The sequence below is a fragment of the Chiloscyllium plagiosum genome, unplaced genomic scaffold (genome assembly GCF_037043375.1).
Source record: "Chiloscyllium plagiosum isolate Xiang-an unplaced genomic scaffold, Cpla_swu_hap1 HiC_scaffold_4, whole genome shotgun sequence".
NCBI lineage: Eukaryota > Metazoa > Chordata > Chondrichthyes > Orectolobiformes > Hemiscylliidae > Chiloscyllium > Chiloscyllium plagiosum.
In genome coordinates this window covers 17,907,040-17,979,128 of record NW_028270142.1, presented here as the reverse complement: position 1 = coordinate 17,979,128, position 72,089 = coordinate 17,907,040, and the positions used below count along the sequence as shown (strand labels likewise).

The 72,089-nt window shown below is 41.5% G+C and overlaps 1 protein-coding gene across 3 annotated transcripts; it reads left to right on the top strand.

Annotated features, from left to right (window-relative positions):
• Positions 1-27,977: 27,977 nt before the first annotated feature.
• On the top strand, positions 27,978-52,514 carry LOC122549378 (uncharacterized). 3 transcript variants are annotated; one of them, XM_043689110.2, is made up of 6 exons: positions 28,017-28,081; positions 38,129-38,560; positions 39,157-39,302; positions 39,392-39,475; positions 40,381-40,518; positions 49,556-52,514. In XM_043689110.2, exons 3-6 carry the CDS (start codon positions 39,192-39,194, stop codon positions 49,706-49,708), a joined length of 486 nt encoding a protein of 161 aa, XP_043545045.2. In that variant the 5' UTR covers positions 28,017-28,081; positions 38,129-38,560; positions 39,157-39,191; the 3' UTR covers positions 49,709-52,514. The 3 variants fall into 3 exon arrangements, with proteins under 3 accessions (XP_087842121.1, XP_043545045.2, XP_043545042.2); XM_087985995.1 differs by lacking the exon at positions 38,129-38,560 and having other exon boundaries at positions 27,978-28,081; XM_043689107.2 differs by lacking the exons at positions 28,017-28,081; positions 38,129-38,560 and having other exon boundaries at positions 38,625-39,302.
• Positions 52,515-72,089: the final 19,575 nt, after the last annotated feature.

Here is a 72,089-nt window from a genome sequence, read left to right as displayed (position 1 = left end):
ACGTGAGTTGGATGCAAATCTGAATGCAGTACACACTTCACAATTATGGGCCGTTTTACGGTAGGTTAATTAAATTGAGTCAAAAAGGATATCAGTTAATCTATAAAATATTTGAGAGGAAAATAGCTTGCAGAGGTAAAATAAAGTCTTTTGACACAGATAGAATTGTAAGTGTATATTGTTTCAAGGTGGGAATAGAATAAATTACAATGAGCACATATGTCTGGATATCTTGTCAGTGCAACTGGAAGAAATATTTTGCAGCGCTATGTGCAGGAGGTATAATCAGTTTACTTACTTATCTACTGGTTCTGAAGATTACATGCACCCTGATTATTAGATCAACAACAGGCATAAAATCCAAGTTACATTCTGTTTACTTTTCAGATTGTAAACACAAAATAGTATGCTGACATTACATGAAGTATAAAGAAGTTGTGCATCATTTATATCTGAAAATATAATTCACATGTAAAACATCAATAAGAATGCACTACCACCAGACCAATTGTCTTGTTACAAGCTAACACTAAACACAGCTAAAGGCCCATGGGTAGGGGTTAGATTGTACCATGTAGCACTTGTTTTTCAGACAGAATGTAGCCTTTTAACAACCCAAAATGATGTTCGAGAGCTCAAGCACACGTCCACCTGGAAGGACACTACCTATCATATTTATTAATGACAAACGAGAGGTATTGTTTGCCGCTTGCAAAGGATGATAAAATTAACACCATTTTAGCAATTACTTTGCAAGGGCTGGTGGTCAGATGCAATGTGGAGACTGATAATAGTGATGTTGCAAATAAAAATGGGAAAGTGATGGACGTGTTAACTTTTGTGTAAATATTCCATGTAAAAGGACAAAGGACATGCCAGAAATCGCAAGGAAATTAATACTGACTCAGAAATGAGACTAATCAAAATAAATAAAAGCAAAATAACAATAATGAAAAAGATAATGAGATTAAAGCATGACAAACCTCCAGAGGGGCGGCACGGTGGCTCAGTGGTTAGCACTGCTGCCTCACAGCGCCAGAGACCCGGGTTCAATTCCTGCCTCAGGTGACTGACTGTGTGGAGTTTGCACATTCTCCCTGCATCTGCGTGGGTTTCCTCCGGGTGCTCCGGTTTCCTCCCACAGTCCAAAAAAAATGTGCAGGTTAAGTGAATTGGCCATGCTAAATTGCCCGTAGTGTTAGGTGCAGGGGTAAATGTAGGGGAATGGGTTTGGGTAGGTGCGCGTCGGTGTGGACTTGTTGAGCCAAAGAGCCTGTTTCCACACTGTAAGTAATCTAATCTAAAACACCAGATGACTTCAATTCCAGGGTTTTAAGGAATATAGGTGAGAATATTACTGATCCCCTGTCTATAATCTTGAGCAACATGGTGGCTCAGTGGTTAGCACTGTTGCCTCATAGTGCCAGGGACCTGGGTTCAATTCCATCCCTAAGTGAGTATCAGTGTGGAGTTTGCCCATTCTCCCTGTGCGTGGGTTTCCTCCAGGTGCTCTAGTTCCCTCCTACAGTCCAGAGATGTGCAAGTTAGGTGGATTGGCCATGCTAAATTACTGCATAGTGTCCAGGGATATGCAGGTTAGGTGTGTTAACCATGGGAAATGCAGGGTTATAGGTTGGGGCTGGGTTGAAAGCTCTTTGGAGACTTGTTAGGCTAACTGGCCTGTTTCACACCATAGGTATTAATGAAACGTCTGGAAATGAACCTTGCAGTTCAGCGAGCAAACCTACATCCAAAACCACAACCTGAGCTACAAATCTTCTCAAAACTCGCTAATAGGTATTCTATAAATAAAAAACCTCTTGATTTTGGAAATCTTCACTTAGGTTGGAAATTTACATTTGTCACTGTTGTTCAAGGAAGGCAAGAGAAGACAGGGACTGAGAAGTTTGAAAATTAATGTTGATTGGAGATAGCATGCAGGGATTTACAAGAGGTAAACCACGACCGATGATTCTACTAATTTTTCTGAAAAGGATAAAGTCTGTGGATTTGATAGGGTTACTCAGAAGAAACTTTTAAAATTAAAGCCCATAAAACTTAAGACAAGTTGATAACTAGTTAGGGAATTGGCTGATCAGTAGCAGACAGGGTAGGGATATTGGAAGGTACTTTGAACTGAAATATACAATGGGTGAGAGCTACCAAGGATCTGAATTGGGGTTTATTCACTGCATCTACTAATGACTAAGATAATGGGATAGAAGGACACTCTTCCAAATTTGCTGATAGCACAATGATAGACAGTAATAAAGCAATGTAAGAGAAAACATAAAATTACAAAAAAGTATAAAATGATTGAAAAAAACTGCAATGAATGTTTTCAATGCAGGCAAAGATCAGGGTCTAAAAAGAATTGGACAGTGTCTGTTCTAAATTGAAAAATCTAGAAACAGCAGTGGTCCAAAAAGACTTGGGGTTTCCTTTTATCTACTCCCTCCACTATCAATGTTCAGTAGCAGCAGTGTGTGCAGTCCACAAAATGCACTGCAGAGATTCACCAAAGATTCTTTGACAGTACCTGCCAAACCCACGACTGCTACGGTCTACAAGGACAATGGCAGCAGATATATAGGAAAACCACCTCCAAAGGTTCCCCTCCAAGTTACTCACCACAGAAATATATTGTTGTTCCTTCACTGTCGCTCAGGTGAAAATCCTGGATATGCCCCCATTGCATTATGGGTCTACCTACATGGACTGTAGCAATTCAACATTGCCAATTCAACTTGGAACTTGGGATGGGCAATAAATGCTGGCCATGCAGCAATCCCCATATTCCAGGAGTGAATAAAAAAAGTCATGAACAAAGACAGAAAATAATAAGAAAAGGGTGATGGAATGAGTAAAATGCCAAACCTTAAAGTTGCACATATGCTTAGTTCCTTGAATCTTCAACCATACAGCCATGCAGTATAACTCTGTTCTTTTTTATTCACTTCACTACTCAGATACCAGCATTACAGTACTGCAACAAGACTTGTTACTTAACAGAGGTTTCTAAGATCACACCCTGCAAACAGGAAAATAATATTCCATGCAATGCACAAAAACAGGTTTCAACATGATTTCTGTGTAAAAAAAATAGGATTGATCTATACAGTGAGAGATCAAAGCTTAGCTAAGACTTCATTATGGGTGAACTCACTATTATCAAGATGCATTATCACAATCAAATAGCAAGAAAAATTACACTACAGTTTCAAGTTTCGAAGCCCCTGCACCAACAGCAATTAGCTTGACATGGAATTAACACGGAACATTAATTCTGATTTTTAATTCACACTGAATGTAAAACTAGTGCTCCTACAACTTTCTACTCAAATAACATCCTCTTACAGCTAAGTGAATGTGGTTCCTGGATAAAGTTTGTGGAGGTGATAATTACCTGAAATGAAAGGTCACATGTCTAGCTCCCTTTTGCCTGAATTCCTCTCCTTGCCACCAGATCCAGGAGAACGGCTGGCACATTCAATGGAATGTTGGCCCAACAATGTGGTTGAAACTGAGGTATCAGCAGGAATGCTGTGGTTGTAGGCATGTAGATAAAATATGCAAAAAGCCATTGCACAAGGTATAAGTTCGTGACAAGTGTATGGTAAACCTGTTCATTCAAAGTTATTCAGCAGCAAACTCTCATGGAGGTGCCAATAATGTGGTTCAGTGGTAACATTCTCACATCTAAATCAGGAAGTGTGTGGGTTCAAGTCCCATTATACTTCATCATCTAATCCAGTCTGACAGTGCTGTTCATTACTGAGGTGATAACATGTTGGAAATGCTGTCTCTGACATAAGATATCAAATCAATATTATCTGCCCTCTTTCGTGGATTCAGGAAGATTTCCTCAACCTGTTCTTGCTTACCTAACTGTGGCAATATTTTCCTCCATAACATAATTAAAAAAGGTCTGGTCATCATTACATTCTTCCTTGTGGGAGAATAGCCTGCCACATTTCCTACATTACAACATTGAACACTCTTCAAAAACACTTAAACATCAAGTGTTTTGGAACATTCTAAGGCTGTGTTGTCTTTGCTTTCCTTATTTTAAATAAGTATGGGAATATAACATTGGATCTGTTTAAGGTTCTTAGTGAGTTATTAACAATGAACCATTTTGTCTTATCAATCAGAAATGTGACACTGTCAGGCCAAGTTTGTATAGCTCACCTGGTGCATTGAATACCAATCTGCATGCAACAGGAGCATCATCAGATGTAAATGATACTATTGAAACAAAAGGGATCAACACCAATATGTACATTGGTTATAAACTCATAGAGTCATAGAGATGTACAGCATGGAAACAGACCCTTCGATCCAACCCGTCCATGCTGACCAGATATCCCAACCCAATCTAGTCCCACCTGCCAGCACCCGGCCCATATCCCTCCAAACCCTTCCTATTCATATACCCATCCAAATGCCTCTTAAATGTTGCAATTGTACCAGCCTCCACCACATCCTCTGGCAGCTCATTCCATACACATACCACCCTCTGCTTGAAAAAGTTGCCCCTTAGGTCTCTTGTATATTTTCCCCTCTCACCCTAAACCTATGCCCTCTAGTTCTGGACTCCCCAACCCCAGGGAAAAGACTTTGTCTATTTACCCTATCCATGCCCCTCATAATTTTGTAAACCTCTATAAGGTCACCCCTCAGCCTCCGACACTCCAGGGAAAACAGCCCCAGCCTGTTCAGCCTCTCCCTATAGCCCAAATCCTCCAACCCTGGCAACATTCTTGTAAATCTTTTCTGAACCCTTTCAAGTTTCACAACATCTTTCCGATAGGAAGGAGACCAGAATTGCACACAATATTCCAACAGCCTAACCAATGTCCTGTACAGCCACAACATGACCTCCCAACTCCTGTACTCAATACTCTGACCAATAAAGGAAAGCATACCAAACACCTTCTTCACTATCCTATCTACCTGCGACTCCACTTTGAAGGAACTATGAACCCGCAGTCCAAGGTATCTTTGTTCAGCAACACTCCCTAGGACCTTACCATTAAGTGTATAAGTCCTGCTAAGATTTACTTTCCCAAAATGCAGCACCTTGCATTTATCTGAATTAAACTCCATCTGTCACTTCTCAGCCTATTGGCCCATCTGATCCAGATCCTGTTGTAATCTGAGGTAACCCTCTTCGCTGTCCACTACACCTCCAATTTTGGTGTCATCTGTGAACTTACTAACTGTACCTCTTATGCTTGCATCCAAATCATTTATGTAAATGACAAAAAGTAGAGGGCCCAGCACTGATCCTTGTGGCACTCCACTGGTCACAGGCCTCCAGTCTGAAAAACAACCCTCCACCACCACCCTTTGTCTTCTACCTTTGAGCCAGTTCTGTATCCAAATGGCTAGTTCTCCCTGTATTCCATGAGATCTAACCTTGCTAATCAGTCTCCCATGGGGAACCTTGTCGAATGCCTTACTGAAGTCCATATAGATCACATCTACTGATCTGCCCTCATCAATCTTCTTTGTTACTTCTTCAAAAAACTCAGTCAAATCTGTGAGACATGATTTCCCATGCACAAAGCCATGTTGACTATCCCGAATAAGTCCTTGCCTTTCCAAATACATGTACATCCTGTCCCTCAGGATTTCCTCCAACAACTTGCCCACCACCGAGGTCAGGCTCACTGGTCTATAGTTCCCTGGCTTGCCTTTACCGCCCTTCTTAAACAGTGGCACCACATTTGCCAACCTCCAGTCTTCCGGCACCTCACCTGTGACTATCGATGATACAAATATCTCAGCAAGATGCCCAGCAATCACTTCTCTAGCTTCCCACAGAGTTCTCGGGTACACCTGATCAGGTCCTGAGGATTTATCCACTTTTAACCGTTTCAAGACATCCAGCACTTCCTCCTCTGTAATCTGGACATTTTGCAAGATGTCACCATCTATTTCCCTGCAGTTTATATTTTCCATATCCTTTTCCACAGTAAATACTGATGCAACATATTCATTTAGTATCTCCCCCATTTTCTGTGGCTCCACAGAAAGGCTGGCTTGCTGATCTTTGATGGACCCTATTCTCTCCCTAGTTATCCTTTTGTCCTTAATATATTTGTAAAAGTCCTTTGGATTCTCCTGAATTCTATTTGCCAAAGCTATCTCATGTCCCCGTTTTGCCCTCCTGATTTCCCTTTTAAGTATACTCCTACTTTCTTTATACTCTTCTAAAGATTCACTCGATCTATCCTGTCTATACCTGACATATTGTATTACAATGCACTCTGTTACCAGTTGGAAAACGTATTCTGGCAATGTCTTTGATAATACAGTCTCCAATCCCCTTGTCACACTCTGAACCATGTGCGTATGTGCTTTCAAACTGGGTCTCTACCTCACCATGGGGTAAGTTTGTTGCCACCATCCTCTTTAAGTAGAGGGATCATGAGGCCTGCTTGGTTTTCTGTAGTAGAGGAAAACTACTTGCTGGTCTAATCAGAAGATGCTTTATATTGAATAAGAAATAATTTGCTGCATGTTAGCAATGAGTTACAGGTTACATTGACAATGATAGACATTGAAAGAGAGCATGAGGAGGTTCTTTTTGTGATGCAGTTGTAGTATCCCTACCTCTGAGCCTGGTGACTCATGTTCAAGCCCCACCTGCTCCAGAGATGAGTTATAACATCCCTGAACAGATTGATGCAGAAACAAAATTACAGAATGGATGCTCAGTCTTACTCCTTTGAGATCCTAAGCTGTTGTGCCTAAACATTCACAGGACATCATCACAGTGAGTGGTGCTTACAGCATTCCTTAGTATTAGCCCTTTCACCAATGGACAACATCTCGCCCCACGGCTTTTATTTTCCTTATTAATGTTATATATTTGTGTATACAATTACATTTACCATTACCTCATGCCCAGGTCTCTGATTTCACAAATTCAGGAGGTCTGGAGATTTCACTATTCTCCCAGAATTTATTCTTTTCAGACTCTGGGCTAGAATTAGAAGCCCGACAGTCTGGCTTCTTTCAATTGAAGATATTTTAATCACTTGGTTTTTTTTAATGGTGGACATCTCATAGATTTTCTTCCTGGATGACTTCTGCCCAGTTGAAACAGAACATCTTTGAAGTATCCAGGATCTTCAAACAAGACAAATTCTTCTTTACAATATTCTGAAATTATGAACATTGGTCATCCGTTCCCAGTGGTGGCTTCTATGGAATTCTATGTACCACATCCTCTGTTTATTCTCAATCCGCCTGTAGATTTAGGCTCAAACGTATGAACTTTTTGATTCCAATATGTTGATTTGCTTGGAATCTCTTCTTCACCCTCAGCAATTGAATTATTTTTGAAACCAACAGGTTCCCTTCCTCCATTTTGTTATTTGAGGACTGCACCTTGCTTGGCATAATCTCTTTATCACTGTAACTGAGGATCATCCAGGGAAGATACAAAATGAAATGTTCTTGTTGAACTTATCCCTTCAGCGTTACATCAGTATCTCACATCAGATTTAAAATTGTCATAGCTGCGCCTTAAATGGATGGTTCCCAGTTTTTCCCTAATGTCTCTACTAAATGACTACTGCTGCCATGCTTTATTATGGTGTTACTGAATAATTCCCACTGTTTGCAGTTTTGGTAAATGAATCCCATCTTTCTAACTGCTTTTAGAGACAATGACTAGGTTCCATCTTTAACACTGATTTCATGAAGGATCTCCGGCCTTTTTATGGTGCTCTAATTAAGTCGCTTCACCTCCTTCTCCTGGTAGACAAGAACTGTGTAGTCTTTTAAATTGACCTGATATCACCTCAATTCTGATTTTGCAATCTCCCTAGGTCTGTGACCTCTGTTAGCTTTTATCGCACTTATTTTCCTTTGCTGTAACCATGATATTGTTGCCCTCTCAATGCTTGGTCTGAGCTCGCATTTCTTATTTTTTTTGTTTTCCTAGTCTGTTTTACTTTTTTAAAGTTTCTCATTTCATCAGGAATTTAACTTCGAATATCTGTTCTTTGTCTAGCTGAACCCCCATTTCAGATTGCCCGGACAGACCAGTACCATACAATTCAGTCTGTATATGCTTTGGAAGTTCCAATCTCTCCCACTGCAGTGTGGTTCTTACCAGATCTGACATTCTGTTACTACGAATTGGATTTCTTCCTTGTTGAACCTTGCCCCAAATCTGGTTTATTCTGTCAAATTAAACATAACGTAAGAACAAGGAGCAGGAGTAGGCCATCTTGCCCTTCGAGCCTGTTCTGCCATTCAATTAGATGATGGCTGATATTCTTGTGGCCTCAGTTCCACTTACCTGCCCTTTCCCCGTAATTCTTGTTTCCTTTATTGTTCAAAAGAAATCTATCTTAGCTTTAAAAACATTTACAGGGAATTCCACAGATTCATAACCTTCTGGTGAAGACGTTCCTTCTCAATTCAGTCCTAAATCTGATCCCCCTAATTTTGAGGCTACGCCCTCTTGTCCTACTTTCACCCACCAGTGGAAACATCCTCTCTATGTCTACCTTATCTATTCCCTTCATAATTTTATGTTTCTAAAGGATCTCCCTTCATTCTTCTCAATTCCAATGAATATAATTCCAGTTTACCCAGTCCCTTCTCATAGGCCAACACCCCTCTCAACACCAAAATCAACCTAGTAAACCTCCTCTGCACCCCATCCAGTGCCTGTACATCCTTTCGCAAGTAAGGAGACCAAAACTGCACGCAGTACTCAGCACCCCATACAGCTGCAACATGACCTTTCTGCTTTTAAACTCAATCCCTTTAGCAATGAAGGAATAATTTCCATTTGCCTTCCTCATTACCTGTTGTACCTGCAACCCAACCCTCTGAGATTCATGCACAAGGATACCCAGGTCCCTCTGTATAGGAGCATGCTGCAACTTATTATCATTCAATTAATAGACATTTTTACTGTTACTCCTCCCAAAATGGATGACTTCACATTTACTAACATTGTATTCCATCTGCCAGATCCTTGCCCACACACTGTATCTATGTTGCTCTGCAAAGTTTCACAGTCCTCTGCACATTTTGTTCTGCCACTCATCTTAGTGTCATCTACAAACTTTGGCACACTATGCATGGTCCCCAAACCCAAATCATCTTTGTAACTTGTGACTAATTGTGGTCCCAACACTGATTCTTTCAGCTACAACTCTTCCCTAATGCTGGCTGGCTGTAAGAACAGGCAACTTAAGCTGAGTTTGAAGATCTTACACTCACCTCACCATTCTGTACCTGTAGTCAAATGTAGACTGCACCTTACCAGGGGGGCTACTCTTTAACTCTACAGAGCCTGTTTGATTTATTGTGGTGGAGGAAATATAGTTATTGGTTTAACCTAGAAGAGGTTCTTACATTGAACACGGAACTGTTTATTGCATGTTAGCAACAAATCATAGTTTTTGATATACTACTCACTGTCACAGAGACTATGAGGAGGAACTGGATTTTAGGTCTAACTCCTTTGAAATTTCAAATTGCCCACAAGTCCATTTGACATCATTAAACTGGGTGGTGCTTATCATAGGTTTTGCTATTGAACTATAAATAATTTAATTTTGTATCAAACAAAGGATTTTATAAAAGAAGTGAACACATTATTTTAAAGAAGACACTACATTACGTACTACATTGAATGTCCGAGCGCAATATTTCTGATTTATAAACTGGAGAATACCCTTGATTTTTTTTAAAAAAGATTTTTTTCCTTATGTCAAACAAAGGAGAGAGGCCAAAATGAGTATAGGCTCCCAAGAGAATGGGGCTGGGGAAATAATATGGAGAACCAGGAAATGGCAGAGGAGTTGAATACTTTGCATCAGTCGTCACACTAGAAAGACACTAATAGTTCAACTTAATGCCCAGTACTCTGTTTGAAAATGCAACATATTATTCCTGACATCCAGAACGACCTTGTTCAACTTCTCACATGATGCTCCCACATTGCCCTACCATAGCCATGTCATTCAGGCACCTGTGAGACATGACCCACTGGGTCAGATTTTAACTTATTCAAAACCTACCCAGTTACAAATAGTTAACATCAGACCTTCAAGAAGTACAAAGGTAAAGAATTATCCTAAATCTTAACTTTATGCTAAACTGTTTGCATCTCAGTAGAAATATTGGGTCCATTTTTAGTCAGACATCAAGATCCTGATGACAATGAAGAGACACTAGAATAAAATCAGTAACATTGAGAGACTAAAGAGCTGGCATTATTCCTCATAGAGTAGAAAATACTATGGGGAGGGGGGGACATAATAGATGGATTGAACATCATGAGGGGTTTTGATAGAGCAGATATAGAACAACTTAATTCACAGGTGGTGTGTTGTTTATTAAGTGATACAGAGTTTAAATCAGTTGAAAGAAAAATCTGGGCTAGGGCTAAGAATTTCTTTTACACAGAAAGCTGTCATGATCTCGAATACATGATTAAGAAAGGCATTGGGAACCGATTCCATAATAGCTTGGAAGGAAATTTGATATGCATTCAAGAAGAATAACTCGTTAGGGCTACGGGAATGTGCAAATAAATAGAATTAATTAGACAGCTCATTCATAGTCTTCTCCTTCTTACTCAAAGGTTCCAAGATTCTTTGCCTGCAGCCATTCAAAAGATTACCATTCTAAAAACTATTTTAATACGTGCTTCAACATGTTTTTATATAATCAATGTAGTGAATGTTTCAAACACAATGTTACTACTTTTTAAGCTGCATAGTTCCCAGGCTGACTGTAGCTAATTGTTCAATTTCCCCATCAATTACACCTTGCTACTGTGAATAATTCCTTGAATGAAGGGACATCAGAGAAGTGGGTTTGATTTCTGCATCAATAACAAACTGTAGCTGACATTCAGATTCAGCTGCCGATGGAAGGAATTTGAATTGAGCCATGTGATTGATTTGTGTGGGTGGAAGTGTTCTTGAAGGCTGGAAAGAGTGATGATATAACAAGACTTATAGAGGCATAGTGTCATAGAGATGTACAACATGGAAACAGACTCAATCCGCTCCTGCCGACCAGATATCCCAACCCAATCTAGTCCCACCTGCCAGCACCCAGCCCATATCCCTCCAAAGCCTTCCTATTTATATACCCATCCAAATGCATTTTAAATGTTGTAATTATACCAGCCTCCACCACTTCTTCTGGCAGCTCATTCCATAGTTGTACCACCCTCTGCGTGAAAAGATTGCTCCTTAGGTCTCTTTTATATCTTTCTTCTCTCACCCTAAACCTATGCTCTCTAGTTCTGGACTCTCCGACCCCAGGGAAAAGATTTTGTCTATTTATCCTATCCATGCCCCTCATAATTTTGTAAGCCCCTATAAGGTCACCCCTCAGCCTCCAACGCTCCAGGGAAAACAGCCCCAGCCTCTTCAGTCTCTCCTGATAGCTCAAGTCCTCCAACCCTGGCAACATCCTTGTAAATCATTTCTGAACCCTTTCAAGTTTCACAATATCCTTCCGATAGAAAGGAGACCAGAATTACACGCAATATTCCAACAGTGGCCTAACCAATGTCCTGTACAGCTGCAACATGACCTCCTAACTCCAGTACTCAATACTCTGACCAATAAAGGAAAACATACCAAACACATTCTTCACTATCCTATCTACCTGCGACTCCATTTTCAAGGAGCTATGAACCTGCACTACAAGGTCTCTTTGTTCAGCAACACTCTCTAGGACCTTAAGATTAAGTGTATAAGTCCTACTTAGATTTGCTTTCCCAAAATGCAGCACCTCACATTTATCTGAATTAAACTGCATCTGCCACTTCTCAGCCCATTGGCCCATCTGATCAAGAGCCTGTTGTAATCTGAGGTAACCTTCTTCGTTGTTCACTACACCTCCAATTTTGGTGTCATCTGCAAACTTACTAACGATACCGCTTATGCTCGCATCCAAATCATTTACATAAATGATGAAAAGTAGGGGACACAGCACCGATCCTTGTGGCACTCCACTGGTCACAGGCCTCCAGTCTGAAAAACAACCCTCCACCACCACCCTCTGTCTTCTACCTTTGAGCCAGTTCTGTATCCAAATGGCTAGTTTTCCCTGTATTCTGTGAGATCTAACCTTGCTAACCAGTCTCCTTTGGGGAACGTGTCGAATGCCTTACTGAAGTCCACATGGATCACATCTACTGCTCTGCCCTCATCAATCCTCTTTGCTACTTCTTCAAAAAACTCTATCAAGCTTGTGAGACATGATTTCTCAAGCACAAAGCCATGTTGACTATCCCTAATCAGTCCTTACCTTTCCAAGTACATATGCATCCTGTCCCTCAGGATTCCCTCCAACAACCTGCCCACCACCGATGTCAGGCTCACTGGTCTTTAGTTCCCTGGCTTGTCATTACCACCCTTCTTAAACAGTGGTTGTTTGTGATAGATAGGTGAAATGATTCTTACTTATTCATTTGGCATGAAACGTTGGAGTGCATTTGCTTAAATTGAATGTATTTGTGCTTTCGTATTTGCACTTCAATCTGCTACCTGGATTATAGTAAACTTTCACATGTTCATTCAGAGCCTATGCCAATGACCTCCACACAAGAAACAACATTCACCTACCTTTTCTCAGACAGCATAAAACAAATATCAGCAAGTTTTGTCCAACCCTAAAGATAATAACTTTCACTTTTGACAGGGTTTGTTCAATGATTCTGCCATTGAATCCCTGAGATGTGGCACCAGCACCGCAGATGGACTTTTTTTCGGGTTCTTACATGTCACTGACACATGAACTGTTGCAATGAGTAACTGTTGTATGTTCCAAGACTTCTGTTGGAAGTCTGTTTACTGCAAAAGAAGAAAATACCTCAAACATTTACAGAGCATAACTTATTGCCCTTCTTGAAGATTGTCATAATTCTTGTAAGTCAGGGTGGTGGGATGCGGGGAGAGTTGGTGGGGGAGAGGCAACAGAAAAGGGAGTTTGTTTTCTTCCCAAATCTTTAAGATGAGTGCAGGGAGTGTTGATATGAACAAATGACCGTCAGCTGGGAACACCATCTATGGCATCAGCTTTATTGTTTTTCACCAGCTAATGTTATTGTTGCTGTTCTTCCATTGATAGCAGTTCACCCATGGATTTTACTACAAGGCTCTGAGGGATAGTCTGAAGGAGTAGCATCTGCTCCTCTGGATTCACATTGACACTTTGTTCACAATGTTCCTTCCAGTGTTGACAGATAGCATTGGCATCGTTCAAAAGGGAAATACTATCCGTGAGCAAAGGAAATTTTGTCTATTTGATCTTGGCCCACTGATGGTCCTGGAGGCTCTGAGAAAGCTTCACAAGCCGGAAGGTCAGCAGATTGTTGGATCTCTGGGCTTTCTCTTCCAGTCATGTGCCCACTATCTTCCAGGTTTGTCTTTGGACATCAGACTTGACTACTGGAATGCTGGCCTCTTGGCATGAGATGTCTTATTGCTTCTCCAGACAATTCTGTATGCTCATTTCTGTTTTAGGGTAGCACGGTGACTCAGTGGTTAGCACTGCTGCCTCACAGCGCCAGGGACCTAGGTCCAATTCTAGCACCAGGCGACTGTCTATCTGGCACTCGCAGGGTCTCCCCGTGTCTGCGTGGGTTTCCTCTGGGCGCCGGGGTTTCCTCCCACAATCCAAAGATGTGCAGGTGAGGTCGATTTCACTAAGATCAGAACAAAACTTTCCTTAGCATTTTCATTATGTCAAGAGCTGTACCCTCAGCGTAGATGATGATAGCATATTGCTTATAGTTGATCTGTGAATCAAGTGTCATAAGGCTTTCATTTATACAATCAGTGAATCTAGAAATGCATTCAAGATCCTGGTCTGGTTGTCAAAACCAATACTATGGACATGAGGGTCAATATTAGTCTTTCCTACCGATTAGAAGGTCCATCTCCCAGATTGTCCCCACTGTTGCGCCTCCCCAGGAAAGTAGGCCTCGCTGGAGGAATTGATGTCAGCTTTGAGTCTTGATATCTTTAATGGTCCCGTGTGAGATTATCCAGGCGTGTTCTTATATTCCCAAACTGGAAAGATTAAGGTTTTGTTTTTTGACGGCAAAGATTGCAGTCCCAAAGATTTCTTCAGTCAGCAGGAAGGAGGAAGGGGGAAACAATATTCTCGGGCACCTTTTATACCCCTTCTATTTGAGGTGAGCAGATACTATCATGAAGCTCAATCACACATGCTGCTGACCATACAAAGACATCTCTGTCCCAGGACAGGCGAAATGGCATCCATGTGTGTGATAATGTGTTTTTATCTTTATTAACTCACTCACCGGCTCCCTATATTCATTAATACTGGATTCCTGTTCACTCATTCATAACCCTTTACTATAACACGGTTTCATTCTTTCATTCATACATTTTACGATCATAAGACAGACCAAATTTAAAACAACCTTTTCTAATCAAGAACTGGAGATGCTGGTGTTGGATTGGGGTGGACAAAGTTAAAAATTATACACAACACCAGGTTATAGTACAACAGGTTTAATTGGAAGCACTAGCTCTCCTGATGAAGGAGCAACTCTTCGAAAGCTAGCGCTTCCAAACAAACCTGTTGGACTATAACCTGGTGTTGTGTGATTTTTAATTTTTTTCTAATTAAAACTACACTTTCAAACCCATTTCTGCATTTCCGCACCTTATCAGCCCTTGCTACAAGCAGTGTTTACCTCTGAATAAGTATAGGTAGCAGGACAATACCATCCCACCATCAAGTCTCCATGAAACATTATAACATTAATCAGCCCTAACCAACCATCTCCTGGACCTGGATCGATTCCCCAATTAGTAAGTACCTGTTAAATGCCTTTTAACTAGACTATGATCCCTTTGAGAAATTAACCAAGAAAATAGCGCTTCCATGAAGTTGCATGAATTAATGAAACTCACACTGGCAAATCGTAAACAAATCTCACAACCCAGCTGTGATAAGCAGTTATATCCTTCTTTATCTTTTATTAAATACAGGCACAATTTTTAACTTATTTCAAGTGTATAGGCCGACTATTTTTACAAACATTTACTAATTTAAAAGACAAAAGGACTAACACCTCCTCATTATACAAACAGACATTCTTAATCCCATCAGATGTAGCAGCCACCATTTAGCACATTTTAACCCATCTCCTGTCTCCCTGGACAGAAGCCTCTCAAATCTTTGTGTACCAAAGATAAAACAACTTAACTCCATTAAAAATAGAATTTTAATATATGTAAGAACTGTGTTTAAAGGGGCTCTTGTAAAGACTGTATTTCGGGATTCTATTGCCGTCTCGAACTTGTGCTGTACTGCTGCATAAAAGGGCTGTTTCACCATTCACTGATTTTAGTCATTATTTGAAAATGAGCCCACAACTTGGCGCAGCCAGCAGGATCGCTGGGGACACCGTCTAAACTGACTGGTCACTGACAGTTCTTTGAGGGGAAGAAGCTTCCTTCTTACGGTCGTGATCTAGTCCCTGAACAGGATCCAGAATCTTTTGTATGTTGGCTATTTTATGTCGAATCCCATGCATCTAGACCTCAGGTCAGCTAGCATCGTCTATGGCAGAGAATTACTCACAGCAGGGAATTGCTCACGATGCATGAGTGACCCCAGGAAACTGCCTATAACATCCAGAGGCAGGCTGGCCCCTCCTGACATAACTGAGGAACATAGAACATAGAACATTGAACATTACAGTGCAGTACAGGCCCTTTGGCCCTCGATGTTGTGCTGACCTGTCATACCAATCTGAAGCCCATCTAACCTACACTATTCCATGTACGTCCATATGCTTGTACAATGATGACTTAAATGTACTTAAAGTTGGCGAATCTACTACCGTTGCAGGCAAAGCATTCCATACCCTTACTACTCTCTGAGTAAAGATACTACCTCTGACATCTGTCCTATATCTATCACCCCTCAATTTAAAGATATGCCCCCTTGTGCTCACCGTCACCATACTTGGAAAAAGGCTCTCCCTGCCCACCCTATCTAACCCTCTGATTATCTTACATGTCCCTATTAAGTCACCTCTCAACCTTCTTCTCTCTAACGAAAACAGCCTCAAGTCCCTCCATACCAGGCAACATCCTAGTAAATCTCCTCTGCACCCTTTCCAAAGCTTCCACATCCATCTTATAATGCGGTGACCAGAACAGTAGCATAACCTCATGGGTTCCGGAACTCGATCCCTCTATTAATAAAAGCTAAAACACTGTATGCCCTCTTAATAACCCTGTCAACCTGGATGGCAACTTTCAAGGATCTGTGTACCTGGACACTGAGATCTCGCTGCTCATCTACACTACCAAGAATCTTACCATTAGCCCAGTACTTTGCATTCCGGTTACTCCGACCAAAGTGAATCACCTCACACTTGTCTGCATTAAACTCCATTTGCACCTCTCAGCCCAGCTCTGCAGCTTATCTATGTCTCTCTGTAACCTACAACATCCTTCGTCACTATCCACAACTCCACCGACCTTAGTATTGTCTGCAAATTTACTAACCCCCCCTTCTAAGCCCTCATCCAGGTCATTTATAAAAATGACGAACAGCAGTGGACCCAACACCGACCCTTGCGGTACACCACTGGTAACTGGACTCCAGGATGAACATTTCCCATCAACCACCAGCCTCCGTCTTCTTTCAGCAAGCCAATTACTGATCCAAACTGCTATATCTCCCACAATCCCATTCTTCCGCATTTTGTACAATAGCCTACTGTGGGGAACCTTATCGAACGCCTTGCTGAAATCCATATACACCACATCAACCAGTTTACTCTCATCTACCTGTTTGGTCACCTTCTCAAAGAACTCAATAAGGTTTGTGAGGCATGACCTACCCTTCACAAAACTGTGCTGACTATCCCTAATCAAATTATTCTTTTCTATGTGATTATAAATCCCATCTCTTATAACTTTTTCTAACACTATACCAACAACTGAAGTAAGGCTCACTGGTCTATAATTACCGGGGTTGCCTCTACTCCCCTTCTTGAACAGGGGAACCACATTTACTATCCTCCAGTTTTCTGGCACTATTCCTGTAGACAATGACGATTTAAAGATCAATTCCAAAGGCTCGGCAATCTCCCCCCTGGCTTCCCAGAGGATCCTAGGATAAATCCCATCCGGCCCAGGGGACTTATCTATTTTCACACTCTGCAGGATTTCTAATACCTCTTCCTTGTGAACCTCAATCCCACCTAGTCTAGTAGCCTGTATCTCAGTATTCTGCTTGACAACATTGTCGTTTTCTGGAGTGAATACTGACGAAAAATATTCATTTAGTGCTTCCCCTATCTCCTCTGACTCCACACACAATTTCCCACGACTATCCTTGATTGGCCCTGATCTTACTCTCGTCATTCTTTTATTCCTTAAATACCTTTCGAAAGTCTTAGGGTTAACCCTGATCCTATCCGCCAACAACTTCTCATGTCTCCTCCTGGCTCTTCTGAGCTCTCGTTAGGTCTTTCCTGGCTACCTTGTCACCCTCAAGCGCCCTAACTGAGCCTACACATCTCATCCTAACATAAGCCTTCTTCTTCCTCGTGACCAGAGATTGCACTTCCCGCACTCTACAGCTTCCTCCCTGCCTGACAGGTACATACTTATCTAGGACACACAGGACCTTTTCCTTGAATAAGCTCCACATTTCTAATGTGCCCATCCCCTGCAGTTTCCTTCCCCATCCTATGCTTCCTAAATCTTGCCTAATCACATCATAATTGCCTTTCCCCCAGCTGTCACTCTTGCCCAGTGGTATACACCTATCCCTTTCTATCACTAAAGTAAACATAACAGAATTGTGATTGCTGTCACCTCACCAAAGTGCTCACCTAGTTCCAAGTCTAACATCTGACCAGGCTCATTACCCAGTACCAAATCTAAAGTGGCTTCGCCCCTTGTTGGCCTGTCTACATACTGTGTCAGGAAGCCCTCCTGCACACACTGGACAAAAACTGACCCATCTATAGTACTCGTACTATAGTGTTCCCAGTCAATATTTGGAAAGCTGAAGTCCTCCATGACAACTACCCTGTCTCTCTCACTCCTATCGAGAATCATCTTTGCTATCCTTTCCTCTACATCTCTGTAATTATTCGGCAGCCTCTAGAAAACTCCCAACAGGGTGACCTCTCCTTTCCTGTTTCTAACCTCAGCCCATACTCCCTCATTTGATAAGTCCCCAAACATCCTTTATGCAACTATAATACTGTCCTTGACCAACAATGCCACACACACCCCTCTTTTACCATCTTCTCTGTTCTTACTGAAACATCTAAATCCTGGAACCTGCAACAGCCATTCCTGTCCCTGCTCTATCCATGTCTCCAAAATGGCCACAACATCGAAGTCCCAGGTATCAACCCACGCTGCACGTTCACCCACCTTATTCCGGATGCTCCTGGCATTGAGGTAGACACACTTCAAACCAACTTCTTGCTTGCCAGTGCCATCTTGCATCCCTGAGACTTGATTTCAGATCTCCCTACTCTCAACCTTTTCTATACTCGAACTACAATTTTGGTTCCCATCCCCCTGCTGGATTAGTTTAAACCCATCCCAATAGCCTTAGCAAATGTCCCCCCCAGGATATTGGTGCCCCCCTGGTTCAGATGAAGACCATCCTGCTTGTAGAGGTCCCATCTACCCCAGAGAGAGCCCCAATTATCCAAGAATCCAAAACCCTCCCTCCTGCACCATTCCTGTAGCCACGTGTTCAACTCCTCTCTCTCCCTATTCCTCACCTCACTAGCGTGTGGCACGGGCAACAAACCAGAGACAACAACTCTGTTCGTCCTAGCTCTAAGCTTCCATCCTAGCTCCCTGAATTTCTGTCTTTAATCCCCAGAAATGCTGCAGCAGTTGTAGAACTGTCTTGAGGTACAGTTCTTGTTAGGGAAGAGCCCAACCAAAATCAGGCAGAAGTATAATATGTTCCAAGGACTGTGGACCTGAGATGACATGAGACTGGCCTGGGGAGAAGATACCTGACAGAAAAATAAAGACAGGATTAAATGGTCCCTTGCTTTAATGGGACAAATTCGCTAGAGAAATGAAGTCATGTCCTAATCAGCCCCTGATCGTGATGTAACCCAATTTAGGGAGTAATTAAAAGCAGTGCATGAAGAGCTGCAGAAAGAAAGATCAAAGAAGGAACAAGCTCACCTTAAAAACCCTGAGAAAGAGAACAAGAAACTGTAGGATGAGATAACAATCCTTTCAGTTTCTTCCCCGGTTCCCAAACCCACACAAAATTTGTACCCAACCACCTGAGACATACAGGAAAGTGATTCAAAAAATTCAAGCTATTGTCCTTGGGAAACAGAGGGACTCTGGCAGTCAAAGCAATGAGGACTGTATATCCCCGGCACCATTTATACAACCTCTTAAAACCAGAAAAGTAAAGATGAAAAAAATGGTCAGGCAGAGGTTAGAGGACTGCACTGAGGTGGGTGTTGTGGTGCTACAGACTGCAATGCACACTGTGCATGGACCTGCGATCCCTGATAATATAGATAGGTGGTCTAAAGAAATGCCTCAGCCAAAAAAAGGGGCCATTGAAGACACAGGAAATCCTAGACCGGTTGAGGGGAATATGGACTCTCAAACTCTTAGCATTCGCCTGTACCTGTGTTTTTTGTTTTTGCTGCTATTTACTTATCTATGCTATTTAACTGTGTGATCTGCCTGTATTGTTCGCAAGACAAAGCTTTACACTGTGCCTCGGTACACGTGACAATCCAATCCAGTCCAGTCCAGTCCAGTCCAGTCCAGTCCAGTCCAGTCCAATCCAATCTAATCTAATCTAATCTAATCTAATCTAATCTAATCTAATCTAATCTAATCCAATCTAATCTAGTCCAATCCAGTCCAGTCCAGTCCAGTCAGTCCAGTCCAGTCCAGTCCAATCCAATCTAATCTAATCTAATCTAATCTAATCTAATCTAATCTAATCTAATCTAATCTAATCTAATCCAATCTAATCTAGTCCAATCCAGTCTAGTCCAGTCAGTCCAGTCCAATCCAATCCAATCCAATCCAATCCAATCCAATCCAGTCCAGTCCAGTCCAATCCAATCCAATCCAGTCCAGTCCAGTCCAGTCCAGTCCAATCTAATCTAATCTAATCTAATCTAATCTAATCTAATCTAATCCAATCTAATCTAGTCCAATTCAGTCCAGTCCAGTCAGTCCAGCCCAGTCCAGTCCAGTCCAGTCCAATCTAATCTAATCTAATCTAATCTAATCCAATCTAATCTAGTACAATCCAGTCCAGTCCAGTCAGTCCAGTCCAGTCCAATCCAATCTAATCTAATCTAATCTAATCTAATCTAATCTAATCTAATCTAATCTAATCCAATCTAATCTAGTCCAATCCAGTCCAGTCCAGTCAGTCCAGTCCAGTCCAGTTAGTCCAATCTAATCTAGTCCAATCCAGGCCAGTCCAGTCCAATCTAATCTAATCTAATCTAATCTAATCTAATCTAATCTAATCCAATCCAATCCAGTCCAGTCCAGTCAGTCCAGTCCAATCCAATCCAATCCAATGCAATCCAGTCCAGTCCAGTCCAGTCCAGTCCAATCCAATCCAATCCAATCCAGACCAGTCCAGTACAATCCAATCCAATCGAGTCTAGTCCAATCCAGTCCAATCCAATCCAAATCCGTGGGATGGGGGTACAAACTCTGAGCGTTTTTGTAACTAAGAGAGAAGGATGCTGCCTCCATGAGATAGCCAAAGGTGCTCTTGGAGAGTAGGAGCAGGAGCTGCAAGCTGGCTGGAAAGCAATAAAACAGTGGTTACAGGGCTACAGTCCGCGTAAGACCAATTGGACATATGTCACAGCTTGCTGTCAAAAACCCACAGAAGAAGTCACCAAATATGAGGAAAGGTTTAGGATGACCTGGAAAGAATACGTAGGAGTCCCAGATGTGCAGGATGTCAGGAAGTTTGAAGGTTGTGATTATGGCCTGCTGAAGTCTGCTTTTGTGGCCGGACTTAAACCTGAGCTCACTAAAATGTTAAAGCTGACTAAACCGGACTGGGACCAGAGGGGGACTAATTACTATAACTTGGTGGACCGAGCCCACCAGCTCGACAGAGATATAGGCTCCAAATTGCAAGCCCTATAGATAGAAAAAAATGGGACACACCGTCAGTAACCCTGGGAAGACCCAATCCAAGCACCCAGGGAAATGTTACACCTGTGGGAAGGAATGCCACTGGGCCAGGGGGTGCTGGCAAGAGGGCAAAAGGAAAAGTCATCTAATAAGCACTGAGGAAAAGGAGAACCTGGAAGCTGGGAGTAAGACCAATATCCTAGAACAGTTTAAAAAACAACAGAGGAACTTCGATTATCTGGCATTTGATTATCCAAATATTGCATTATCCTGCAAGATCGCAATGTTCCGATGCTTGGCTAAACTATGTTATCAGGCATTCGATTATCCGGATTTCGATTAACCAAACAAAATACACCCCACTTGTGCCCTCCAGATTATTGAGGTTCATCTGCATTTAGCAATATCAGGAGCTGCTAAAAATGACAAAAAAACTGAAAGAGGCCGCCCCGTGCCCCTTGACAGTCCTACTGACTTTATGCTAGCAGAGAGGAGATGGACTGTATGTGACCATGAGGGCGGGCGACCTGGACATTGAGTGTCTTTTGGACACAGGATTAGAATTGATGTGCCTAACCCAGAAGTATGAGACCAAATCCCCGCAAGACAGGACACTGAGGACAGCTTATGGAGCAGGAGCTGACAGGGTTGAAATCAAACAGACCAAAGCCATACACCTTGAATTCAGCCCCCATGAGTCAGTAAACTGTATGTGGGTAGGTCCTGTAGCCCAGCCGCTCCTCAGGATGGATATCCTCACTCAGCTGAGTTCCTCTTTGCATTTGAATGATGGATGGGTAATGTGGTCCATCAGAACCCTACAAAGGGAAGGACTACAAGATCACTCCATCTGGGCTAAAGGCAAGGATGACTGCCCGTTACTGAAAATAAACCCGAGACTTTCACAAGAACATCTCTACCTTGTCTCAAACAGGAGATAGGGACTTGATTAGAACCCACAGCACTTATGGCGTGGCCAGTGTAAAAGGCACATGGGGAATGGATATTAGCTATAGCTAACAGGAAAGCCAGATTGGCTGTCAGAAAACTGTCATAACATTGGGAAGCCTACCCCCAGAGCACCTACACAGTCAGCAGAATTATAGGCTCTGACTGAGGCCTGCAGAAGACCAGAGGATCAGTTTGCCAACTTTCACACAGGATCCCGCTATGCTGCTGACTGTCATCTTATGAGTGATGCCCTATTATCCCAATGCTATAAGTTCTGTTTCCTCACAGGTATTGTTTGCCTGGAAAGACCCGCTGGAGGAAGGTCATGACACCGTACCAGTTGAATGGGTCCTTGTGAATAAGACTGATAAGGAACCCTTAGGTGTGAAGTGGGAAGGACCATACCAGCGCTGTCAAGGTCCAAGAAAAGGAGGCCCAGAGTTATGCCTCCCAATGGGCATCCCACAGGACAGCAGGACCAGAGACTGGCTGACCACCATGATGTTTCTTATTGTTATTCTAACTGTACATGTTTTTTTTTAAAATGCACTTGTCAAACTGTTAAAAGTATATAAGCCAGGATAAGAATTGTGTGAGATTGTCTTCAAAAGATCTCAGTAGAATTAAAAGGGGGGCTGTGAAATATTGCGTTTTAGGTTATCTTTATTAATTCAATAACCAGCTCACTATATATGTTAATACTGGATTCCTGTTCATTCATTCATAACCCTTTACCAACCCTTTCTTTACTATAACACGGTTTCATTCATTCACTCACAAAGCCATATTTTACTATCATAAGGTAAATCAAATTTAAAACAACGCTTTCTCATCATAACAACCCCTTTCAAATCCATTTCTGCATTTCCACATCTTATCAGCCCTTGCTACAAGCATCGTTTACCTCTGAATAAGTGTAGCGTACAGAACAATACCATCCCCATCATCATGTTTCCATGAAACATTATAATGTTAATCAGCCCTTACGAACCATCTCCTGGACCTGAATTGATTCCCTAGTTAGTAAATACCTGTTAAATACCTTTTAACTGGGCCATTATCTCTTTGAGAAACTAATCAACAAAACTGTGCTTCCATGAAATTGCAGGAATGAATGAAACTCACACAGGCAAATAGTAAACAAATCTCACAACCCAGCTGTGGTAATCAGTTTAATATAACTTTTTTCTTTTATTAAGTACAGAGCTGAAAATGTGTTGCTGGAAAAGCGCAGCAGGACAGGCAGCATCCAAGGAGCAGGAAAATCGACGTTTCAGGCATGAGCCCTTCTTCAGGAATGAGGAAAGTGTGTCCAGCAGGCTAAGATAAAAGGTAGGGAGGAGGGACTTGGGGGAGGGGCATTGGAAATGCGATAGGTGGAAGGAGGTTAAGGTGAGGGTGATAGGCTGGAGTGGGGGTGGGTGCGGAGAGGTCAGGAAGAAGATTGCAGGTTAGGAAGGTGGTGCTGAGTTCGAGGGTTGGGACTGAGACAAGGTGGGGGGAGGGGAAATGAGGAAACTGGAGAAATTTGAGTTCATCCCTTGTGATTGGAGGGTTCCTAGGCAGAAGACGAGGCGCTCTTCCTCCAGCCGTCGTGTTGCTATGGTCTGGCGATGGAGGAGTCCGAGGACCTGCATGTCCTTGGTGGAGTGGGAGGGGGAGTAGAAGTGTTGAGCCACGGGGTGGTTGGGTTGGTTGGTCCAGGTGTCCCAGAGGTGTTCTCTGAAACGTTCCGCAAGTAGGCGGTACAAATTTTAATCTATTTAGAGCATATAGGCCTAATACGTTTACTAACACTTACTAATTTAAAAGACAAAAAGGTTAGCACCTCTTAATTATGCAAGCAAACTGGACAGTCACTCTTAATCCCATCAGAAGTAGCAGTCAGTATTTAGCATGATACGACTGTAGTGGGTCTCGTTGTCAGCAGACAGAGAGGAGCTGCAGGGGCCAATGGACTGGTGCAGAGCCAACAACCTGTCTCTGAACATGGGCAAGACAAAAGAGATGGTTTTTGACTTCAGGAGGGCTCAGAGCGATCACTCTCTGCTGGACATCGGCGGCTCCCCCGTGGAGATTGTGAAGAGAAACAAATTTCTTTGCGTACACCTGGCAGAGAATCTCACCTGGACCCTCAACACCAGCTCCATTACTAAGAAAACCCAGCAGCATCTCTACTTTCGGCACAGGCTGAGGAAATCCCATCCCCCATCCTCCATCTTCACCACAGTCTACAGAGGGGGTTCATTGAGAGCACCCTGAGCTGCTGCATCACTGCCTGGTTTGGGAATTGCACCGTCTCGAATTGTAAGACCCTACAATGGGGATAGTGAGGACAGCTGAGAAGATCATCAGGGTCTCTGTTCCATCCATAACAGACATCTACTCCACACGCTGCAACCGAAAAGCTAAGAGCATTATGGAAGACCCCACACACCCCTCACTCAAACTCGTCTCCCTCCTGCCATTTGGCAGAAGATACCAGAGCATTGGGTCTCTCACGGCCAGACTGTGCAACAGATTCTTCCCCCAAGCCATCAGGCTCCTTAACACAGTATGATCGGACTCTTTCCCATCTGAAATTCTTTTGTGTTGCTGCTAGGAAAATTTCTATCATTCATCATTCTTCTGTTACACTGTAACTTGCGTGCTTTACACTTCTTATGCACTTTATACCGTGTATAATTGTGAAATTTGTGCTGTCCATGTAGCACCCTCGATGCTGGAGGAATGCTGTCTCGTCTTTACTCTATCAGTTGGATATGGTAGAAATGACAAATAAAAGCTAGGTTGAAACTTTATTGCTGGAACAGCACAGCAGGTCAGGCAGCATCCAGGGAACAGGAGATTCGACGTTTCGGGCACAGGCCCTTCTTCAGGAATCATTCCTGAAGAAGGGCCTGTGCCCGAAACGTCGAATCTCCTGTTCCCTGGATGCTGCCTGACCTGCTGTGCTGTTCCAGCAATAAAGTTTCAACTTTGATCTCCAGCATCTGCAGACCTCACTTTCTCCACAAATAAAAGCTACTCTAGTGTACTGTACTCTAGCATGTTTTAACTCATCTCCGGTCTCCCAGGACAGAAGCCTGTCAATCCTTTGTGTACAATCAATAAAACAATATAACACCATAGTAATGGAATTTTAATATATGTAAGAACTATGTATAAAGGGGCTGTTGTAAGAACTGTATTTCTGGATTTTATTGTCACTTCGAACTTGTGCTGTGCTACTGAATAAAAGAGGCTATTGTCACCACTCATCGATTCTGGTCGTTATTCGAACACGATCCCACACATGTATCTGTTGTCTGTGCAGATCTTTGATGAGGAACTCCCAGATTCAGAACTCTATCCCGTACATCACCACAGGATTTGTTAAGCAGACTCTGGTAAAGGCATGTTTCACCATTTAACATAGAGCCCTTGAAGCACAGTTATCACCTACACAACTCGATGGGCTAGTGATCGGATTTTGGTCGCATTTTCAACCAAAATGAATAAACCCACTTTCTCGCTGCAGCCTTCTTTCACCTTTGCAGGAGGGGAGATACACAGTTGTTCTGCTGTTAAGGACTTCCAGGACTTCCCAGTGGTATTGCATCATTTAAGGGACAGTCAGAACATCATGCCAAGGTGGCAATCCACAGAAAGTAAATAGAGCTGTTAAACAATCTATTTATACTTTCTAAATAAAAATTAATTCATGGAATGTGGGCATCACTGACTGGGCCAGCATCTATTTCCCATCCCTAATTACCACTTGATCTGATTGACTTTGTCAGCAATGGGTTAGCTTTTAATTCCAGATTTTCATCAATCCAAATTCCACCATCTGCCATGGTGAATTCAAACCTACATCCCTGAAGCTTTAACCTGAGCCACTAGTCCAGTGACAATACCATTACACTCACTTAATTATAAAATTATTATATGTTATAATAAAATGCCAAAATATTCAAGGGTTGAGATGACAATTCTGGAAACACTAAGGTCAGGCTACATCTATAGAACGTGGATTAATATTCTAGGGTCAATATCCTATCACACAAATAAGATGTTCCAGATTTCCTATTGGGTACTGAGGGAGCACTATTGTCAGCAATAATAAAAACTTCAAATTTACTACCTACAGCCATCCTGATACTAATTTATTAATACTGATTTATTCTGGACATGCATTTAAAAAAAAATAGGGTATATCCTGTTAATCGAGAGAGTGGTGCCAGTCAAGCAGCACGCTAGGAGCAGGAGAATCGATGTTTTGGGCAAAAGCCTTGTTCATTCCAGGGATAGTCTGTTGAAGATGTGATTTAGAGATGCCGGTGTTGGACTGGAGTGTACAAAGTTAAAAATCTCACAACACCAGGTTATAGTCCCACAGGTTTAATTGGAAGCACTCCGAAAGCTAGTGCTTCCAATTAAACCTGTTGGACTATAATCTGTTGGTGGCACGGTGGCTCAGTGGTTAGCACTGCTGCCTCCCAGCACCAAGGTCCCAGGTTTAATTCGAACCTCGGGCGACTGTCTGTGTGGAGTTTGCACATTCTCCCCGTGGCTGTGTGGGTTTCCTCTGGGTGCTCGGGTTTCCTCCCACAATCCAAAGATGTGCAGGTTAATGAATTGGCCATGCTAAATTGCCCATAGTGTAGGATGCATTAGTTAGAGGGAAAACGGGGTTTGGATGGATTATTCTTCAGAGGTCGGTGTGGACTTGTTGGGACGAAGGGCCTGTTTCCACACTGTAGGGAATCGAATCTAATCATAACCTGGTGTTGTGTGATTTTTAACTCTGTTGAAGATAGTTTTACTTCTCGTCATTTTAAATAAACACATCTGCCTTTGAAAGACCATTTCAAAACAATTACTTTGCAAAGATCATTTTTTATTCATTATGTTAATTAGATAATGTGGCAGAAAAAGCATGTGATTAGAACTAATCATGACAGTACGCAAACCTCTGAATAGCTATCAATAAGGTTGTGTGAGTATTTTCAGTTCTGTAGCATTCACTTTAATTGTTTGATAAATACAATCTTGAATGCATGAGAAAAGACAGCCACAGTCCTTCCAAGCAAGAGACTGCCAACCACCTGCTCTACACAACCTTGGTGATACAATATCTTCCAAAGACTCATACTTAGCACCCGTCATAAATACGTATTCAAAATCTTGTTAAAAATAGCAAGGGGCTTGAAGGAGTGAAGAATAAGGGTCCCCAAATTGTTGATGTATGTGTAAGAGAGAAGACCTATAAGGGACGGCTACGTGCCCAATCTTCAGGCAGTCAATCTATTAATATTTTATAAATTCCTGTTTTGGAAATAGAACCAGTCTGACTCAAGACGGGCATACAGACAGACTCTAACCTCACACCTTTAATGCATTGTTTGAGCTGAGATGTCTCTTTTTAATATAAAACCTTAAGTTATCTCGAGCATGTGACTTGAAAGAATTACATATCAATGAACTGAAATCTGCAGCCCATTCTAAAAGATGAAAGACTTAACAGCAATCTAGGTTGGTTCAATATATCATTTCAGTTGCCTGACACTGTAATCTGCTATAAATTCTGTGTCTTCTGGTCCTGCTCCATAGCTACCTGATGAAGGCTCAGTGTTCTGAAAGCTAGTACTTCCAAAATTAACCTGTTGGACTGTAACCTGGTGGTTGTTGTGAGTTTTAAACAAAGTTTGGAAAGTGTGAGAGTGTGAATTAGGAATGAGCGACTGTGGACAGACTGAAAGTGAAAGTAATTAGCAAGTCCGAGACTGCGTGGCGGCTACTCTTGGCACCAATCCCAATATTCACTGATGACTCCAAAGTGTGTGTGCGGAAGGCGGGGAATGTTGGAGATCCCTTCATCAGGAAGCGCCTCAGTCTGGGCTCTGACATTCGTCATGATCGGGATTTCCTTCATTCCCTGGTGACTCAGAATAAAATGACAAATGGTAAGTGGAAGTACAGTGCATGGGAGCTTTGATGACAGCCATGTACTAGTTAATGATAAGAAGTGACTGCTTTCTTATGCATGGGTTCCCTGTGGTCCCGCACTCAAGGTAGGACAGGAATAGAGACGGATTCGCTGCAAACAACCAGCTCTCATGTGGATCAGGAGCCAGAGATGACCGCCTGGGATAGAGGTAGGAGGCCTTTTCCCCTGAGAATGCGCTGCTGCGGTCCACCGGGAGAGAACTGTGGACCCCGCTTTCCCGGTGATCTTTAAAGGCACCTGCTTAAAACTGGAGACCAAGAGTCTTCATCCAGTTCCAGGGCGAATATCCCCAAATTTAATCGGTAATATTTAGCCAAAGTTGAGCGTTGTCCCTCCTGAACTTTTCTCGTATTAATCGGTAATATTTAGCCAAAGTTGAGCTTTGTCCCTCCTGAACTTTTCTCGTACACGACAGCGGGGGGGGGGGGGGGTGGAGCATACTATTTATCTGAAGGATGAAGGTAATTAATGGGGGTGGGGGTTCAGACGGAATGTGCCCCTCTTTAACACAGCAGCTCGAGTGACTGTGTAAAATAACCCCATTCAGGGACCTGAAGCTAATGAGGTGGATGGAGAAAGGAAGGCATCTTTTTATCTGTTTGTTGAAAGGTTTGGAAATGGACCTGGAACACAAGAAATTGGACTGTGCTGAGACTGTACTGAGTATTTGCAGGAACCGCGTTAATTTACAGATTGCAAACTGGGTTTTACATTTGAACCACCCCAATTAAAACAATAACACTACAATTCGCTCACTTGAAAATTGGTAATTCCCAAATGACTGAAACAATTGAGTTAAAAGCGGAAATGTTACTTGACTAACGGTTATTTCAGTCTGATGTTCCACATCAGTAAATCGGATACACTGCCTCCAATTTTGCAGAAAGTTACTTTTTTTGAAGGTGACGCGTCTGGTCAGTATCTTGGGAGTACCGACTCGGTAGATTCTGGTGTACGGTTTTCAAGCAGCGAGTTTTGATCACCTGCCTTGCATTCCCTGATGTGGGTGTGGGTGTGTATATACGTACAGGAAAGTGCATCTGTGGATTATTAGATCAGCCATGATCCCATTAAATGGTAAGTAGACCTGATGGGCAGAATGGCTTACCTCTGCTCCCTATGTCTTATGGACTTGTGTCGCTGGAAAAGTAGACCTGGCAAGAAGCAGGTGTGGAACTAATTAGGTAACTGTCAGACAACCAGCAGAAGCTCAATGGTCTCCTTCTCTGTTACATACAATTTTACATCCTTTTCTTTCTATATTGTACAGATCAGATTCTCAAATGCATTTTTATACACCGTAAAATTTGGTGTAATTCTTGTATTGATATGTAAGTAATCAGAGAGCTAATTTTCAAGCTTTAGACTCCAAAAAAGTATCCTGACATTGAAAATCTGATGCTCGACTTTACAGTTGTATTAAATCAGATAATTCCCCTAATCTATAGTATTATTTTAATCCTGTACATTTCTTTTCCCCCAACAAGCCATCACTGTGCAGTCAATTCCAGCATCTTTCGTCGGAGGAGTCAAGTCTTAGAATTCTTTAACACAACTAAAGTGACGAAGACATGCTGCATACTTATTAAATAAACTTGTTAGGATCAGATTTCATAATTTGTTTGACTTGTGCATTCTTGCTGATATGCAATTCTGAGTTTGAATCCACATTTAAATATGACAAAATCATCTCTCCATTTAGGCTGCACCATTTTTATATGGAATTTATTTGCCCAGACTCAAGTTAATTGTTATTAACTCTAAACTCAAGCCTTCTATCATATGGTACACTGACAATCAAGTTCAGTGAAGTAATTTGAGATAACTGGTTAAAATTCACAACATCCAGTCAGAGAGTGGTGCTGTGGTAGAATACATCAGGCTAGAGTTAAAGATCTGGTTTTGCTGTAGTTGAATTATAAAATGCTTATTGTTGATAGTTTGAGAGAGGGAGAAGAGTATACTTTAAAAGGAATTTATTCGAATATTTTGGGTCACTGAGAAATCCTGCATGGGTTAATGCCCTCTGTTTGGGTTAGAGATTACAAGTTTTAAATGCCTGTCACTAGTGTTTGGATGCATCATTCAGAGAAGGAGCAAGTTTGATAGACCTTTTGTTGTAACCTGATAGCCGCTTGCTTCAATGCAAGAAATTATCAGGCAAAGCAACCAGACCTTATTGATTAGTTAGAAAGAAGGTGTGCAGTCAGTTCAGATTTAACACCTTTACAAAGGGAGTGGTAAAGGTATGGAATCAAATGTCAAAGGAAGTGGAGTAGAGACAGTGCTGTAAAATTAAGTGGAAAATGAATGGAAATCAAGTAGGTACAATTAGATTTTTGGGCCCTGTCAGGTGAACTGTATGCGTGACTCAGTTAATTATTGATGTAGTAGCACAATGGACACTGAATCAGTTTGGGTACAGGTAAATAATGTTGAAGGCAAGAACTGCAAAGAGAGAAGCATGCAGAACCTCACACATTAACCACACATTCAGATGGAATATAAGGGAAGAAATAATGGGTGTTGTCAGAAAGATATGGTAATTATCATGGGCAATTTTAACCTACAGACAGATTGGAAGAGTCAGATGGGTAAAGGTAGCTAAGATTATGTGTTGTCTTTGGGACAGTTTATTAGAACAGTATATTCTGGAGCCAACCAGAAAGTAGGATATACTAAATCTGCTATTGTGCAATGAGACATGTCATGACCACAGGTCAAAACCACAAAGTACTGCAGACATTTATTTAACTCTTAATTCCAGAATGTGATTTTTAAGGAAGGTACAGCCAATTGGCCATGGATGTAAACTAATTGACTGGCTAGAGAGAAGGCCCATAGAATGGTATACCTATAGATCTGAAGGGGATTCCAAATAACCCTTCAGAGGGTGGAGAGGCACTTCAAAAGAAACTGGTTTGTGATCTCTCATGACTACTAAATATAAGGGGCTAACAAGCTCCTGTGCTTTATGTCTCAAACTGAAGGCACATTTTTAAAATCTCTTTGAATAATACACAAGAAAAAGGGTTTCCTTTAATCCTTGAGAAGGTGGTGGTGAGCTGCCTTCTTGAATCACAGGCCACCTGCTGTGGGTTGATCCACAATGCCATTAGGGAGGGAATACATGGATTTTGGTCTATCGACACTGATGGAGCAGAGATCTACTTCCAAGTCAGAATGATGAGTGGCTTGGAGTGGCTTGGAGGGGATCTTGAAGGTGGTGATGTTTCTATATATCTGTTGCCCTCGTCCTTCTAAATGAAAGTGCTTGTGGGTTTGGAAGGTACTGTCTGAGCATCTTTGGTGATTTTCTGCAGTGATTCCTGTAGATAGTACACCCCGCTGCTACTGAACGTCACTGATGGAGGGAGTGGATGCTTATGGATGTGGTGCCAATCAAATGGGCTGCTTTGTCCTGGGTGGAGTCAAGCTCCTTAAGTGTTGCTGGAGCTGTTCCTATCCAGGCAAGTGGGGAGTATTCCATCACACTCATGACTTGTGCCTTGTAGATGATAGACAGGCTTTGGGGAGTCAGAAGGTGCAGTGTTCCTAGCCCCTGACCTGCTGTTGTATCCAATGTTTTTATGTGGCAAGTCTAATTGAGTTTCTGGTCAATGGTAACCCCCAAGATGTTGATAGAGGGGGATTCAATTAAATGTCCGGGGAAGTGGTTAGATTGTCTTTTATTGGTGATGGTCATAGCCTGGCATTTGTGGGGCATGAATGTTGCTTGTTAGTCCAAGCCTGGATACTGTCCAGTTCTCATTGCATTTGAACATGGGCAGCTTCATTATCTGAAGAGTTGCAAATGGTGCTAAATGCACAATCATAGAATCAATATAGAATGGGAGCAGGCCACTTAGCCTATTGAGTCCACACCAACCCTCTGAGAAACATCCAGTCCCCCGCCTACCCTGTGTTTCCCATGGTTAATCCATCTAACCTACACTATGAGCAATTTGGCATAGCCAGTTCACTTAACCTGCCATCCTTGGACTGAGAGAGGAAATCCATGCAGATACGGTGAGAATATGCAAACTCCACACACAGTCGTCTGAGGATGGAATTGAACCCGGGTCCCTGGCACTGTGAGGCAGCAGTGCTAACCACTGAGCCACTCTTTGGCGAACATGCCCATGTCTGACATTATGATGGAGGGAGGGAAGTTTGTTAATGAAGCAGATGAAGATGATTGGGCCTAGGACACTTTAGTGATGTTCTGGACCTGAGATAACTCAGGTGGGCGGCACGGTGGCACAGTGGCTAGCACTGCTGCCTCACAGCGCTAGAGACACGAGTTCAATTCCCGCCTCAGGCGACTGACTGTGTGGAGTTTGCACGTTCTCCCCGTGTCTGCGTGGGTTTCCTCCGGGTGCTCCGGTTTCCTCCCACAGTCACAAAGATGTGCAGGTTAGGTGAATTGGCCATGTTAAATTGCCCGTAGTGTTAGGTAGAGGTATGGGTGGGTTGCGCTTCGGCGGGTCGGTGTGGACTTGTTGGGCCGAAGGGCCTGTTTCCACACTGTAAGTAATCTAATCTAATCTAATCTAATAACTGACCTTCAACAAACACGAAAATCTACCTATGTGCCAGGTGTGACTCTGACCAGCAGAGAGTTTATAAAGCTAGTTTCAACTCTACTGGAGTGTGCTCATTGGACTTAGTATTTTCATGTGTATTAACATGGATTTGATCTTAATCATGCTGTAATGTTTGCAGTCAAAGACTATCCCCTAGTCTCTCCTTTGTTGCAGGCAAACAGACTTCTCTCACTCTGTGAACGAGAATGCTAGTAGTTAGCTAGCAGCCAGACCAAGAGAGAAACAGGGTAAAAAAAGGCTCTCTATAATCTTGAACCCAATAAGGATTGAAAGGAGCTGAAAAATGTGTTGCTGGAAAAGCGCAGCCGGTCAGGCAGCATCCAAGAAGCAAGAGAATCGACGTTTCGGGCATAAGACCTTCTTCAGGAATGATTGAAAGGAGTCTGATTTATAGAATCTTGTCTGATCTATAGAATTTCAACTGATCTGCAAGCTGATCATGTGACAAACATTCAATTATTAAGGTCACTGCTATCAATAACCTCCATTATTTAACTATTGGCTTCGCAAATAATTCCGAGACAATTTTTTTTGAAAGCTTTTATCCTTTTGTTTCTAATATTATTTCTAATCTGTATGAATATGTGTGGCATTACTAATCCTTCTCCAGTTTAGTAACAAATATTCTCATCTTGTGTGAACTCAAGGAAGCCTGGTTAAATTGACTCTTTTTATAACATATGATTGTGTGAGGTGAGAGAAAGGTATCCACATGGGAAGGGACTTCCTTTGAAATTAATCTTGTTGCAATCAACTAATAGGATGGGTAATTAAAGAAGGGTAGCCACTTCATCCCATCACATCTGGGAATTTAACATCCAATCGAGAACAATCATGAGTTGAAGAACTTTGTTCAGGCTTTCAGTATAGCAGACAATGATCTCACACTGAAGGCACTCTGAAAAAGAAATGATTATTGTGGGCGGCATGGTGGCACAGTGGTTAGCACTGCTGCCTCACAGCGTGAGAGACCCAGGTTCAATTCCTGCCTCAGGCGACTGACTGTGTGGAGTTTGCACATTCTCCCCGTGTCTGTGTGGGTTTGCTCTGGTTTCCTCCCACAGTCCAAAAATGTGCAGGTTAGGTGCTAAAATTGCACGTAGTGTTAGGCGTAGGGGAATAGGTCAGCGTGGGTGGTGGGTTGGTGTGGACTTGTTGGGCTGAAGGGCCTGTTTCGTCACTGTAAGTAATTTAATATAATTGAATTTTACATTCACTTTGAGGAAGAGAAGAATGGGCCCAAGACTAGAATTTTAAACTTGAATAAAGGCCATTATGTGTGGACAGGAAAGCTGAGCTTGCTTGAGTGAATTGACATGGCAGGTAAAGGGATAAATCAACAGCGATGCAGTGACACACATTTAAGAGGATATTTAGAATTAACAATAGATGTATTCTAATGAGAAAAAAAATTCCAAAGGAATGACACAGCATCTATAAATAAAAAAAGGTAAAGATTGTATCAAATTTAAAGGAAATAAATCACAATTGCATAAAGATGGATGATAGGTCAGAACATAGAATATATTAAAATAAAACAAAAAATGATGAAAGGATTAAGAAGGACTTATACACTGGGGAGTGTTGCTGAACAAAGAGACCTTGGAGTGCAGGTTCATAGCTCCTTGAAAGTAGAGTTGCAGATAGATAGGATAGTGAAGAAGGTGTTTGGTATGCTTTCCTTTACTTGTCAGAGTATTGAGTACTGGAGTTGTGTGGTCATTGGTTAGGCCACAATTGGACCACTACGTGCAATTCTGGTCTCCTTCCTATGAGATAGATGTGAAATTTGAAAGGGTTCAGAAACAAATTACAAAGATGTTGCCAGGGTTGGAGGATTTGAGCTATAGGGAGAGATTTGAATAGGTAGGGGCTAATTTCCCTGGAGTGTCAGAACTGAGGGGTGATCTTTATAGAGGGTTTTTAAATCATGAGGGGCATTGATAAGGTAAATAAACAAGGTTTTTTTTTCCCAGGATGGGGGTATCCTAAACTAGAGGACATATGTTTAAGGTGAGAGGGGAAAGACTTAAAAGGGTTTAAAGGGGCATCTTTTCATGCAGAGGGTGGTGAAGGAAGTGGTGAAGGCTGGTATAATTACAATAGTTAAAAGGAATCTGGATGAGTATATGAATAGGAAGGGTTTAGGAATATGGGCCAAATACTGGCAAATAGGAGTAGATAGGATACCTGTTTGGCATGGACAAGTTGGACTAAAGGGTCTATTTCCAAGCTGTATGTCTCTATGACTGTAAGGAAATAGTATGAGAGAAAGCTAGCTGGAAGTATAAAGTCAGATATTGAGTTTCTATTGATAATAAAGAAAATAATTAACAAAATGAATGTTGGCCCATTACAAAGTGAATTTGGTGAACATATCGAAAATAAGAAGATGGCTGATGAATTGATAAGGTATTTTGCACTGGTCTTCACTACAGAGGATACAAGTAATCTTCCAGAACTCAGGAAATGAAAAGGAGGAATGAACTTAAGAAAATTATAGTTATCAGAGAAGTAACATTAAATAAGTTGTTGGAGCTGGATGCTTATAAATCCCTGTGTACTGGTAGATTTTACCTAGGGTCTTAAAACCTGTTTTGTGAAAAGGTATTCATTCATGAGATATGGATGTCATTGACTAGGGCAGCATTTATTTCTATTCTTAATTATCCAGAAGGTATTTGCATGTCAGCCACATTGCTATATGCCTGGAGTCGCATATCGACCAGGACAGATAAGGATTGCAGATTTCTTTCCTCAAAGGCCATTAGTGGACCAGATATGTGTTTCTTTTTGGCAGCAAACTACACTGATTTCATATTTGTCATTGGTGAGTTCTGTTTTATCCCTGCTTATGCCCGAAACGTCGATTCTCCTGTTCCTTGGATGCTGCCTGACCTGCTGCGCTTTTCCAGCAACACATTTTCAGCTCTGATCTCCAGCATCTGCAGTCCTTACTTTCTGCTCGAGTTCTGTTTTATTGCAGGCTTTTCTTGAATTCAAATTTCACCACTCGCCCCCATTGTGGGGATTTATATCATTAGTCTGAGGTGGTGAGATACTTGGATTTAATTTTTCAAAATTGCTAGATTTGGGAAAGATTCCATTAGACTGAAAAGAAGCAAATATAACCCTTTTATTGGAAAGGAATGTAGAGAGACATACTGAGGCTTCAGGCCAATGAGCTAATCACCTGTCACAGGGAAGATAATAATTTTGTTCACGTACATATTATGTTGATACTACATTTGTGAAGAAATTAATATTTGAAAGGGCTTCAGAGTAAAGCATGGGTGAAAACTAATATCAGATATAATTAAATAAAATACTTGAGTGATCTTGAGGTTGAATCTCAGTCCAGAAGTGGAAATTACTTTAGCATCCATGTAATAATTATGGTTCTTTTAGAAGAATGCTTGACGCCCCAATATTGGATTAAAATTCACTGAGTTGCTCTTTCCCATCATCTGCTTCCAGGAATTGTTTTGACTATTTAAAGACTGACATCTTTAACTGAATTTCTGCAGATGATTCTTTACTGGACGACTGGGATACGTTGAATGATAAATTCAAAAGTGCACCATGATATAACACAATTAAGAAGGAGATTTTCATAGATATTTTTAATTAGCCTGTTCAAAGATGTCAGAACAAGTGGGACTTGAATCCAGGCCTTCTGCCTCAGAGCTGAAAAATGTGTTGCTGGAAACTGCAGCAGGTCAGGCAGCATCCAAGGAGCAGGAGAATCGATGTTTCGGGCATAAGCCCTTCTTCAAGAATGAGGAGGGTGTGCCAAGCAGGCTAAGATAAAAGGTGGGGAGGAGGGTCTTGGGGGAGGGGCATTGGGAATGCAATATGTGGAAGGAGGTTAAGGTGAGGGTGGTAGGCCGGAGAGGGGGTGGGGGCGGAGAGGTCGGGAAGAAGATTGCAGGTCAAGAAGGCAGTGCTGAGTCCGAGGATTGGGACTGAGATAAGGTGGGGGGAGGGGAAATGAGGAAGCTGGAGAAATCTGCATTCATCCCTTGTGGTTGGAGGGTTCCTAGGTGGAAGATGAGGCGCTCTTCCTCCAGGCGTCGTGTTGCCATAGTCTGGCAAAGGAGGAGGCCAAGGACCTGCATGGCCTTGGTGGAGTGGGAGGGGGAGTTAAAGTGTTCAGCCACGGGATGATTGGGTTGGTTGGTCCGGGTGTCCCAGAGATGTTCTCTGAAACGTTCCACAAGTAGGCGGCCTGTCTCCCCAATATAGAGGAGGCCACAAGAGCCATATGATGCAAGTAGGTGGTTTTATTTATGACAATCAACAGAGATTACATGGTTGCTATTAATCTTGCTTTTTATGTCAAAGTTTACTGAATTCAAACATCACCTTCTAACGTGGTGAGATTCGAAAACACATTCTCAGAAAATCAACCTGGTTCTGGATTATTAGTCTAATGACATTTAGCTGTATTCTAGCACTCCATTTAGGAAGGCTGTATCCTTGGATTTCCTCAGTATGTTCTGTAAAAAGATGTCTTGATATTTATTAATCATATTAGAGTCAGCAGCAGATATCACAACTGCAGTGAGTTTTATTTTCATTTTCATTAAAAGTTAGCTTATTTAGAGATGGTAGGATACCCCTCTGGAGCTGGTGGGACTTGAATCAGACCTCCTTACTCAGAGGCAGGGACACTACAACCATGCCACCAAAGCCATGTGCCGGCAAATGGACTAGCTCTTCGTAACGTTCACCGAGCTAGTTAGTAGACTGAGTCCCATTGTTGTATCCAGTCATTAATTGAGCAGTTCAGTAAACCCATGGTTGCCCCTGACAACATTTCCATTTGATATTTTGGTAAAGAAAACAATGTTATTATCAGAGTTTTAAATTTGTGAAGTGGCATGTTCAAGTGAGTGTGTCACAGTCATTATACCAGATAACGGCTAATGATGAATCTACTTTCTAAATATATTGGAATCAGCCTGTTCAGAGAAGCTACTCCATAAAACAGGAGCAAGATGGGACTTAAACTCAGGCCTCCTAGCTCAGAGATTATGGATACTACCACTGCATCACAATAGCCCTACAATATATTCTCTAATGGTGATGCCAGCTCAAGTGAACCTGATGGAAATAACATCATGTGCTCGAGGTGGACAGCCCCTGTGCAGATTAAGGTAGTATTGGTAGAAGCACAATAGATTTGAAGCTTCATTCGCAGGTTACCCATTTACTCCATCACAAAAGTATAGACTAGAGAAGTATGAGCAAAGTATTCTTTCCTTCATTTCTGCTGTGCTGCTGCACGTTGTTACCAAGTTAGATGAACTAATGATATAATTGATTAATTAGAAACCAAAGTGCTGACAAAGATTAGTGATAAACATGTGTTGCTTCTTTTCTTATTCATTCAGGGGACGCGGACTTTGCTAGCCAGACTAGCATTTATTACTCATCCCTAATTCTCCTTGAAGATGCCTTCCTGGACAGCCGCAATCCATTTGGTGTAGACCCACAATGCAGCCTCGAAGTGAAAGAAAAACAATGCTGTCAGGGAGGGGCTTCCTCGATTTTGACTGAGCAAGAGTGAAGGAAAGCAAATATCCTTCAAAGTCGGGATGGTGAATGACTTGGAGGGAGCTTGCTTTTGATGGTGTTCCCATGCTCTTCTAGATAGTGATTGTGGTTTTGGTTTGTGCCGTGCAAGAAGCCTTGGTGACTTTTTGTAGTACGTCTTGTAGATGGCACATACTACTGCTACTGAGGGTCGGTGGTAGAGGGAGCGGCTGTTTATGGACATGGTGCCAATCAAGTAGACTGCTTTCCCTTGGATGGTGTCAAGCTTCGTGAGTATTGTTGGAGCTGCTCTCGTCTAGACAAGTGGGATGTCAAATCCTGACTTGTGCTTAGTAGATAGGGGCAGGAGGTGAAATACTTGCTGCAGGATTCCAAGGCTCAGGCATATTCATTTAGTCACTGTATTTGGCTATAAGTTTATTTTCTGGTCAATGATAACCCACAGGATGTTGATATTGTAGGGGTCAGCGATGGTAATTTCCACTGAGTATCATACAACATGTTTTTTCCTTTTTAAGCCCACTGGTTCCTTTTCATAACAGTCTCTATCTGCATTATTACATTCTAGGAAAATGATCATATCAACGTAACACAAAAGAAATCACTGATTTGAGTTGCATCCAAAGATTTTATGTTCTTCAGTTTTAATTCTCCCCACAATTATTTTCATATACTCTGTCAGAGTTCATCTGGTGCCAATGTATAGTTTGAGGTATTTGGTTTTTCAAGATTAATATAGCTAATTGTGTCAATGTTTAACAGCTTGCACATATATTCAGTGTGACAAAAAAGCGTGCGCATAACAAAATGTTAACTATTCAACAAGGTTGCAATCACATTTTGAATGCTTTTTACTGTAATTCAGTTTTCTTTAGGTGTATCCTTGGTATACCTCCCCTGATGATTCTTCTGATCCCAAACGTTGCACTTCCTTGTAAGAACAAAAACTTAAATATGACTGAAGTAATGAATGACTTCCAGAATGTTATATTTCAAGATTTGCAACACTTGGTAAGGAACAAAACAATTATATGAATTTAGCTTGTTATAATTACTGCAACTGCTACAGTAATTTTCATTAAATATCTCTTTTTCTTCAGTTAGAACTTTTGGCTACCAAAAGTAATAACAACAACTGCAGAAAACCACAGAAATCAAATCCTTTTCCTTGCCTTAATGGAAAGGTAAGTTGATTTCAAGTGTTGCACATGCATCACATTTTCAGTCTAATCTCGATAAACAAATCACTGCAAATATGACCAATCATTGCCCCTTTGTGTACTTAAAACTTTTAGTTTAATATTGAGAAAGCTTGTCTAAGTAATTAGAGTTTAATGTTGAAAGATAATAATCCTACTACCAACAAAATTATGAATCGAAATTAAGAATCTAGATATATTTTCAGATGGACTTATTGAGCTTACAATTAGTGCTTCTCAATTTTCATTGCTGTGTGGATGCCATCTTCTGTCAGTCAGTTTGAAGTATTTAAATAAGGTAATGTCAGAATATTTAGCTCTAACTTCCTGTTGCATTTGGATGAAACTTATAAGAAGATTGAAACTCTCACAGTTGTGTAATTGCTTAAGGCAGCTATGTAGATTGTTTGTTACTCACACCCTCTCATAGGATCCTTAAGTGAAGTGTTTCAATTTTTGATTCTACTAGCTGAAATACTCTATGCAATTCTGGTTGTCACTGGAGTTCTTCAGTTTAACACCTTGTGTATACCTGCAAAAATTGTCCTTGAAACACAGAACATCAGTACAGTTGTCAAACAACGGACATAGATGTTGATTGAGAGCTTGAATTTTTTCCCAGCAATTGTGTTTGACTCTGCATTCATGATAGAAAAAGCTAAATGTTACAATAAAGATGATAAAATTAGTGTTCCAGAAGAATAAGCACAATGTGGACTTAAGGATAGTCTTCATCCAAATATCTTGTGATGCAATAATTAAAGCTCTACAGTATTGAGTTCAGATAAACAGCAGAGTAATCACACCATTTGATAATATTCTATTTCCCATTCATTTACATAGTGTTAAACACTTATTGTTAATATATTCAAAATTGTGCTTCATTTTAGGAAATTCCCTCAGTCCACCGCTTGACGTGTTCGGTGCTTTATATTTCTAAGCAATATAACTTTGACTTTAATCAGGAGATAATAATCTTATCCAAGCGAACTGAAAAAACATTGAGATGTAGTTGTGATCATCAAAAGGTATGTCAGTAAGATTTGGTCACATCATGTTTTATCAAATTAGTCTCAGTTTTCTTACATCTAAATAGATTTAGATACCTTTATATGATGTTAAGGATGCAATATTTAATGGGATTAAATACTTTGCTCTGGGTCTTTATGCCACAGCAGAGGAATATTTTGCTTTGTGAGGCAAACATGCCTTTAAACCTAGCTGTCTTAGCATTGCATCTACTGCTATTGTCTCTGGAAATTCATCTAATTGTCTCTTAAATCAATTTATACGATTTGTTTCCCCCGTCTTCAACGTGTCACTTTTAATTTGATTGAGAAGGTCATGGGCTCAAGCCTTAGTTGAGAACTGAAAGATATTTCCCAACTTTGGGCTTCTAGGAAATTAATGGCAAGAACGCTGCATATCTCGTCTGCCCACATTTCAGCTCCTGATGAATGAGCCTGGGAATGTGGAATTAAAAAATCCCTCTATATTCTTGGCTGAGGGCCCAATGCAGTATTCAGGAAGTGCTACTTGTCAAACTTTATACCATTTGGAATGTAGAAACATACGAACAGAAAAATGCCTCTGAACCTTTTGAGACTGTACCACCATTCAGTTAGATAATGGCTGCTCATTTATACTTCCTGTATTATCCTTTGATGCCATTCATATCTAGAAATTATATTGATTTCTATCTTCAAACATACTTGATAATTGAGTTTCCACAGCCCTCTGGGATAGAGAATTTCAGATATTCACCTCTTTGATTGGAAAAAAAGTCTTTCTCATCTCGTCTGCAATGGCCGACCCTTTAGTCTAAGACCATGTGACATGGTCCTTGATATTTCAGGCAGGAAAACCCTTCTATCCATGTCAAATTTGTCACATCCTGTAAGAGTTCTGTAAACTTCAATGAAATCGCTTCTTATTCTTTGCAATTCTAGGGAATACAGGCTTATTTCCTCAGTGTCTCCATGTAAAATAGTCCCACCATCCAAGTGATTAGCTGGTAAACCTCCATTGAACTCCTTCAAAGCCAAATATATCTTCCTTTGGATGAAGAGACAAAACTGTACACAGGTGAGGTCCTACCTAGACCCTGCATGATTACAGACTCAAATCCACTTGAGGTGAAGGTTGACATACAATTTGCCTTCCTAATTGCTTGCTATACCTGCATTTTAGCTTTTAATAACTCATGAGTAGGGATACCCAAGGTTCCTTTAGACATCATCACTTCTCAAGCTCTCACCATTTAAGAGGTGTTTTTTTCTAACCAGTGAATAACTTCACACTCATGTCATCTGCTCTGTTCTTGCCTATTAACATAGTCTATCTGAGTTCCCTTGAAGCCTCCTTGCATTCTTCTTACAACTTGGATTCCCACCTAGTTTTGAGTCCTCAACAAATTTGTGGTTCTCACATCCAAATAATAGCTATAGACTGTGAACAGCTGTGGTCACAGCTCTGTACCTTGCTGCACCATACTGCCAACAGCCTCAGTCTCAGTATTTATCCTTTAGATGTGATATTACACTCCTAATGGTACAGGTGGAAAATATAAATCCTATGACATTATTTAGAGAAGGACAGTTCTTTTGAAGATGAATGTTTCCTTTTTAACCAACACTGTAAAAAAAAGAAAAGATATTTCTGGTCCACCTCATTGCAAACAGCAAATAGGGGTAACATTTCCCTACCTTTTACTTGTGGTACTTAGTGATTTGAGGTGTTTTTAAACACAATTCTTTCTTTATTTCACAGTGTTATTTCCTCTTGGAAGAATGTTTCCCCTAATTTTCCTTTTTATTTTACGTAAGCACTATCCCAGATCAATTTGGTCAATTCACATCATTTTTTTTTAAATATCTCCTTGAAGCCTTCTTTTTATCCCTGAAGAGAAAAAGTCAATGTGTTTACATTTTTTTTAAACTTCAATTCTTGTTACTCGGAAACATCTGTTACTCACTTCTGTATTCTCTCAAGGGAAGTTATATCCTTCCTATGATATGGTGACAGTAAATGCACACCATTTGCCAGATGGGGACTGATCAATAGCTAAACCTGTCGCCAGATAACCTTTCATGATTTGTACTCCGATAATTAAACTCCTTATTTCCTCTGTATATTGAGGCTATCTACTGTGCTGATTGGCTTTATTGATCTTTATCTACCATTACAATTCACTTTCTTTCCTAATCAGGCACAACCTAGTCATTGCCTGTTTTAACAATTATTAATTCTTCATTTTTTTTCTTCTCATAATATTGTACAATTATGGTACTTCACTAGTAGACCAGAGGTGTTTTTATTTTTTTGTGACAAATTGATAACTGTTGTAATTTGGAAAAGTGAAACGTGATCATGAAAGTCTAGTAGAGTTGCAACTGTTCCTTTTGTGTTTAATCAGTCACATGAACTGGTCTGGTTTACATGCTGTTCCAGTCTTAACTTGCTATGCTGACTTAACTAATGCCCGAGTGACAAAAATCTTTGCTTGATCATCCCAAGAATAAACAGTATTTTCACTGTGATATTGTCCCAGCAATTTTCACCCCGACTTTGAATCAGCTGATCTCTCCAGTTGGTATTTTAGTGTCTTATGATTCAATAAAGTAATCTGAACATTTAGTGTGGTTACTACCCACACACCTCTTCATTCCCCACTGAGACTTCCTTGCTTGGACACGTTGAAACAATTTGTTAATTACTATATTAAAATTTATTAATCCCATGAGTATATCCATCTACATGACTACAAAACTTCTCGTGTTTCCAGTGTCAACTTATGTATGCTCCCAAATTGCCTCTAAATTTCTAGGCCTTTATCAAGTACAATTGCATTTTATAAGATGCATCACATTTTTACTTGGCAGCATTCTTAAATATGTGAAAATAGTTTAACCCTGCATATAATTTAAAATGAGTTGGAAATGCAGTTAGGCTAAAACTCAGTTATAGATTCTGGTCTTTCCTGGAAATTTTCTAGGGTTGAGCTTCTGTGCTCTTCCATAGAACATAGAATAGAGCACAGGGTGGACTGTTTGGCTCACCATGTCTCTCCTGACCATGATACCATTCTAAATTAATCCCATCTGCCTGCAATTGGTCTCAATCCTATTTTTCTGCGTGTTCATCTGTCTGTCTAACTGCTTGTTAAACATTGCTATCGTATCTGCTTCTACCATCTGCCTTGGCAGCATAGTCCAGGCACCTATCACCCACTGCTTTCAAAAACATACTTGTCCCGCACATCTCCTTTATATTTGCCCCCTCTCACTTTAAACCTGTGCCCCTTTGTATTTGACATTTCCACCCTGGGGATAAGATGACCCTGACTATCCATGTCTCTAATAATTTTATATACTTCTATCAGGTGACCTATCAACTTCTAGTACTCGAGTGAAAACAATACAAGTTTTTCCAACTCCATTTGCCATTCTCTGCCCAGTTTTCTAACTGATCTAAATTGTGCTGAATCTTTTGACAATATTCCTCATTATCCACAATTCCACCAATTCTCACGTCATCTGCAAATTAACTAATCAAACTATCTACATTTTTATCCAAAATCATTTATAAGTATTACAAACAATAGGGGTCCCAGCACTGATCCTTGTGGAACACGACTGGTCACAGACTTCCAGTCAGAAAATCACTCCTCCGTAACCACCTTCTGTCTTCTATGACCAAGCCAATTTTGTATCCAACTTACCAACTCACTGTGAAGCCCATGTGACTTAATCTTCTGGAGCAGTGTACCATGAGGGATGTTGGCAAAAGCTTTAATTAAGTCCAAATAGACAACACCCATTGCCCCACCCTATCCATCACATTTGAGAGGTTTGCATAATTGATTTCACTACAGTGCTCCATTTCAAAACCAATTGATCAGAAACACCAGTTAACCAGAAACCTTTTGAGCAAACTCAGTCATTAGTGGGGGATATATATAGACTATTAACTGTAGTGGCCACATTGGAGAAGACATTATTCAAGAAATTAGAGACACAAGCAGTAAAGGTACAGCTGTAACTGTGGGTGACTTTATAGAGCCATAGAGCGATATAGCATGGAAATAGATCTTTTGTTCCAACTTATCCATGTCAACCAGATATCTTGAACTGTTTTTTTTTATTTGTTCATGAGATGTGGGCATCATTGGCTAAAGTAGCATTTATTGCCCATCCTTAAGTGCCCAGAGGGCATTTAAGAGTCAGCCATATTACTGTGGGTCTGGAGTCACATGTCGGCCAGACCAGGTAAGGACGGCAGATTTCCAGCCCGAAAGGGTAATAATGAACTAGATGGGCTTTTCTCAACAATCATCAATGATTTCATGGTCACCGTTAACTCCTTACTTCCAGGTAATTATTGAATTCAAACTCCTCGATCTGCCATGGCAGGATTCGAACCTAGGTCCCCAGAATATTACCTGGGTCTTTGGATTAATAGTCTCTCAGTAATACCACTAGACCATCAACTTCCTCCAATAGTGGTTGATCTAGTTCCATTTGGCAGCATTTTGCCCAGATCCATCTAAACCCTTCCTATTCGGTTATCCATCCAGATGTCTTTTACATTTAGATAAATGTGAGGTGCTGCATTTTGGGAAAGCAAATCTTAGCAGGACTTATACACTTAATAGTAAGGTCCTAGGGAGTGTTGCTGAACAAAGAGACTTTGGAGTGCAGGTTCATAGCTCCTTGAAAGTAGAGTTGTAGGTAGATAGGATAGTGAAGAATGCGTATAGGAGTTGGAGGTTATGTTGCGGCTGTACAGGACATTGGTTAGGCCACTTTTGGAATATTGCATGCAATTCTGATCTCCTTCCTATCTGAAGGATGTTGTGAAACCTGAAGGGGCTTAGAAAAGATTTACAAGGATGTTGCTAGGGTTGGAGGATTTGAGCTATAGGAAGAGGCTGAACAGGCTGGGGCTGTTTTCCCTGGAGCGTCAGAGGCTGAGAGGTGACCTTCTAGAGGTTGAGAAAAACATGAGGGGCATGGATAGGACAAATAGACAAAGCCTTTTCCCTGGGGTTGGGGAGTCCAGAACTAGAGGGCATAGGTTTAGGGTGAGAGGCGAAAGATATAAAAAGAACCTAAGGGGCAACATTTTCACACAAAGGGTGGTGCATGTATGGAATGAGCTGCCAGAGGAAGTGATGGAGACTGGTACAATTACAATGTTTAAAAGACATCTGGATGGTTATATAAATAGGAAGTGTTTGGAGGGATACAGGCCAAGTGCTGGCAAATGGGACTAGATTGGGTTGGGATATCTGTTCGGCATGGACTAGTTTGACCGAATGGTCTGTTTCCATGCTGTACATCTCTATGACTCCATGACATGTTGCAATTGCATACAGATTGGGCAAATCAAATTAGTAACATTGCCATAGTGGAATTCCTGGGATGTGTCCATAATGGTTTTCTGGATCAGTATGTTGAGGAACCAACTGGAGAAAAGACCATCGCAGACTGGGTGTTGAGTAGTGAGAAAGACCTAATTGGCAATCAAGATGTGCAAGACTTCTCGGGGGAGAATGACTATAATATGATCGAATTGTTCCTTTAAGGGAGAGTGATGTCATTGATTCTGAGATAAGTTCCTTAATCAGAATGATATGAGGCACAAACTAACTGATAAATTGTGGAATGTTATTTAAAGGGATAATGGTGGATGGGCTATGGCAGCATGTAAAGAGTACATGGAGCATGGAGGAATGGGACTGAAATAAAACAGGAAAAGTGGCCTGACTACAGCTAACAGGATAATTAGGGATAATTTTAGATCCAAGAAAAGGGCAGACAAATTAGCCAGAAAAATCCACAGGTTTTGAGAATTGGAAGCTGTTCAGATTTTAGAAAAGTACGAGAAAGGATTGATGAAGAGGGGCAAAATAGAGTACAAGAGTAAGTTGGCAGGGAGCATATAAACTGATGGTAAAAGCTTCTATAGGCATGTGAAGAGAAAGAGATTAGTGAAGACAAATGTAGGTCGCTTACAGTCAGAAGCCAGAGAACGTTATCATCAGAAACAAATAAGGCAGAGTAGTTCCAATATGTACTTTTGGATCCACCTTCACAAAGGAGGACACAAATAATCTCCCAAAAATGTTGGAGACCACTCGGTAAATGAAGGAAATCAGAATTAGTAGGGATATTGATTGAATTAAATTGGATTATCTGGCCCCCAAGAAATCCCCAGGGCTGGATAATCATCATTTCAGAGTACTTGAAGAAATGGCACGAGAAATAATGGATACATTGGAATCTTTCAAAATTCTGACACTCTGGAAAAGTTCCTATGGATTGGAGTGTAGCTAACATAACCCCATTGTTTAAAAAGTGAGGTAGAGAGAAGCCTCGGAATTATAGATTGGTTATGGATGTAGGTTTGCTTGCTGAGCTGGATGGTTCATTTTCAGACATTTCGTCACCATACTAGGTAACATAATCAGTAAGCCTTCAGATGAAGACTGGTGGTATGGCCTGCTTTCCATTTGTGTTTAGGTTTCCTTGGGTTGTTGATGTCATTTCCTGTGGTGTTGCCATTCCTTGTTTTTTTTCCTCAGGGGGTGATAAATGGGATCCAATTCAATGTGTTTGTTGATAGAGTTCCAGTTGGAATGTCATGCTTCTAGGAATTCTCGTGCATGTCTCTGGTTTATCCTGGGGTGGATGTGTTGTCCCAGTTGAAGTGGTGTCCTTCCTCATTTGTATGTAAGGATATTAGTGAGAGTGGGTCATGTCTTTTTGTGGCTAGGTGATGTTCATGTATCCTGGTGGCTAGTTTTCCACCTGTTTGTCCAATGTAATGTTTGTTACAGTTCTTGCAAGGTATTGCAAGACTGGTTAGTCTGACACTGATAGTAAGGAAAATGCTAGGGTTCATTCGAAGAGGCTCAATAGCCGAACACTTGGAACACAGTGACACTATTTGAGTCAGCATGGATTTCAAATAGGAAATTGTAGTGAATAAAATCTACCGGAATTAGTTGAATTGATAAGGGAGAGCCAATGGATCTCGTGTATTTGGACTTCAGAAGGCTTTTAATAAGGTCTAACATAAGAGATTAGTAACTAAAAGTAAAATGTATAGGATTTGGTGGGGGGTTAGTGCCCTGGAAGTTGGATGGAAAGCAAAGAGTAGGAATAAGAACATAATTTTCTGAGTGGCAACCAATGACTAGATCCCAGCTATTGCCAACACATTAATAGAACACAAAACAGTACAGCACAGGAACAGGCCCTTTGACCCATGATGTTTTGCTGAACATGATACCAAATTAAACTAATCCCTCTGCCTACTCTTGGTCCTTATCCGTCCATTCCTCACATATTCATGTGCTTATCTAACAGTCCCTTAAACACCCTTTCGTATCTGACACCACCACCATTCCTGGCAGTGTGTTCCAGACTCCTCCTATCTCTGTTTAAAAACCTTGCCCCTCACATCTCCTTTGAACTTTCTCCCTCTCACCTTAAGTGTGTGCCCCCTAGTATTAGACATTTTGAAAAAATTCTGAAGGTCAATACTATCTATGCATCTCATAATTTTATAGACTTCTACCAAGTCTCCCCTCAGCCTCTGCTGCTTCTGAGACAATAACCCGAGTTTTTCTAGCCTCTCCTTATAGCCTCTAATCCAAGCAGCCATCCTCGTAAACCACTTCTGCACCCTCCCCAAAGCTTCCACGTCCTTACTGGTGGTGACTAGAATTGAATGCAATGATGAGGGAAGTAAATGTTTGATCATGACGCTAAGCTGCAAGGGAGAGATGAAATGTGAAAAGGATGCTGACATTTTTCAGTGTGACTTTTGACAAGTTCAATGAGTGGATACATGCATGGCAGCTGAACTATAATGTGGACTTGGTGGTTAAAAACAGGAAGGCAGCTTATTACCTGAATGGCAATAGAATGGGAAAGGGGGAGTTGCATTGTGTCCTTGTACACCAGTCACATGCAGATGCAGCAATCAGTGATAAATACAGTGGAAACTTTGGCCTCCATAGTGAGAGGATTTGAGTACAGGAGCAGGGATGTCTTGCTGCAATTTTATGAGACTACACATGGAGTTTTATGTGCAGTTTTGATCTCCTTATCTGAGGGTGTACGTTCTGGCTATGGAGGGAACACAATGAAGGCTTACCAGGCTTACCTGGGATGGCAGGGCTGATGTTTGAGGAGATGTAGGGCTTTTGCCCAAAGCGTCAATCTTCCTGCTCCTCGGATGCTGCCTGACCTGCTGTGCTTTTCCAGCACCACTCTGATCTAAACTCTGATTTCCAGCATCTGCAGTCCTCACTTTTGCCCTGATTGTATGAGGAGAGACTGAAGATTCCTGAAGAAGGGCTTATACCTGAAACGTCGATTCTCCTGCTCCTTTGATGCTGCCTGACCTGCTGCGCTTTTCCAGCAACACATTTTTCAGCTCTGATCTCCAACATCTGCAGTCCTCACTTTCTCCTGAGGAGAGACTGGACCAGTTATGACTGTTTGCTGAAGTTTAAAACATTGAAGGGTACCTCATAGAAACAGATAAAATTCTGACTGAGTAAACACAGGAAAAATGTTTCAGATGATAGAATATTTAAAATGTATGTGCCAATACCATAAATACCCTGCAATAAAATTCCAACATAACATTTAACAGAAATAAAACAATTGTATTATTGTTTTTTTTGTTCTAAAGCTACACATTTAATAGTCATTAGCACTTTTTGAGAAGATTTGTAGTTCAGGCTGATGATAAGTCTCTAAGTTTGCTCGCTGAGCTTGAAGATTTGTTTTCAGATGTTTCATCACCCTATTCAGTAACATTATCAGTGAGAGTCTCTGGTGGGACACACCAACAGCGCTTCACCAGAGACTCCCTGGTGATGATATTACCTAGCCAACTTACATAGTTTAGTAGGCATATAAAAACTATGTTATAGAACGCAGTGTGTGTTGTTAACTTTGTGTATTTTGAGCCAAAATGAATAATAATTAAACAAAGTGCTTCTGTTATTGAGATGCTCAAATCTAATCTCTGTTTACATTTTGACAGAAAAACAGAAAAAATCACAACAGGAAACCCAAAATATCGTCAATAATCAACGGCAAGACAAAATGCCCAACAAAGAAGCTTCTAAGAATAAAAGAAAAAATTTCAGATATAAGCTTATGCTGGAAAAAAATATTTAAACTCACAGAAATCTGAATAACTTTTTATTATGACACATTGTGTTAATCATGAAGAGGATACCTTTTGCAGTTGTGCTGATGACTAGATTCTGATTTGAACTGCATACATTCTTGTCAACTCTAGTGGTATGCACTGTTGAATCACTGCATTATTGAAGGCCAGTACAATAAGTGCAAGTCCATGTCCTAATTGACCAAACATCAGGCCAGTGAATGAGACATCAAACTCAGTCTTTGCCCTTTCAAGTGGATGTGAAAGATCCTGTGTCATTGGCTGAAGAATAATGGAGGAGTTCTCTTATTACCTCATTGTTGGTTGTGGCATAAATTAACTGTCACATTATCCATAACTGTGACTATGCAGGAAAAATACTTCATTGATGTAGGAATTCCAGATATTTAAGAGAATTATCTCTTTAACTCCTCAAACTCGAGTTTCCAAGTGATTTGAAGTGACAATCCTGATGGGCGACAGTGTTGATATTTTATTTGTGTAAGTAAGACTTGACAAATGCTCATGTCTGAACAATGAGCATTACGAGTGCAGTCAGGATAGAATTGTGATCTCTTATTACATATTGCTTAATCATGCTCATGTACCATTGCATCAGTCAACGTGTTATGTAAAATCTGTGCAAGGAGATCTTAGGGAATGTTTGGGAATCTCCTCATAGACTTGCTTTCCATAAAAAAGGCTATAGAGATCAATTACATCCAGCTTTACTACATTTGAGTTGGCCAATTACACAAGGTGCCCAAGCCAGGTTAAAACCCTCATGATCTTAAGCTTTCTATGATCAGTGTAACCAATGCCAACTGAGAAAAGCTATCACATTGGCAACCAGATACTTGTCTGGGATTCAAGATGCCGTTGTTCTCTCTGTCCCTTCTCTGGGTCTACAGAATATTGGTGAGGCATTCTTTCTCACTTCTTACATAGTGTGCTTACACATTCTACTAAATTCCTGCTCAAGTTTAACCCTCTCACAATTTGTTTGATGAAGGCCTAAACTGCAGTTACCCATCAGTACACCTCTTAGTTGCCCTTAACCAAAGTGGATCACAGATTGTGTTAACAAAATGGTTATCAAACAATGAGTCACAATATTTGAGATTATTGTTGATAATCAGCCAGAAGAGCAGAAACAGGGCTTCCCCAAGATTCTCAGACAGTGAAGCAGTTGGGGACATTTTGAGGTTGTTAAAGATGGTATATAAATGCAATTTCTTCCCTGCCTCGCTTTTGACATTATAATATATACATTTTAAGCCAACTTTTTTTTCGCAGCTTTGTGAAAATCAAAATTGGACACTTGTTTATTTTGGTTCCAATGTGTTGCTTTGTTTTTAAATAAAGGATTACTTTTGTAGAAATACGTAGAAACCATGTGAGCCATAAGTACCTTTCACATTGTGGAATGCACACAAAATTGAGGACAAGAAATTAAATGTATTTTTTAAAATAACAACTCAGCAGATTTCCCCTGTGTTGCAGCTTGTGTTCTCTGTGGTTAGAATGCAGATCTGCTCTGTCAGGCAGGTACACAAGTGAGAATTTGAGAGCAGGGAAAATCTAAAAGTAGCATTTTGTATTGCAATGTGGAAGGTAAGTAGAAATAATGTTTTTCAAACTTGTTCTCCAAATGTAGTTGACTTTGTAAAACCCTCCAAGAGTACTGTATTTCTCAAACTTTGGCATCTTTATCCTACTCCCCTCAAAACAAACCCCGCTCACTTTAGGCAGTTGTATCGATCCAAAACTCTAACGTTTCCTCCCTAAACCCTTCCATCTCACTGCGTCCAAGGCACATCTTAAAACTTACATATCCTCAAAATGCCCACACACTGCTACCTTCCCCCTTTCATATTCCATTGTCCGCTATCCAAGGGAGGGCATACAGGACTCCAAAAGTGCATTCATCTGTCTTTTTGGTCTCTTTTCTCGACATGCGTGCCTGTGGAGCAATGTAAACACATCATGTTTTTGCCCAGATATATCGTAAGCATTAAAATATGTTTTGTCGCTACTTCAGTCTTAATTCCCTGGAATGCATCTGACACATTATACAATGCCCTATAGTCTCTAAAGTCTCTTGTCCCTTTTGTCAATCTTAATTTATTTTCTTCAAGCCGTTGTCCTAAGCTCCCAGATGCTAGCAGTACACTCCACAGCTAATATAGCCCGTTTATTCTCATTTTCTTTTACTGCTGGGTATCTGTAACTCCAGCAGAAGAGGGACCTGGTCGTTAACTAATGTCAGTTTCTGTCAGTTGTTATTTATTCCCTTTTGACAGTGGAATGGGTCATTTCCTGCATGGGATGAATACATTCTACCAGGGGCTATAGTCCATATCCTGATCATTTCTATCTCCTCAACATTATTTGTATTTTCCCTTTGTATCTGGACTTAATTTCCAATAGCTTGTCCCCTTCTAGTAAACCATCTAAATATGTGCCATATCCCTAGCAGTACTAACTTATTCCCAAGGCTCCAAACAGTACATTTTCCAATTTATTCTTCCATTCCTGGTAGGTCACTATTCATCATCTTTATGTAACTTTAGTTGGGACCAACATTTCTACTGGCCTTTATGTTTCATGTCTACAGATTCGCAAAAGTCACTCTTCATGATCATGGCAAGTGGCCCCACATATTTTGGGGCAAACCTAGCACAGTTAGTGGGTGACCTGCACGAGAACTCTGTCCCCGATCAGTCAGTTTCAACTCTAAGTTCCTTTATCCTTGCTGATCTTCTGCTTCCTGACGTAGCTTCCTCTGATCCAACTATGCTACATATCATTGGGGTTTAGATCAGAGCTTTGCTGGAAAAGTACAGCAGGTCAGGCAGCATCCGAGGAGCAAGATAATCGACATTTTGGGCAAAAGCCCTTCGTCAGGATCTCTATTCCTCAGGATCCTCTATTCCTGACGAAGGGCTTTTGCCCAAAATGTCGATTTTTTTTTTCCCCTGCTCCTCGGATGCTGCCTGACCTGCTGTGCTTTTCCAGCACCACTCTGATCTAAACTCTGGTTTCCAGCATCTGCAGTCCTCACTTTTGCCTACATATCATTGGCTTTTCATGGCTCCAACTTAGCCCTCTCCTACTATTATATTTTCAGGAATTTCATGACCCTTCCTGTCATTAATTTGATTGGTGTTAGGTTGGTTGTCCGATTTGGGGTGGCTCTTAGTCTCTTCAGAATGCAGGGGAGCACATCTACCCAGCCATTTCCTGTTTCCGCTGTTTTTTCGGGTATAGCATTTTTAAGGGTTTTATTCATCCTCTCTTCCATCCCTGAATGTTGTGGGTCCTGCAGGAATTGGAATCGCTGCTGCCTGTCCAAGTGACTCCAGGCTTTCTTCATAACACTTCCTGTGAAGTGTGTTCATTGAATTGATGTGAGTCAGGCCCCTCTCTTCTGTCCCAAAATGAATACCAAACTTTGGACCAGCCTGGTATGGAGCCTTCTATCAGCATTTCTCAAGGATGTACCTTATCAAACTGTCCCTGTGCAAGCAACTGTATTTGCTTCTATTTCACAAGACTCTATTGTATGCATTTCAGAAGATCCTTTGTGTGCTATCCTAATTTTGTCACCTGGGATATAATCCTCCTATGAAGGCTACAGTTACTCTAGTTTATAGTTTAACTTTAAATGTCAGTCAATAGAAGCTGCTGTTTCTACTCAATCTTCCCCAACAATTTTATATCAACTTTCAGCCATTTAATACAGTTTTAGCAATGGGCAGACCTAGCAAACTGTTCTAATGTTATTTTTCTGGGCTCATATCAATACTTGGAGAAAGTGAGGACTGCAGATGCTGGGGATCAGAGTCGAGAGTGTGTGCTGGAAAAGCACAGCAGGTCAGGCAGCATCAAGGAGCAGGAGAATTGGTGTTTTGGGCATAAGCCCTTCACCAGGAATGTGATGAAGGGCATATGCCTGAAACATCGATTCTCCTGCTCCTCGGATGCTTCCTGACCTGCTGTGCTTTTCCAGCAACACTCGACTCATATCAATATTTGTCTTATTGCGTTTCTGTGAAGTGCCATGGGAAGATTTTACTGCACTGAAAGCACTAAATCACCTCACACCTTCAATGCATTATCTGAGACGACATGGCACCTATTGCTAATGTTCACTTGAGAATGTAACTTTTTTTAAAAAAAAGTTCTGAGATTTACGTATGAAAGAACTGAAACCGACATGGCTATTCCAAAAGATGAGACACTTGACAAGCAATCCAGGTATTTTGCAATATATAATTTCAGTTGCATCGCACTGTAACCTTTTGCTATAAATTCTGTCTTACAATCTTGCACTCCACGACCACCTAATGAAGGAGCAGCCCTCCGAGAGCCAGTGCTTCCAAATAAACCTGTTGAACTATAACCTGGTGTTGTGTAATTTTTAACTAAATCAGTGCAGGCTGTTTAACTTGGTGAAACTACAGTTCACGTTTCTACTTGCCGTAAGTTGGTAATGGATCTTCTTGAATTGCATCAGTTCAGCACACAAGTTAAAGCATGATTTTCACTCAGAAAATGCTCTAAAATGTTCTCTTTACTTAAGAGGTGAAAAAGAACCCTTAGACATGGCAGGGATGGGAGGAGCAGCACCTAACCTTGTCATTTTCACTCCATCAAAATTGGTGCTGGAGTTAGCATTGACTCAAGCTTTGGCAGGGCTGGAGAATAGCCCAGATTTTAATGGATCCTAAGGGCACACCGCTCTTTCCTGGTTTCCGTTTGCAAGGGCAACCATTGACCATTTCCCTTTGTTTCCTGTTACTAAGCCAACTTTGGATCTAATTCAACACATTATCATGTATCCCACAGGCTTTCAGACTGCCATGTGGGACCTTATCAAATGCTTTACTGAAATCCATGTAGTTAAAAATCACACGACACCAGGTTCTAGTCCAACAGGTTTATTTGGAAGTACATGCATTCGGAGCGCCGCTCCTTTGTTAGGTAGCTGGTGGAGTAGGATCATAGGACACAGAATTTATAGCAAAAGATCTTATGGTCTGTGTCCTATGATCTGTGTCCTATGATCCTGTCCCACTAGCTACCTGATGAAGGAGCAGTGCTCCGAAAGCCTGTACTTTGAAATAAACCTGTTTGGACTATTACCTGGTGTTGTGTGATTTTTAACTTTGTCCACTCCGGTCCAACATTAGCACCTCCACATCATAAAATGCATATAGACAGCACCCACTGCACTATCCTCGTCAATCATCCTTGTCATTTTATCAAAGCATTCAATCAAATTTATAAAGTCACTCTTAACAAAGCCACAGTGACTATCCCTGACTAGTCCTTGCCTTTCTAAGTGGTGGTTGATTCAATCTTGCAGGATTGATTCTGACAATTTGCCTACCATTGAAGAAAGATTGACTGGACTATCATTTTTTGGCACTTCCTTTGTACTGTTTTTAAACAACAGAACAATATTTGCAATCCTCCAGTCCCCTAGCACCTTACATGTGTCTAGTGAAGATTGGAAAATAGTCCTCAGAGCATCTGTTATTTTCTCCCTGACCATCTTCTACATTCTAGGGAACAATCCCTGAGTGCCTTATCCACTTTCAAGGATTCAAACTGCTCTAACACTTCCTCTCTCATTATGATTATTTTGCCAACTATTTCATACTGCTCCTCTTGGATCATCCTTTTCCTTTGTGAATATGGAGACACAAAATGTGTTTTAAATTCTTCCCATATCACGGTGGCTCAGTGGTTAGCACTGCTGCCTCAAGGCACCAGGGTGCCAGGTTCAATTCCGGCCTCGGGCGACTGCGTGGAGTTTGTTGCACATTCTCCCCGTGTCTGCGTGGGTTTCCTCCGGGTGCTCCGGTTTCCTCCCACAGTCCAAAGATGTGCAGGTTAGGTGAATTGGCCATGGCTAAATTGCTTGTAGTGTTAGGTGCATTAGTCAGAGGGAAATGGGTCTGGGTGGGTTACTCTTCGGAGGATCGGTGTGGACTTGTTGGGCCGAAGGACCTGTTTCCAGTAGGGAATCTAATCTAATTTGCATTGTCACACAAGTTCCCTTCTTCATTTCTGATGGGTCCCATTTTTTCCATAAATTTATTAGTGGTAAAACATCTTAAGGTTTTCCTTTATCTTGCTTACTAATATATTTCCATGCCTTCTCTTTGATTTCTATGTTTCTTTTTTAACTTAATTCCTGTATTTTCTATACTCCTCTAAGCTATATGCAGTATGACTTCTTTGTGACAATTATACACGTTTTCTATTTAACCTTCCTCTCTTTTTTCCTAGATAACCGTAGGGATTCGTTGACATTGTCTTTACTTTTGGAGGGGACATGTCTGCTTTGTGCTTTAATGATCTGACTTTTTTCATGCCTCACAGTGATTTAGCACAAATTTATCCATTAGTAGTCGCGTCCAGACCCCCTCAACCAAATCACTTCCTAGTTTAGTAAAATTTACCTTCCTCTCGTTTAAAACTTTTATTCCTGATTTATTTTTGTCCTACTCCCAGTAATATTAAATTGTGATCACTATCCCTGATTTGGTCACCCACTGTCATGTCACCCACTTGGCCATCTTAATTTCCCAAAAATTGAAACCAGAATTGCATCTCCACTCTGGGCTTGTCATGTATTGTTTAAAAGGAATTTCCTGGACACAGTACATGAATTTTTTGTCATCAATGCCCCTTATATTATTTGAAACCCAGTTGGTATTGGGATAAAGTCTTCTACAATTATTGCCATTTTATTCCTACAGGCAGAAATTTGTCAATGTATGCATCTCTATCTCCCTCTCACCACTTGGTGGTCCGTAGTGTACTCCTAGTAGTGTGACTGCCCCTTTTGTTTAAGCCCAAATCTGTAAAGCCTCATTTGTTAACTTGTTTAGTATATCATCCTTGCCCACATCTGTAAATGATTCTTCAATCAATACTGCTATCTCCTCTCCTTTATTTTGTCATCCACTCTATCCTGTCTGAAAACTCCAAATCCAGGGACATTGAGCTATCAATTTTGCCCCTGCTTTTACCAGGGTGTCCATTATAGCAATGATATTGTGCTGCCATGTGTCTATCTGTATTTTTAGTTCATCTGCCTTGTTTGTAATAATCCTGTTGGTTTCCTTTGAACACCTTTTTAATCCTGTTTCTTTTTTTCTTTTTCAAATGGCTGACTATATCCCAAACTGAATTGAATTGAATTCATTTATTGTCACGTGTGCTGAGGCACAGTGAAAAGCTTTGTGTTGCAAGCAATACAGGCAGGTCACAGAGTTAACTGGCAGCGGCAAAAATAAAAACACAGGTACAGGCGAATGTTAAGAGTTTGTGAGTGCATTCAGTATTCTAACGGTAGGGTAGAAACTGGTTCAAAACCGGCTGGTGCTTGTGTTCAGGCTTCTGATGTTCTAACTCCTGTTTCCTGAACTGGACCTGACTTGTCAAAGCCTACGCGTTGGTTCTCATCCCCCTACTGTACTGGTTTGAAACCTCTCCATAGAGTGTTAGAGATGTTCAACATGGAAATAGATCCTTCGGTCCAACTCGTCCATGCCGACTGGATATCCTAAATTAATCTAGACCCATTGGCCAGCCCTTGGCACGTGTCCCTCTAAACCCTTCTTATTAATATACCCATCCAGATGCCTTTTAAATATTGTAATTGTACCTGCCTCCACCACTTCCTCTGGCAAAAATGAGGACTGCAGATGCTGGAAACCAGAGTCTAGGTTACAGTGTGCTAGAAAGGCATAGCAGATCAGGCAGCATCTGACGAGCAGGAAAATCGACATTTTGGGCAAAAGCCTTTCATCAGGAATGAAGGCAGGGAGCCTCCAGGGTGGAGAGATAAATGGGTGAGGGGTGGGGGTGAGGCTGGGGAGAAGGTAGCAAAGAGTACAATAGGCGGATGGGGGTGGGGATGAAGGTGATAGGTCAGAGAGGTGGGTGGGGGAAGGTAGCAAAGAGTACTCACCCTAACCCTATGGCCTCTAGTTTTGGACTCTCTACCCCTGTGAAAAGACCTTGTCTGTTTATGCTATCCATGCCCCTTATGACATTATAAACCTCTATAAGTTCACAATGGAACTGGCAAGCCCTCATGAGGAGATTTATCCCAGCTCTGCCCAGGTGCAACCCATCAGGCTAATACAGGCCCCCTCTTCCCCAGAAACCATCCTCATGCCTCAAGAATCTAAACCCCTCCTTGGTACACCATTACTCCAGTCATGATTGGGGGTTATTAAGGGAGCACCACCTGGGTGCTTCTATTGGGGAGATGTTAACTTAGTGGTGTTATGACTCGGTTATTAATCCAGATAATATTCTGGGGACCCAGGTTCGAATCTTACCATTGCAGGTGGTCAAGTTTGAACTCAAACACAAAAAATCTGGAATTAAGAGTCTAATGATGACCATGAAACCATTATCGATTATTAGGGAAAAACCTACCTGCTTCAATAATGCCCTTTAGGCAAAGAAACTGCTGTCCTTACCTGGTCTGGGCTTTGGGTGACTCCAGACCCACAGCAACATGGTTGACTCTAAACTGTCCTCTGCGCAATTAGAAATGGACAATGAATGCTGGCCTGGTCAGCAATATCCTCATCCAATGAATTAATATTAAAAAAATGGGGCCAGTCTTTCTCCCCCTCTCTTCCAGGGACACTAATGTCTCTTGGTGCTGCGCAGGAAACCCCTACGCATTAAAAGTCTCAAGCTAACTCATTCATACTATGTCAGCCAACAGCTTCATGTTTGACAGGGATACCATTAGGCAAAGCAGTAATCGCAGACCTTAAGTATAATCAAGGAAGAGAACACATTTACATTATAGAAAAGTACTAGTTGAGCAGTAAACAAAAGTGCAACTTTTGTGTTTCTTATTCGAAATACAACAGCTTCAAATTAACCCTCCAAACCTGACTGTTAGACAGGAATCACTGTATTCCTCAAGACTAAATACCCTCAGTGTGTTCACACTGACAGAAGTCCCTGACTAACTCTGAAAACTGTTAAAACATGGACTGTCGACCCTAAATAACTATCCTGACCTCAAGTTTCAGCAATGTCCTAGTTAAGTGTAATAGAAGTCTTGCCTCTTTTGGATCAATCTAGACCCAACTTGGGAGCAGGACCATATTTCAGCTGTGTTCAACAACCCACAGTACTCAAAATTATGGTGTCCAGAATCCTTACTTTACAGTCCCTTTGGTATTAATATCCTTAATTAAAAGTTGTTAAAACTCAAGTTGCTAATAATATACTACTAGTTAATTTACTTGGTTTTTCCCATCTGCCTAAATTGCCTTAAGCAAAAGATATTTTAGTCTCATTGCCTTATCTCTCAGAACAGATGTACGTGTCTGTATTTCACCGAATGCTAGTTGATAAGAACCTGGAGGTATCATGATGCCTTGTATTCCTCCCAAGACCAACTGTTTCCGACAGTGTAGATGGAACTCATTTTCAAAATGCATCCAGTTATAAAAATTAATTAAAAATTAATTTTAAAAATGACCTTTATTTCCTCAATTATGGCCTAATTGAGGAGCATTCTCTAATTAATCACAGGTTGCTGGTTTCCACACACAATTCTGGATTATAAATCCTCTTGAGATTGTATATGTGATTAAGTGGCAGCACAAAATAGGTTGAAGACGATGTATTAGTGCAGAAAGTAGTAGCCACTCTCCCACATTAGACTAGCAAAATACATGTTTCATCATAAGTCTCAAAATACTAGATTAACTAAGTCTTAAACTAAAAGAATGACTTGCACACAGACTGGCTGGCGTTACTTACCCTCCTCATCATCAGACTTGTCCTCAGCCTCCTCTTCAGCGGATGCATCTTCCCCTCCTCTCAGGGTTTCTCTTGCCTGAAATGCAGGTTGTGCATCATGATGTAGACCACAAGCAAGAAACATAGCAGTGCATCATCTGAACAATCCAGGTGGATGATGGCCCTGGCGGAAGTGTGGCTCTCTTTGGACTCTGTATCTAGATGTCTGACTGAGATTTTGGGCTATGTTTTGTCTCCCAGAAGAATAGTTCCAGTGGACATAGCTTCCATTTGGGATGTATGAACAAATGAAATCAGAGCAGAAGTAAATCACTTGGACTCTGCCATTCAATAAGGTCATGCCTCGGTTTTGAATTCCACATGCCCATCTACCTATGATGATTTTTGATTCCTTGGCCTAATGAGAATCTGTTTACCCCTGCCTGAAATATGTTCAATGATCTCGCTTCCATTACCTTCTGAGGGTTCCAACCCTACTGTGAGGAAAAAAGATTCCCCTTATCTTGTCCTAAAAATGTGACACCCAGTTTTAAAACACCTCACCTAGTTCTGGACTCAACCACAAGAGGAAACAGGAAAGAATTCCTGATGAAGAGCTTTTGCCTGAAACATTGATTTCCTTGCTCCTCGGATGCTGCCTGACTTGCTGTGCTTTTCCAGCACCACTCTAATCTTGACTTTAATGATTAGATTAGATTCCCTACAGTGTGGAGACAGGCCCTTCAGCCCAACAAGTCCACACCAACCCTCTGAAGAGCAACCACCCAGACCCATTCCCCTATATCCACCCTGACTAATGCACCTAACACTATGGGCAATTTAGCATGGCCAATTCACCTAACCTGCACATCTTTGGACTGTGGGAGGAAACCGGAGCATCCAGAGGAAACCCACGCAGACACGGGGAGAATGTGCAAACTCCACACAGACAGTTGGGAATTGAACCCGGGTCCCTGGCACTAGCCACTGAGCCACCGTGCCACCCCCATCTCCAGCATCTGCAGTACTCACTTTTGCCACAAGAGAAAACATCCTTTTCATGTCCACTTTGTTAAGATTGTTCAGGCTGTCATGCACTTCAATCAAGTGACTTCTCACTTTTCTAAACTCCAGTGGAAAAAAGCCGAGCCTGTCCAATTTATCTTCAAAAGACAATCCAATCATTTCAGGTATCCATGTCATAAGCTTCCTTTGAACCACCTCTGACACATTAACACTCTTAAATAAGGAGACCAAAACTGTAAACAATATTCGAGTTGTGATCTCACCAATCCCCTGAAACATATCATCCTTACTTTTTGTTCAATTCCTTTAGGATAGCACCTGTGTACTAAATTTTAGTTACTCACGCACCTCAGTCCCTCTGCATCTCAGAATTCTATAGTTGTTCTCCATTTTAGTAAACTTGGCCTTTTTATTCTTCTAGTCAAAGTGAACAACTTCACATTTTTCCACATTATCCTCCATCTGCCAGATCTTTGCCTGAGTGCCTAAGTCATAGAGTAATAACCTTACAGAATATCTTTCTGTCAAACCAGTCCATGCTGACCATAATCCCAAACTAAACTAGTCCCACCTGACAGCACTTGGCCTATATCCCTGCAAACATTTCTTATTCATATACTTATTTAAATTTAAACATGATAACTCGACCCACATCCACCACTTTGTCTGGAAGTTCATTTTATACACAAACCATATACTATGTGAAAAATAATTGCCCCTCATGTCTTTTTTAAATCTTTCTCACCTTAAAAATATGTCCCATGGTCTTGAAATCCCTCACCCTTGGGAAAAGACCCCTGTTATTCACCTTGTCTATATCTCTGGTGATTTTATAAATGTCTTTAAGATCACCCCTCGACCTCCTACGCTCCGTGATAAAAATCTGAGCCTATCCGGCCTCTTCCTGTAACTCAAGCCCTCTGCTCCTGGCAACATCATGGTAAATGTCTTCTGAGCCCTCTCCAGCTTTAATGATATCCTTCCTATAACGGTGCGCAGGAAATACGACCACTTACGGGGTAGTGTGCACACAGCTATGAAATCTTCTGACAATAGCCAGGAAACAAGCTGCACCTTGATTCAGTGGAACCCTATTGTGCTGACAAAGACTCCTGAATGTCCTGACAGTGTTTTCAATGCCACTTGAGTGTAATTTCTGACCCCTTGCAATTTGAGGATTCCAGCAAAGCCCTTGCTGGTCAATCTAAGTCAGCTGTTATTTTTGCTAAAAGTAGACTTCATGGCGTGCCTGACAGTTGTGTGTGTCTGAAGCCTGATGCATTGGACACTGCTGAATACAAAGACTGCCAGCTGATGCCTGCAATTAAATTCAAGGCTGCTCTAACTTTCAAAACGACAGGCAAAGGGTGGCAAGGTGTACTCCAAACTGACATGGAAAACAGTGATGTAATCGTTTATCCAGAGAGACGCAATATTCTAAGGCACAGGTGTACTGACATCTGCAACAATACCTACACACTCTATTGGCAGAATTACGTTGTCTCCACATTATTGGCCCCTGCACTTACATGTCCCCATGCAGCAAAGGTCCCTAACCTTCCTGGACTGCAACATGCACCTCCTTACACAACTGTCTTCCTCTGTTTCCATCTCCTTTTCTCCAGAGTGCACTGTACCAAAGGTCTTGGAGTGGCACTGTCACTAGACTATTAATCCAACGATCCAGATAATGTTCTCTGGACCTGGGTTCATATCCCACCAATGCTGATGGTGGCACTTTCATCCAATAAAAAAGAAAGAAATCTGGATTTCAGAGTCTAATGGTTAGCATGAAACTGTTGCCAGTCAGAAAAAGAGAAGGGAAGTGCTGTCCTCAGTTGGTCTCACCTACACACGACTCCAGACTCTCAGCAATACGGTAAGCTCTTAACAGTTCTCTGGATGATTAGAGATGGGCAGTAGATGTTGGCCAAGCCAGTGATGCCCAGATCCTGTGAATTAATAAAATTAGGAGATAACGCTGCAGAATTGAATTAGCTGGGTAGCACAGCAGCCACACGTTCAGGTCCTCTGCCCTTATGACTGTCTAACAAAATAAATGTATGAAGAGAAAACACTCCCACCTCTCCTCGTAGACTCCTCCTAATGTCAACTCTTGCTCCTCGGATGCTGCCTGACCTGCTGTGCTTTTCCAGCACCACACTTTTTGACTAAAGCCAATGATAGTTCTTCTTAAAAAAAAATTGAATCAACCCTGTTGAGCAGGTAGGACTTGAATCCAGGCCTCCTGGCTCAGAATTGCTGTCATTTTTCGACGTGTTTTTAATCAATTATTCAAAAATGTTATTGCAAACCCATGGAGCAGGTGGGACTTGAACTTGGGCCTCCAGGCTCAGAGGTAAAGACATTATCACTGTGCCACATGAGCCCTTTGCTGTCTTTATTATTCGCCCTGGATCGCCTCCTCACACCTGTTGTTAATCAATTCTAGTGCTTTTTCCCTTGTGATTAGAAAGTAATGAAGTAGCTCGTGTAACACTACCTTGTTAATGGGCGGACCCTCTTGTTCAGTATTTGATAAAAATGGCAGATCGGCAGTCAGTTTCGGTGTCCAGCCAACCTGCTTATTGATGCCACACTGCTGTCATCACACTGAATTTCACAAAAGTGTGCCCAATCTACACCAGAAAATCCAGCAGCCTGTTTCCAAACACTCCACTTCAGTCATGGAGCAGTATGGAAGATTATTCATCTTCTGTAAGCTGTATTATTTCCTTTTCTGTCTTCTGGTTAACCAAATATCACCGTCTCTGCGCATGTGGAATGGGAAAGTAATGGCTGCAAGGGTGGATGTGGTGACATTAATTGGACATTTATGCTAACCATTGACATTATATTATTGCTGGAAGATTGATCAGTACCACGATGCTATCTTCCTTTATAGCAGCAGAAAACTTGTGAATGCTCTGTTTAACTTCTTGGATATTTGTACTTGAAAGACGGTGAGCAATTTCTGAGTGTTCAAAGAGTTTATGTCCTGAACATAGTTATGCTCTGTTACCAACTGCAATGTGAATGTGAAAAGTGGCACAGAAATTGACCAAAAGATTTTTAAAAATATAATAATAATTTACTGCTTGCCGGAGTGAGACTCCACAGCTTCTCTGTTCCTTTCCAAACCTCCATGCCTCGGTATCTTGTGAGAACCATGAATCTTGTGATCCACTGTGACACTAATTAGCAGCACTTAATGGTTGCAATAGGAATCATTTGTATTCATAAAGTCAATCCAGCCATTTCATGATTACTGTTAACTTCAGTGAGGAGACACAGCAAAAAGGAACTTACGGTAACTTTGACAAGACTGTTTGTGGAAAAGCACAAATTGTCCAGAAATTGTCCAGAACTCCTGGTACACCTCTTTTACTTTGCAGATATCTGAATAATTCATGAATTAATAACAGTGAGTGCTGTTAATATGTCATTATAATGGCATAATTTTCCAGCAATTCCTCACCATGGCAGTTTTTTTGTAATATGATTAGATTCTATTTTGTATCTTGAGCTTGTAAGGGTATCAACATACTGGGTGGTAGTTCAAAATGGGCTATAGCAAAGTGACAGCCTAATTGGCACTCAGGCTGGTTTTATTTTTCATTAACTTTAACCAGAATTTCCTCAGAAAAATGGCTGAGTCAAATGTCTTCAGCTATTTCCTTTGGTTCCATAGAGATTCTGTCATTTATAGGTGAGGGGGTAGTAGAATTTCCATGTCCTTTGTGCGTATTTGGTGATCTTACTCAGGCTACAGTATTTTAGCAGAACTGCTTGTGAGTATTGATCAGTATAGAGATACTGTTACTACTCTTATAGTAAGAACATTGCAATTATCCAAGTAATCCCAGTTTAAATGTCATAATAGGCTGACATTTATGTTGTGCTTTATTGAATCAAATATTGGAACAATAATATATGGCATTGAGGGTGAGTTGGAGGTTTGGATTAGGAATTGGCTGGATGGAAGAAGACAGAGGGTAGTAGTTGATGGCAAAGTTTCTTCATGGAGTGCCGTCACTAGCGGTGTTCCGCAAGGATCTGTTTTGGGACCATTGCTGTTTGTCATTTTTATAAATGACCTGGAAGAGGGGTTAGAAGGTTGGGTGAGCAAGTTTGCGGATGACACGAAAGTCGGAGGAGTTGTTGACAGTGAGGAAGCATGTGGCAGGTTACAGCAGGATATAGAGAAGCTGCAGAGCTGGGCAGAAAGGTGGCAGATGGAATTAAATGTAGCTAAGTGCGAGGTGATTCACTTTGGGAAGAATAACAAAAAGATGGGGTACTGGGCTAATGGTCGGATACTTGGTAGTGTGGATGAGCAGAGGGATCTTGGTGTCCATGTACACAGATCTCTGAAAGTTGCCACCCAGGTAAATAGTGCGGTGAGGAAGGCATATGGCGTACTGGCTTTTATTGGTAGAGGAATTGAGTTCCGGAGTCCTGAGGTCATGATGCAGTTGTATAAGACTCTGGTACGGCCGCATCTGGAATATTGTGTGCAGTTTTGGTCGCCATACTATAGGAAGGATGTGGAGGCATTGGAACGGGTGCAGAGGAGGTTTACCAGGATGTTGCCTGGTATGGAAGGAAAATCGTATGAGGAAAGACTGAGGCACTTGGGGCTGTTTTCACTAGAGAAAAGAAGGTTTAGGGGTGACTTGATTGAGGTGTACAAGATGATTAGGGGGTTAGATAGGGTCGACAGTATGAACCTTTTCCCGCGTATTGAGTCGGGTATTACAAGGGGGCATAGCTTTAAATTAAGGGGGGGTAGATATAGGACTGATGTTAGGGGTAGGTTCTTCACTCAGCGAGTCGTTAGTTCATGGAATGCCCTGCCAGTAACAGTGGTGGACTCTCCCTCTTTATGGGCATTTAAGAGGGCATTGGATAGGTATATGGAGGATAGTGGGTTAGTGTAGTTTAGGTGGGCTTGGATCGGCGCAACATCGAGGGCCCAAGGGCCTGTACTGCGCTGTATTCTTCTATGTTCTATGTTCTATGTTCTATGTTCTAATTTGTCTCTACATTAGCATGGCTAGACAAGCAGGAGGCTGGAAGAACACAGCGAGCCAGGCAGCATCAGGAGGTGGAGAAGTCAATGTTTCAGGAGTATCCTTTCTTCAGGTCCCATTAGCATGACGGCATAATGGCTCAGTGGTTAGTACTGCTGCCTCAGACTGTGTGGGTGTGCTCCCATTTCCTCCCACAGTCCAAAGATGTGCAGATTAGGTGGATTGGTCATGTTAAATTGTCCATAGTGATTAGGGATTGCAGGTCAAGTGGATTAACTGTGATAATTGTGAGGATAGGAGAGCAGATCCTGGGTCTGGATGGAATGCACTTCAGAGGGTTGATGCAGATTCAGTGGGTCAAGTGACTTATTTTGGCACAGTAAGGATTCTGGAGGAGTGAATTTAGAAAAACGTTTTTGTCTTGTACGTTCATTCAAAGTTTGCATTGGTTTTGAAATGTGCTATTTACACTGAAAGATTACTGATGAAAACTGTGGCTTAATTTTTTGATCAATTTAGTTACAATTGTTGTGCACCAAACTTACAAGTAACATATCATGTCCCAGGTTTTCCAATTATGGTCAGATGGTATATGACTGGACAAGTCATGATCACAAAATGGACACCTGTCTGCCAATGAACTTTATGTCCTGACCAAAGTTTTGGGATTTACATATGAAACAACTGAAACCAACATGGTCAAACTAAAAAATGAGAGACTTAACAAACAATCCGGGTCTTTTTTCAATATATAATTTCAGTTACATCACACTGTAAACTTTTTCCTTAAATTCTATGTCTTATGATCTTATACTCCACAATCATCTGATGAAGGAGCAGCACTCCGAAAGCTAGTGCTTCCAAATAAACCTGTTGGACTATAACCTGGTGTTGTGTGATTTTTAGCTGTGACTAATACAAGACTGTGCGAGAGTCTCCATCAGAAATATTTTTGTGAATCCTCAGCAAAATCTAAGGTCAATGAACAACATCCTTGTAGTGACACCAGTGGAACAAGAAATGGCCTTTAAGAGGGCTATTGATACAATGATTAAAATGAAGGAAACTTGTTAGAAGTCTCTGCACAAATTCTCAGTTTTGAATATTTAATGTTATTGGCATTTGGTAAATGTAAGTTTGAGGTTTTTATAAGTTTGTTGTTTTTTAATTCATTCATAGGATGTAGATGTCACTTGCTCCAAAGTATTTATTGCCCATTCCTATTTATGATGGAGAAGATGATGGCAAGCTACCTTCTTGAACTTTTACACTCCTTGTGCTGACACCCACAATGCTGTTGGAAAGGGAATCTGGAAGGATGTTGACTCAGTGACAATGAAGCAACAGTGATTTAGTTCTACGTGAGAATGGTATGTGACTTGAAGGGGAACTTGCAAGTCATGACGTTCATATGTACATATCAACATTATGACCTGCAAGTTCCCCTTCAATTGTCCTTTTAGAGCTGACAGAGGTCATTGGTCTGGAAGGTGCTATCAGAGGAGCCATAGTGAGTTATTATAGCTCAATTTGTAGTTGATAAACCCTGGTGGTGAGGAGAGTGAATATTGAAGGTGGTCGATGTGGTCCCAATCAAGCAGACTGTTTTGTCCTGGTTACTGTCAAGTTTCTTGAATGTTCTTGGAGCTGCACTCATCCAGGCAAATGAGGAGTAGGCTATCTGGGGAGACGGGAGATGATTATTTGCTGCCAAATTCCTAGCATCTGATCTGTACGTGTAGACCCATTATTTATATGGCTGGCCCAGTTCAGTTTCTGGTCAATAGTAACCCCCAGGATGATGATAGTGGGGGATTCAGTGATGGTAATGCTGTTGAACACCAAGGAGCCAGGGGCATATTCTCTCTTGTTGGAGATGATCATTGCCTGGGCACTTATGTGGCGTGTTACTTGACACCTATCAACCCAAGCCTGGAAATTGTTCAAGTTTTGACATACATTGACACAGACTGCTTCAGCATCTGAGGGGTGGTGAATGCTGCTGAACATTATGCAGTATCTGTTAATATTCCCATTTCTGCCCTTATAATGGAGGAAAAGTTTTTAATGAAATGGATGATGGTCAAATCTCGGACCATACAGTGAGAAACTCATGCAGTGATTTCCTGGGACTGAAATGATTGCCTTCCACCAACTACACCCACCACCTTTGTGCTCGCTATGTAATGAGATTTTATTTTCCAACTTAGTGCCATTACTATTGAATCATTCTTAGTTTATTTTTCTTCCTTATTTTAAACATACAATGGTACGAAGTGATTCCAGGTGTAGCTTCCTGAAAATTACTCATTTTTACATGCAAAGTAGAACACGGCATGGAAGATTGTGGTAAAAAAAAGAGATTGCCAAGTTTCAGTACTGAAGATATGAACATTCTTCTTGCCAAGGTGAAATCAACAGTGTATCTACATCTACAGTGTAGAATCCTGGAGAAAACAATGTCAAAATTCGCATAAGAGGTACAAAACTTGAAAGGAGATGTCTTCATCAGTCAGTTCCTTCCTTTTATTTGACAGTACATTGTGTTATGTTACATTTAACTTCATTTTTATTTTATCTAATGTTATTTGATATATTTATGCCTTCATTTGCACTATGTTTCTAGATGTTGTTCGTTTCGAGTTCTTGTAAACGACACCCGTTGCTTCAATAACATAGTTGCAGTAGTCTGTAAAGATTTATGAAATTTATTATTCAACCTCTGAAGCTGTTCAAGTGTTTCAAGCTAAAATAGACATTTGTTTACCCATTAGGAGAGAGTGAGAATTGCAGATGCTGGAGGTTAGAGTCAAAAAGTGTGACACTGGAAAAGCTCAGCAGGTCTGGCAGCATCCATTGTAGCAGTTTCCTTGTTTTACTTTGAAAGGGAGGGAGGGGCAGGAATTTTCAAAACTGGTAATTTCCAGCTGTCTGGTGGGCTGTTGGAGCCTGGGCCACCTCCGGGGCTCCATGAGGTATATACAGCTGCACATTACACTTCTCCAGCTTATCGCTATTTTGTGTCACTATTTCATCTGCAGGAAGTCAGCAATCCTGTGGAAGGTGAGCACCCTCTTCCACATCTGCATGGGACATGCAACAAAGTGAGTGAAATCTACAGCCCAAGGTAAACCAAGTCACACTGGTGAATGCAGACCCCTGCAAAAATGCAGTACACGTACACAAGCCTTTATCCGAAATGCCGAAAATCGAAAAACTCTGAAATCTGAAGTTATTTTGTGAAGTTTTTTCTGCATAACAAGGTTGTTTGGTGTGCGAACAGGTGACCCAACTCCACACCCACTAGACCCAAGTAGCGGTGTGGCCCAGCACTGTCAGGCTCCATTGTGTCTCAGTGCTGGTACTAGTCACAAGTGGGTCTGCTGCTCGGTAAGATTTTTTTAAAAATTCACTGTGAAAATGTCATTTATTCTGAAATTCAAAAAATTCCAAAATCTGAAAAACAATTGGCCCCCAAGGATTTCGGGTAAAAGTTTGTGTACCTGTACAGCCACCAGTCCTAGACTGAAATTATTCAAATGTTTAAAAAAAACAGATATATTCAGGGCTCAACTGACCATTGTAGATATTGATGCAGCCTCTTGGATGGGGTCAGATCTCCATTCAACATCTTGCAGAGTTGTCCAATCACATTCTTACTAAAATATTGTCTCCAGGCACACAAATCCTCAGACATCCTTTTTCAGAATGTCCTTTCCCTAATACCCTTTACAGTCTTATATGTAGAGACCCTCTACATATAAGACTGTATATCTCATTAGCTGAAAATGTCTTGCTGGAAAAGTGCAGCAGGTCAGGCAGCATCCAAGGAACAGGAGAATCGATGTTTCGGGCATAAGCCCTTCTTCAGGAAACTCATTAGCCTCTTCTTTGGTACTCCCTGCACCCAGGCCGTGCCCCCAACATGTGGGAGAGGTCAAAGCTTGAATTTAGAGGTACAAAGGGGCTGAACATATCTCTCGTTCAGAGTTTCAATTCTCAAAATGTATTCTGGAATGCCTGTTAAAAGTGAGAGATAACCTCAGACTGCTACATATTGGTCACTTCGAATCAGTGAGGGATAAAGCAGTGCAGAATTCTGAATAAGACATTTCAAACTTGATTTTAAAAATTCTTGTACAGACCATCACAGACTGGCGACTGAAAAAGACCTTGCAGCATTACAAGAGTTATGTAAAAAGCTCTGAAAACATGCTCCACTTTTCAAAAAGCTGATGGGCACCTGCATAGAATTACAACAGTGGTGTATCATTGTTATCTCGTTACATCTCCCTTTTAAAAAGCTTTTTGAGGTCAACCTTGTATTAAATACTCCCAGAATTCAAATGGACCGTGTCACAAAAGCCATCTAAAAAGCACTACACCCTCTACTTCTGAAAGAGCTGAGGAGACATTACAAAATTAAAGCCATCTTAAAGTAACTTCTGAATTGCATCAAGAAGTTTTAAAATAACTGATGTTTCACGTTTACACATTCAGTCGAGTTGGACAGGTGATTTTTTTTGTGGCAACGTTTAAACCTCAGAAAACCTGTTTAACTCAATTTCACAGTCTCTATGGTAAGAGATGCTGCCTATTGGATTCTCGCAGTGATCAGATCCAGACAGAAACGGTGACTGATTTTTTTTTCCCGGGGGATGCCCCGCATTTCACATGGATCCTTTTAAATCCGCTGACCCAGGCAGAGAATGGGTAAAAGCAATGACTGCAGATGCTGGAAACCAGAGTCTAGATTAGAGTGGTGCTGGAAAAGCACAGCAGGTCAGGCAGCATCCGAGGCGCAGGAAAATCGACGTTTCGGGCAAAAGCTCTTCTTTTGCCCGAAACGTCGATTTTACTGCTCTTCGGATGCTGCCCGAACTGCTGTGCTTTTCCAGCACCGCTCTAATCCAGGCGGAGAGTGGGAAAAGCGGAACGCACTCCCTGCTCTGCGCCTCCAGCTTCACCGCTGGCTCCGACTATCTTCCGATCGCATGATCCCAGCAGAATGAGAAGTGCTTAGAGCAATAAGGCCACTAGGTAAAAACAATGAATGCAGATGCTGGAAACCCTGAAGGCCACTTGCCTGTAGGTGTTCAGTTCAGGGACAGGTACGTTCTTGGAACTGTTAGAAACTTTGAAAGTACATTTACCAATGTTCAGAGGGGTGCGAAGGAAGAGAAGGATTGAGGAGGGGGAAGAGGGAGAGGGAAGGGGAAGAGGGAAATGAGGAGGAGGAAGAGGGGAGAGGGAAGAGGGGAAACAAGAAGGGGAAGAGGCAGAGGGAAGAGGGAGGGCGTAGTGAGGGGGGAAGAGGGCAAGAGGAGAGGGAAGAGAAAGAGGGAATGAGGAGGGGAGAGGAAGAGGAGGGGGAAGAGGGGGAATGAGGAGGGGGAAGAGGAAGAGGGGAAAAGAAGGGGAAGGTGGGAACAAGGTGAGAGAAAGAAGGGGGAATGGCTGCCGGGGATAGGGAGAGGGATCATGAATAGCACTTTTTGTTTAATAGCAAAGATCGATTTCACAACTTTGTAACCTGACTAAAAGTTAAAAATCACACGACACCACGTTATAGTCCACGTTATAGTTTATTTGGAACCACTAGCTTTCGGAGCGCTGCTCCTTCATCAGGTGGTTGTGGAGTATAAGATTGTAGGACACAGAATTTATAGTAAAAATTTACAGTGTGATGTAATTGAAATTATATATTGAAAAAGACCTTGATTGTTTGTTAAGTCTGCACGAGTGATGGGTCTGTAGGTGTGTGTGTGTCTGTGTGTGTGTCTGTTCTTATGTGTGTGTGTGTGTGCGTGTGTGTGTAGTGCAGTGGGGTCACCTGTAGCATGACATGAACCCAAGGCCCTGGCTGACGCCATCCCCATGGGTACTGAATTTGGCTATCAGCCTCTACTCGGCCACTTTGCTTTGTTGCTTGTCCCGAAGTCTACCTTGGAGGACAGTCACCCAAAGGATCGAGGTCGAATGTCCTGGACTGCTGAAGTGTTCTCTGACTGGGAAGGAACACTCCTGTCCGTTGATTGTTGTGCAGTGCCCATTCATCCGTTGCTGTAGCCTCTGTTCGGTCTCGCCAATGTACCATGCCTCAGATCATCCTTGCCTGTAGCGTGTGAGATAGACAACGTTGGCTGAGTGACATGAGTACCTGCCATGTACATGGTGGGAGGTGTCCTCTCGTGTAATGGTGGTATCCATGTCCACACTCTGACACGTCTTGCAGCATCTACCATGACTGGGTTGTATGGTGTTGTCCTGAAAGCCGGGCAGTTTGCTGCGAACAATGATCTGCTGCGAACAGTGGTCTTTCATCACTCTTGTGTACTTCCTCCCCTTCACCTGATGAAGAGGCAGTGTTGCGAAAGCTTGTGATTTCAAATAAACCTATTGGACTTCAAGCCGGTGTCGTGTGACTACTGACTTTGTCCACCCCAGTCCAACACTGGCACTTCCACATCATTTCTTTATTTAAATTTCGTTTTGCAGAGTTGTTCTATCAAGAACTCTGGCTCTGCTCATATATTGGCCAGATGTGC

Coding starts and splice junctions, on each gene's coding strand:
- LOC122549378 (XM_043689107.2), top strand. CDS start 39,099: ATGTTAACTATTCAACAAGGTTGCAATCACATTTTGAATGCTTTTTAC. Junction 39,476..40,380: donor TTCCTTGCCTTAATGGAAAG/GTAAGTTGATTT, acceptor GCTTCATTTTAG/GAAATTCCCTCAGTCCACCG. Junction 40,519..49,555: donor GTAGTTGTGATCATCAAAAG/GTATGTCAGTAA, acceptor ACATTTTGACAG/AAAAACAGAAAAAATCACAA.